Here is a 71,912-nt window from a genome sequence, read left to right on the forward strand (position 1 = left end):
AGAACATATTTACCAAGTAAACTAAAATGAAAAGTAATAATAAAAAGTAACACAATAAGAATAACAATAACGAGGCTATATACAGGGGTCACTGGTACCGAGTCAGTGTGCGGAGGTACAGGCTTGTTGAGGTAGTATGTACATGTAGGTGGGGGCGAAGTGACTATGCATAGGTAACAAACAAACAGCGAGTAGCAGCAGTGTACAAAAGGGAGAGAGAGGGGGGCGATTTTACAAATGTAAATTGTCCGGTGGCGATTTTTATGAACTGTTCAGCAGTCTAATGTCTTGGGGGTAGAAGCTGTTGAGGAGCCTTTTGATCCTAGACTTGGTGCTCCTGTACCACTTGCCGTGAGGTAGCAGGGAAACACTCTATAACTTGGGTGACTGGAGTCTTTGACAATTTCATGGGCTTTCCTCTGACACCGCCTATTTTATAGGTCCTGGATGGCAGGAAGCTTGGCCCCAGTGATGTACTGGGCAGTTCGCACTACCCGCCTTATGGTCAGATGCTGAGCAGTTGCCATACCAGGCGGTGATGCAACCAGTTAGGATGCTCTCGATGGTGCAGCTATAGAACCTTTTGAGGATCTGTGGACCCATGACAAATCTTTTCAGTCTCCTGAGGGGGAAAAGGTTTTGTCGTGCCCTCTTCACGACTGTCTTGGTATGTTTGGACCATGATAGTTCGTTGGTGATGTGGACATTAAGGAACTTGAAACTCTTGACCCGCTCCACTACAGCCCTGTCAATGATAATGGGGGCCTGTTGGCCCGCCTTTTCCTGTAGTCCACAATCCGCTCCTTTGTCTTGCTCACAATGAGGGAGAGGCTGTTGTCCTTGCACCACACTGCCAGTTCTCTGACCTCCTCCCTATAGGCTGTCTCATCGTTGTCGGTGATCAGGCCTACCACTGTTGTGTCGTCAGCAAACTTAATGATGGTGGTGGAGTCGTTTGGCCACGCAGTCGTGGGTGAACAGGGAATACAGGAGGGGACTAAGTGTTAAGGATCTCCAGTGTTAAGGATCAGCGTGGCAGATGTGTTGTTGCCTACTCTTACCACCTGGGGGCGGACCATCAGGAAGTCCAGGATCCAGTTGTAGAGGGAGGTGTTTAGTTCCATAGTCCTTAGCTTAGTGATGAGCTTCATGGGCACTATGGTGTTGAACCCTGAGCTGTAGTTGATGAACAGCATTCTCACATAGGAGTTCCTTTTGTCCAGGTGAGAAAGGACAGTGTGGAGTGTGATTGAGATTGCGTCATCTGTGGATCTGTTGAGGCGTTATGTGAATTGGAGTGGGTCTAGGGTGTCCGGGAGGATGCTGTTGATGTGAGCCATAACCAGTCTTTCAAAGCACTTCATGACAACCGACGTGAGTGCCACAGGGCGGTAAGCATTTAAGCAGGTTACCTTCTCTTCCTTGGGCACAGGGACTATGGTGGTCTGCTTGAAACATGTAGGTATTACAGCGTCAGGGAGAGGTTGAAAATGTCAGTGAAGACACTTGAGAGTTGGTCCGCGCATGCTTTGAGTACACATCCTGGTAATCCATCTGGCCCAGTGGCTTTGTGAATGTTGACCTGTTTAAAGGTTTTGTTCATACCCATAGGCAGGGTTAATGACTTTGTGGCTGTGGTAACTAGTGACGAACCAAGAGAGCTTAGTTTTTACCTTTGTCCCTGTTATTATAGTTGCCAAAAGCGAGGTTGGTGTTTGGTTCATTCTGTGGTGTTGCTGCAGAGCTAAAATGAGAGTACACTAGGTGCCGTTCTCTCTGTTTCTTTCCCTGTTTCTCTTGCCCTCTCTGTTTCTCTCTTCCTCTCACTCTTTAGCTCTCTCTCTTTCTCTCTCTCTCTCTCTCTCTCTCTCTCTCTCTCTCTCTCTGTTTCTCTCTCTCTCTGTCCCTCTTTCTCTCTCTGTCTGTGTTTCTTTCTCTTGGACTTGGAACCAGCAGGGCTTCTGAAAAGGGTGGCGACTTCCTTTTGGATAAACATGTCATTAATCTGAGAGAACACATTCTTTCCCATCGCAAGATAACCAAGAGGGAAATGGTTCATGATCGTAACATAGGCGGGTCCTTCAGATTTGACCCTCTGGATTAAACCTTTTAACCGCACAAGAACATAGGCTACGTCCTAAATGGCACCCTATTCCCTATATAGTGCACTACATTGGACCCTATGTGCCCTGGTCAAAGGTAGTGCACTATATAGGGAATGGGATGCTATTTGGGGCACAGACTTTACAGTACCTCAACCTCAGGAAGAACCACATGAACCATGTACAAAGACTACAGGAATAGTTTCTTGCAAATGAGGAGCTCTTTTATTCATGGTCAGGACTTTATATTTTCCTGTGTTTTTTAAAATTGCTTGTAGGGTATTGTTTGTGTAGGCTGACCATATACTCCACAGTTATTGATATAGCTGTACTTCGTGCAGGCCTGCCTCCATATCATGACCAGATATGTGCTCTGAAATTTAAGCCATCCATAGTCAACATGATGCCCCATGTTAAATTTCATAAGGTGGTGTGAACAAATCAGTCTTGGCCGAACGACTGTATAGGAGCAAAACCTTTTATCTCCCATTTGCTGTTCGTGCAAATGTGCGTCCGGCGCCAGTGTGAGGCTGCTTGTGTTTGTGAGTGAGCAAATCCAGCTCAGCTCTTTCACTCTCTCTCGCTCTCTGTCTGTGTGTATGTCTGTCTCTCTCTCTCGCCCCCTCTATAAACCCTCTCTCTCCCCCCTTTCCCTCTCTCTCTCTCTCTCTCTCTCTCTCTCTCTCTCTCTCTCTCTCTCTTTCTCTCTCTGTCAGAACCACAGTGCTGTTACAGCTAGCCTGCTAGTGCTATTGAACTTGGCATGTGTTACTGTGAACTAGGATCTGGCCCCCTGATTGCTAGCATCTAGGCGGTGCCCCATTTGGTTCTTCTCCTTCTGGATAGTTACTTATGGGGCTGGGTTATGTTTAGAGTTGTAAAGGTCTGGGGTTGTCTGTCAGGATCAGAGCAGTCACCTCTGGCTTGGTCCCGGGGGTTCTGGTCCAGATGTTCTGGCAGTTCCGGGAATCCAGTCTTACTTAACATCTGCAGAAATTATATATATATATATTATAAGCATGTATGAGCCATAATAATGCATCTAAGGGGCTTTGGCTGTCAGGATAAGAGCAGACAACACTGACTTGATCCCTGCGGGTCAGAGTTAGGATTAGTCCAGTCCGAAATCCAGCCTTGGTCTTCCGGACAATGGAAAAAATACTAGGGTAACACCTAACTTGCAGTAAGGATGCTTTATAACTTGTTATGAGAATTTATTAGCCTTAATAATAATCTAATGGCTTTCACACATTTTTTACCAGGAGTTATGGAACCAATCACGGAGTTAGGCAGGAGTTAAAATGCCTGAGCGCATTATGAAAACGTAATGAATGTAAAGATTCCATCCCTATATCCACACAAATTAGACATAATTTGATGCTGAATATTTCTGTTAAACCTAAGTCTTGGTGGATGTTTTGTGGTTTCAGAACATGGTTTCATAGGGTATTTAGAGGAGATGATACGTAAGACCACTCTACCGACTATAAGACAGGAGAAGGATTCTTCACTGTGTTTGGAGTGTTCTTCCCAGCTGTTACAGGTGAATTACAACTACTGCAGTTGTATGATCTTAATTTGAGCCAGTTTGATACAACAGGAAATGTGAATTATTTAGTGGATTATAGTTAATGGACATATTTGGGTTGATACATTTTTCATAAGGGAAAATCAAGTCAGAAATTTCTAAGTGGAAATGACAAACTTCAGAAGCCTTTTGAAACCTCAAATAAAATAATCCTGCAATATGGTGAGCAATTTATGATCTTACATTAGTATAGCCGTATTTACATCTGCTTACATTAGTATAGCCGTATTTACAGCTGCTTACATTAGTATAGCCGTATTTACATCTGCTTACATTAGTATAGCCGTATTTACATTTACATTAGTATAGCCGTATTTACAGCTGCTTACATTAGTATAGCCGTATTTACAGCTGCTTACATTAGTATAGCCGTATTTACAGCTGCTTACATTAGTATAGCCGTATTTACAGCTGCTTACATTAGTATAGCCGTATTTACAGCTGCTTACATTAGTATAGCCGTATTTACAGCTGCTTACATTAGTATAGCCGTATTTACAGCTGCTTACATTAGTATAGCCGTATTTACAGCTGCTTACATTAGTATAGCCGTATTTACAGCTGCTTACATTAGTATAGCCGTATTTACAGCTGCTTACATTAGTATAGCCGTATTTACAGCTGCTTACATTAGTATAGCCGTATTTACAGCTGCTTACATTAGTTACATTACAGCTGCTTACATTAGTATAGCCGTATTTACAGCTGCTTACATTAGTATAGCCGTATTTACAGCTGCTTACATTAGTATAGCCGTATTTACAGCTGCTTACATTAGTATAGCCGTATTTACAGCTGCTTACATTAGTATAGCCGTATTTACAGCATTAGTATAGCCGTATTTACAGCTGCTTACATTAGTATAGCCGTATTTACAGCTGCTTACATTAGTATAGCCGTATTTACAGCTGCTTACATTAGTATAGCCGTATTTACATCATTTAGCTGCTTACATTAGTAAATTTACAGCTGCTTACATTAGTATAGCCGTATTTACAGCTGCTTACATTAGTATAGCCGTATTTACAGCTGCTTTTAGTATAGCCGTATTTACAGCTGCTTACATTTAATAGCCGATTTACAGCTGCTTACATTAGTATAATTTACAGCTGCTTACATTAGTATAGCCGTATTTACAGCTGCTTACATTAGTATAGCCGTATTTACAGCTGCTTACATTAGTATAGCCGTATTTACAGCTGCTTACATTTAGCCATTTTAGTATTAGTATAGCCGTATTTACAGCTGCTTACATTAGTAAGCCGTATTTACATTTACAGCTGCTTACATTAGTATAGCCGTATTTACAGCTGCTTACATTAGTATAATTTACAGCTGCTTACATTAGTATAGCCGTATTTACAGCTGCTTACATTAGTATAGCCGTATTTACAGCTGCTTACATTAGTAAGACTTATTGACCATTAGTATAGCCGTATTTTGAGCCGTATTTTTTGCTTACATTAGTAAAGTATTTAAGCTGCTTACATTAGTTAGGCAACATTAGTATAGGTATTTAATTACAGCTGCTTACATTAGAACAGCTGTTTACATTAGTTCTTTACAGCCTTACATTTCATTTACAGCTGCTTACATTTTAGCCATTTTGCTTACATTAGTTATTTTTTACATTAGTATAGTATTTACATATTAGTATAGCCGTATTTACAGCTGCTTACATTAGTATAGCCGTATTTACAGCTGCTTACATTAGTATAGCCGTATTTACAGCTGCTTACATTAGTATAGCCGTATTTACAGCTGCTTACATTAGTATAGCCGTATTTACAGCTGCTTACATTAGTTTATTTACAGCTGCTTACATTAGTATAGCCGTATTTTAGCCGTATTTACAGCTGCTTACATTAGTATAGCCGTATTTACAGCTGCTTACATTAGTATGCTTACATTAATCAAGATACATTAGTAAAAAGCTGCTTACATTAGTATGCACTAAAATAAAATTTACAGCTGTTAAATGGAGTAAACTTACATTTAACTTCATTAGTATAGCCGTATTTACAGCTGCTTACATTAGTATAGCCGTCATTTTGACATTTTGCTTACATTAATTTACAGCTGCTTACATTAGTATAGCCGTATTTACAGCTGCTTACATTAGTATCCGTATTTACAGTGAATTAGTATAGCCGTATTTACAGCTGCTTACATTAGTATAGCCGTATTTACAGCTGTAACATTAGTATAGTTGTTATTTACAGCTGACGTATTTACAACATTAGTATAGCCGTATTTACAGCTGCTTACATTAGTTAGCCGTATTTACAGCTGCTTACATTAGTATAGCCGTATTTACAGCTGCTTACATTAGTATAGCCGTATACAGCTGCTTTCATTAGGTATTTACAGCTGCTTACATTAGTATAGCCGTATTTACAGCTGCTTACATTAGTATAGCCGTATTTACAGCTGCTTACATTAGTATAGCCGTATTTACAGCTGCTTACATTAGTATAGCCGTATTTACAGCTGCTTACATTAGTATAGCCGTATTTACAGCTGCTTACATTAGTATAGCCGTATTTACAGCTGCTTTCATTAGTATAGCCGTATTTACAGCTGCTTACATTAGTATAGCCGTATTTACAGCTGCTTACATTTTTACTAAGGCTGTCAAACGATCATAAAATGGAATTGTGTTAATCGCAGGATGTTGTGTGATTAATCGCGATTAATAGCAAATTCAGAAATCACTCAATTTAAGCTGTAATTTACAATTTTTCATACAAAAACATTACAAGACTATTGACCTTTTGATTTTGTCTAAAGTAACAGTTGGCAAAATTAGGTAAATTAAGAACACAATTTCTTTAACCTTCATTTCAACATGTTTTTACATTGCATTGTTGTTTTCTAGATATATAGATTGTGTATTTTTTTGTTTTCAGTGTTTTTGTACACTTTCAGACAATGCAATTAATCAAGATAAAAAAAGTATGCACTAAAATAAAAAGTTAAATGGAGTAAACTGATTAACTCTGACAGCCGTCATTTTGACATTTTGTAATTTAGCAGACACTCTTAGCCAGTCCGTCAGTGAATTCATTGACACTTGTAACATTATAGTTGTTGAAAGGACCAACTATAAGCCGTAAGCCATACTGTAAAGGCACAATCTCTAAGGTGTCCTGCTGTTCATTTAAATGGGTTATTTCAATGAACACATTGCCTTCATGGTAGGTGTGAGCTTCCACAGTGTTTGAATACCTGTGATTAATGTCATTATAACAGTACTCCTGTCCCTGGTGTGTAGGTGTGATGGCAGGCTTCAACAGGAGCTCTGATTTGCAGAGACCTGAACACAACATCTCTGGCTGCCGTCTCTGCCTCGTACGTGTCTATTGTTGTTACTTCCTTGTGTTTATATATATATATTCCCCTAACCCTTCCACTCCTCCCCTAATTGGAGTAAACTAATGGACAACAACACTTAGGCTTCTACCTCCAGCTTATACATACTATATACATTTTATGGACACAGTATATTTTACATGCGTTATCTTTTTTAATGTGTTTTTATCCCACCCTTCAGCTACCCTCAGCCCCTCCCATCTATCTCTGAAAAGCATCCAGTCCCACCCTACAGCTACCCTCAGCCCCTCCCATCTATCTCTGAAAAGCATCCAGTCCCACACTTCAGCTACCCTCAGCCCCTCCCATCTATCTCTGAAAAGCATCCAGTCCCACCCTTCAGCTACCCTCAGCCCCTCCCATCTATCTCTGAAAAGCATCCAGTCCCACCCTTCAGCTACCCTCAGCCCCTCCCATCTATCTCTGAAAAGCATCCAGTATTGATATTTTTTTAAATTCTAAATTCTGAATCTTTCTATTCTCAGTTTCTACAGATTGTAAAATAAAGATGAACATTTTTACTAAGAGTATTGTTATATTATTTATCGATTGACTATGGCTTTTCAAGTCACCCAGCAGTGCTATTTGCAGAGTTGGCTCCAGGTAAATGTTGCAATTCTTCAGCCATTCCTGATCTGCTACCAAAAACAAGCTACATATGGGCAGTAACAAAACAAGTGATCTAATGATTCTGTCTCTTCGCAGCAAAATCTGCAGAGCTGGAATGGTTGTGTCCCCATATACATAACATTATATTTGTTCATAAACCATATGCCATGAAATAGGCACATCGAAAATCTCTTCCCACCTATTTTACAACCTGCATGGCGCAGCTTTCCATTTTTTTGTTGTCCTTAAATGAAACTGTTGTACTTTTTTTATTTATCACATTTTCTTTTTGGTCTTTAATATAGAGCCAACAGTCAAGTTCCTTACCTTCTCCCCCTTCCACTTTTTGCGGTAATTTTTGTATAATTCCATTTAATAATTCCATTTTTTTGCGGTAATGTTGGATAGAGCAGACGTTTCCATACATATTTTTTAGCTACATTGTGTGACATAACTCCACCAGTCCTATTTATGATATCATTAACAATGATTATGCTGTTCTTTAGCATTTCTTCCAAAAATATACATATATTTTTCATCAATTAGTGTATTTTTGTTTAACCACAATATTTGTTGTAATATTTGTTCTGTCTTTTCTGGTGGATTAAACTGAAATTGCAACCAGTTTTCGATGGCTTGTTTAAAACAAATGTTTTGATTCAAATAACCAAATGTGAGAAGTTGAAATCTGAATAAATGGGAAAAGGCCATTTATTTTTAAACAAGGTGAGACAGTTTTACTAATCTGATGGAAACCAGTTCAGATTTAAGTACAACTTTGACTGAAGCCTTTAGTGACAGGTTCAGTGCTTTAATATTTAAAAATTTCAGCCATCTGAATTCATATCCATTATATAAATATGTTACATAATCCTCTATTTATAGTGTGATGTGTGTGATCTTCCATCTAACTGATAATAAACCGCTATTGGTATTGTTGGACACTACAGGTGGTTCCTGTATCTGATCTTTGTGTTCCTTCTGGGAGCCATCTGCACCAGAGAGGCACTGCGCTATGACTTCTTAATAGCGGAAAAGGTAAACTCTCTCCGTCTATCCTCCCTTCCTCCATACAAAAGGGCTACCCCCTTTTTACAAGGGGCTTTCCTCATGTTAAACATAGTGACTATTTCCTTTAGAAGAGGTTACTCTCTTTCCTATGGTTGAAAAAAGTTCAGAAGTATTCATATCCAATGTAGGTCATACTTCCTACACATTCTTCAAATATAGAAAATATACACAGACATAGGCTACACAAGAATTGTCTGTGTATGCTTCCTTATATCCTAACTGTGTGATGGGCATAATGGGAATTCATCTGTAACTAGAAAAGTACATTTTCTGAAGAAAATCTGGTGTGCTTGCTAGCTTGTTTGAAAGTATTTATGGTTGTGAAATAGGATATTTTTCTTATTAATACATTTTTATTTTAGTTTGGTCTCTTTTCTCTCCTGATCTCAAAAAAATCGGCCATCAAACTAGCTAATTTAAAAAATAATAAAAAATCTTGGAAAATTCTCTCTCCCCTGCGCGAACTGCACTCATCCTCCTACTGTTAAACTACCGCTGAAGCAAAAGCAGACACTACCAGCGCTTAGCGTAGTATGAGTAGTGGCACACTGGATATCTTTAATTTGTGTCATCTCTCACGGTCAGAGACAGGGAAGGGTTCAATTCAACTGTTTTTAAATGGGCATGCAATGCAGATCGTGCAGCAGAACAAACTCCAATCACAGTTAAAGAGTTTAAATTGTTACAACAGCATAGCTTGCAGTTATTTAGCATATTTACAGTTAGCTTATTTACATAGTCTACATTCACTATGATCAGCTGATAGCCCTCATCTATTTGTCATCCCTGTGAGCAATAAACAAGCTAGGTAGCTTTGACGCAACAAATGGGAGTCTGTTGGGACATTGGGCTGACATTGGGACTCCTGCGTCCCACTAGGTAGCTTGCTTACAGTGGAATGAGTGTTTTTGCAGGAAATAAATGCTAAACAAATATGTTGGATTTTTACAAATGTACTGAGCACCTGCCCCTGCAAAGGTCTGTGCACAGCCCTGCTGTACAGCTAAGGGTCAATACCCTCACACCCACAGCTTCACACTATCCTCAGTCACAGCTGTCCATACACCAGATACAACAGGGGATAGTAGGGGGTGTGGGCACTCTGGGGTTGATCCACTAAACAGGGAGTGACAGTTTAGCTGTTTGTGGTAAGGTTGGGGGTTGGATTAGTGGGTGGTAGTGTAGTGGGGGGTGGATTAGTGGGTGGTAGTGTAGTGGGGGGGGTTGGATTAGTGGGGGTTGGTGGTAGTGTAGTGTAGGGGGTTGGATTAATGGGTGGTAGTGTAGTGGGGGGTTGCATTAGTTGGTGGTAGTGTAGTGGGGGTTGGATTAGTGGGTGGTAGTGTAGTTGGGGGTTGCATTTGGAGGGTGGTAGTGTAGTGGGGGTTGGATTAGTGGGTGGGTGGTAGTGTAGTGGGGGTTGGATTAGTGGGTGGTAGTGTAGTGGGGGTTGGATTAGTGGGTGGTAGTGTAGTGGGGGTTGGATTAGTGGGTGGTAGTGTAGTGGGGGTTGGATTAGTGGGTGGTAGTGTAGTGGGGGTTGGATTAGTGGGTGGTAGTGTAGTGGGGGTTGGGGGTTAGCGGGGGGATTAGTGGGTGGTAGTGTAGTGGGGGTTGGATTAGTGGGTGGTAGTGTAGTGGGGGTTGGATTAGTGGGTGGTAGTGTAGTGGGGGGTTGGATTAGTGGGTGGTAGTGTAGTGGGGGGTTGGATTAGTGGGTGGTAGTGTAGTGGGGGGTTGGATTAGTGGGTGGTAGTGTTATCTACAGCAGAAATAATACGGAGCTCAGCACAAATATACATCACACATTCTGTACACCAAGGTGTTTGCAAGCATATTTCTTTTTGTGTTAAAAAAACGATAAAATTCATGGTGACACTTTATTTAATGCCTGCAAGTAATGTGTTACCAAATTAATATATGAAGTTGTTCTAATTTTCAAAATGCCTACATTGTTCTGCTTTTATAAGGGGTTGGTTGAGCAGAACTGAGCTGGGAAAAGTTTACTAATCTCTTTCCCGGTTTTGTTCCAACTTCCCAGGTCTCCTTGGTGGATTTCCTGTTTTTGCTGGGCCTCTACATCTCCTCGCTGGCCTCCTGCATGGGTGGTCTACAGGGCACCCAGGATCCTCCAGGTCATCACCAAGGAGAGGGTCATCCCAGCCCTGACCTTCCTTGGACAAGGGTTGGATAAGCCTGGCAGGCTGGATGGATGATCCATGAATCACAAAATATTAAGATAAATGGATCAGGTGCTTTACGTTTCAAGCGTCTCAGAGTAGGAGTGCTGATCTAGGATCAGTTTAGCCTTTTAGATCATAATGAATAAAGTGAAATAGATAGAGGGACCTGATCCTATATCAGCACTCCTACTCTGAGGCAGTTGATACATAAAGCTCCTGATAGTAATTCTTATATGAACAGAAATAACAGCCCACTTAAACCACATGTCAGCAGCCTACTCACAGTACTCTCCAGCACTTAAATAAATAACTAACATAAGTGCAAAAACACATTTTGCTGCAAACAGTTTTAGGTCACATAACTTAAACTGAAGTTTTTCTCTTTGGCTATAAATCAGAACCATCAAACACAATATAGTCTGTCTCGAGTGGGAGGGTGTGGTACCAGTACGATGGGTGGGTTCCACGGGAAACGGTGAGAGAATGGCCTAATTTTAGAGTGGTCAGTAGAGTAAACTAACCTCACAGAGAGAGAGAGAGTGAAGTGAGGGAACTGAGGGGGCAATCCAAATGGCACCCAATTTCTTATATAGTGCACTACTTTTGGCCAGAGCCCTACGGAGATGCTATAGGCTCTGGTCAAAAGTAGTGCACTACGAAGGAATAGGGTGCCATTTGGGATGTAGGTTGAGTGCAGCGTAACGGTCTAAAGGTTGGTCGTGTCTTATGAAACGCAGCACACTGACCCCCCTGACTCCCCACTTCCTCTCCTCGGCCCCCACGCCCCTCAGTAGTGTGTGTGTGTGTGTGTGTGTGTGTGTGTGTGTGTGTTTTCGCGCTGGAACCAGACCCTAGACATCTCGCCCTGAATCAAAGCCTTAGAACAAATGCAGGAAGGGAGATGAAGGGAGACGGATGGGGCTGGCCCAGGTTGCCCTGGAACACCGCCAGAGAGCACCAGTGGTGGTTAAGGCAGGATGGTTGAAGTGTACAGAGCATTCGGAAAGTATTCATACCCCTTAACTTTTTCCACATTTTGTTACGTTACAGCCTTATTCTAAAATGGATTAAATAAAATAATTTCCTCAGCAATCTACACACAATACCCCATAATGACAAAGCAAAAACAGGTTTTTAGAAATGTTTGCAAATTTACAAACAAATAAAACAGAAATACCTTTCTTACATAAATATTCAGATCCTTTGCTATGAGACTCGAAATTGAGCTCAGGTGTTTCCTGTTTCAATTGATTATCCTTGAGATGTTTCCACAACTTGACTGGAGTCCACCTGTGGTAAATTCAATTGATTGGGCATTATTTGGAAAGGCACACACCTGTCTATATGAGTTCTCACAGTTGACAGTGTAAGTCAGAGCAAGAACCAAGCCATGATGTCAAAGGACTTGTCCGTAGAGCTGAGACAGGATTGTGTCGATGCACAGATCTGGGAAATGGTACCAAACCATTCTGCATTATCAAAAGTCCCCAAGAACACAATGGCCTACGTCATTCTTAAATCAAAGAAGTTTGGAACCACCAAGAATCGGGGGAGAAGGGTCTTGGTCAGGGAGGTGATCAAGAGGAGTCCCTCCATGGAGATGGGAGAACCTTCCAGAAGGACAACCATCTCTGCAGCACTCCACCAATTAGGCCTTTATGGTAGAGTGTCCAGACGGAAGCCACTCCTCGGTAAAAGGCACATGACCTCTCGCTTGAAGTTGGCCAAAAGGTACCTAAAGACTCTCAGATCATGAGAAACAAGATTCTCTGGTCTGATGAAACCAAGATTGAACTCTTTGGCCTGAATGCCAAGTGTCACGTCTGGAGGAAACCTGGCACCATCCCTACGGTGAAGCATGGTGGCAGCAGCATCATGCTGTGGGGATGTTTTCAGCGGCAGGGACTGGGAGACTAGGCAGGATCGAGGGAAAGATGAATGGAGCAAATTACAGAAAGATCCTTGATGAAAACCTGCTCCAGAGCGCACAGGACCTCAGACTGGGGCAAAGGTTCACCTTCCAACATGACAATGACCCTAACCACACACAGCCAAGACAATGCAGGAGTGGCTTTGGGACAAGTCTATGAATGTCCTTGAGTGGCCCAGCCAGAGCCTGGACTTGAACCCGATCGAGCATCTCTGGAGAGATCTGAAAATAGCTGTGCAGCAATGCTCCCCATCCACCCTGACAAAACTTGAGAGGATCTGCACAGAAGAATGGGAGAAACTCCCCAACTACAGGTGTGACAAGCTGGTAGCGTCATACCCAAGAAGACTCGAGACTGTAATCGCTGCCAAAGGTGCTTCAACAAAGTACTGACTAAAGGGTCTAATACTTGACATATCAGTTTTATATTTTAAAACCTGTTTTTGCTTTGTCTTCATGGGGTAGATTGATGAGGGAAAAAAATTATTTACTCAATTTTAGAATAAGGATGTAACTTAACAAAAGGTGGAAAGCGTCATGGGGTCTGAATACCAACCGATGTCTGATTCCTTCTATGCCAAATTCTGCAACCACTAGATTGCACTGATTGGTGTAAACCAGTTGAACATGTAGTGTCACACCTCTGCCCTATTGGATCTAAATGTATTTTCTTGATTTAGTCATGTTTTCCCCCTGTCCAGGCATTATGTTCCATCCTGATCATGTTTGTCATTCAGTGGGTCTATGCACGCCAAAGGCCAACCTTCGGCGTGGCTTAGCGTTTGGCCGTAGCAAGGATTCTGGGTCGCCAGGCAAACAATGCCCTGCTTACTTCCCTATCTCAAGACTGTGACAGAGGCATACTGCAGATCACACATGGGCACCGCTTGTACCACAGGTATCATGGGTAGTGAGATGGTTTTCATATTTTACAGGTCACACAAAGATCTCCTACTATATATCAGAGGAGTCCATTTTTATTCTGGAGTGGCAAAGAGTGACACATCTTAACTCAAGTTTAGTGTTGAAATGTATGGTTTATAATATATTAAATATAGTAATATATTAAATGACAGTATGTTTTGTGAATCTACCTACAGGAGCTGCAGCTGGTTTAAGCTTATTCAGATGGGTTTGGACCACCCTGAGTAGCTTGGGAAGGTATAAAGCTTCACTCCAAATCTTGTAATCTCATGTATTCAGCTTTCTAACTGTATGATATTCATTCATGACGTCTTGAAGACCAAGTATGTAGATCATTGCTATATGCAATCATGTATGAATCATGTATGAAATAGAGCAGACTGAAGCAGTGAAATCAACGTCTTTGTAACCAAGTTCAGGAAATGTTCAGGAACTCAGGAAATGCTCGTACAATATCAGCGAAAACAACCAAGAGCCCTGAAACAACAGTATCTTTCCCTGCACAAGGTCAGGTCAGCTGCTTGCTTGTGATACAGTACTCACTGCAGTAGCCTCTGGAGCTGTTTACCACTGGTTCTGGGTTCAGAGTAGGGAGTTACTGACATTGGTTGCATCTCAAATGACACTTTATTCCCTATATAGAGCACTACTTTTGACCAGGACCCGTAGGGCTATGGTCAAAAGTACTGTACTGTATAGGGAATAGGGTGCCATTTAGGATACATCCATATTGTAGTGCAGTATGTTTGTAGAAGCGCCATAGGCCTGCTATTTATGTTGAGCTGGTCATGAGTAGAAAGAACCAATACATTATAAAGTAGTAATAAAGCATCACACCTGCAAGCTTTAAGTAAACTGTTTGTGTCATGAGTACCTAGCACAATTGCCTACATTACAAACACTCATAATCTATGCTTAGAACAAATAATAAAGCATCATAGCCTACTAGAAAACTTACATTATCGTGTTATACTGATGTATTTAACCGGATTAATCAGATGGCTTTCTAACTATTCTATTCTAATGTCCTTTCCTTCAGGGGTGAGCTTCCTCAGGACCAGATTTTCGTGACACTCTCTATGTCAGGAGTCGGCATGGAAACTAGGCAGCTGACGGGAATAAACCTGGACTTTGGCTCTCGGGACCGCTACCAAAATACAAGCTATGTACAAGCAGATGAAGAAAGACATTCTAATGAGGTCAAACAGATTGGAAGTAAACATTCCATGGATTGCCTCACTCAGTCACAGAGACCTGTAAAAATCCATATCAATCATATTTATTTAGAAAACCCTTTTTTAGTCTTCTTTTGCAGATTAGAAGCACGGTGGAACCAGACAAGTTTATAATCTGGCACACCTACAACTCAACTGATCATCAAACCTCTGGATGGCTGGTCCCATCACAGACCATAGTAGCCTGGTCCAAGAGCTGTTGGGCTGTCTTAACAACTCGTGACAATGACCATAGGAGTTGGCAAAACAGCACTTGACAGATCTGGGACGAGGCTAAGGTAATGTCTCATTCTAGGCCTTATAGACAGATTATAAACAGTCAGACTGAAAGATGAAAAAATTCTACTCTACTGTCATCTAGGGAGTTTTTCCTAGCCACCGTGCTTCTACATCTGCATTGCTTGCTGTTTGGGGTTTTAGGCTGGGTTTCTGTGTAGAACTTTGTAAAAAGGGTTTTCTAAATAAATATGATTGATATGGATTTTTACAGGTCTCTGTGACTGAGTGAGGCAATCCATGGAATGTTTACTTCCAATCTGTTTGACCTCATTAGAATGTCTTTCTTCATCTGCTTGTACATAGCTTGTATTTTGGGGATGTCCCCATTGCAAGCAACTGTAACCATTTGGAACTTTGTTCACTAGCAACAATGTAACATTTACAGAAATATCAAGTCGACATTTCATCTGAGAGGTTTGCACTCCAAACTTGTGGGCATGCATGTAAAGTCTACTATAGTATCTTACACTAAAGAAATCACAGCAAAATACCAGATTCAGAGATTCTTGATATTCTGAAGTCTAGTTGAGTGTAACAATAGCCCACATCCCGCGGAACCTCAGCCTACTAGGGCGGAATTGGGTGGAAACCACTATCGCTGATGTGTGTGGGAGGAGCTTGGCGCCTATGATGTGATAACAGGCTTCTGTTTCCAGCACCACTGCACCACTTCACGGTCTGCAAACGTATTAAAATTCATCGGATCAACTGATGTTTAGGGTCTCCGAAGGTATTTAAAATTATACATTTTTGAAAAATATAGTTTCTGATGGTGGCTGTGGGCACTTCGCTGCTACTTGTTTGGAATATACGCCTACCCGCCGCCGTTTTCGGGTCGTTATGATTATGGAAACCTGCTATTTGAGTCACGTAGTCCTAACCCGTCTTTCTCTGTTGGTCCTCTTGGTCGTTCTGAGACCCCTCAATGCGTGGATTTACACCTCCAGCAGCAACGATATGGATAGGGCACTGGTAACGGGAGTATACTTCTCTCCCCGGGTTACTAACTCTGAAGAAATAACTGCCATAACTGCCTTACCAAAATACTTGTTTACTACTCCGGAAACTTCTACGGACTTTAGGGAGGTATCATCACCATCATCTGGAACAGAACTCCACCACAGAGTCAGGCATTCCGATGAGAGTGAGACACGGGCGTTGAGTGAAGACAAATTAGGTAAGGTGCAGTATGGTACAGACATATGGAAGAGTGCACCCTTGGGCTTCGAAAACGGGACAAGAGTTCTACACACTGTCCCATCCCGTTATGTGGCAAGGGTCGCGCAGAGTGACAATATTTAAACCTCAGTCATGATTTGATCATTGTATGTAGAAGCTATAACGGATGGTTTATTACATGTTTACATGATTCTTGATCAACATTCCTTGGGTCCACTTGAACTAATTTAAAATGACGGCATTTAGGCTGATAACCCCAGAACAAAATAATAAAAAACATGGATACATTTAAAATATGGATACAATGATTGCGTAATTTGCTGACAGTCAGAAACCAACATTTAACTTACTGAATGACTAGGTTATATAAGGCCATATCTGTGGGCTATCAGAATTGTACTTGGAATTCCCCACCTGAACCTGGTGGTTTTTCCACACTGACACAAGCTTCTAACCATGTTTCCCCCTCCTGTTTGATGGTTTTGGTGGGTTATTTTCTTGTAATCTAGTGCAGGCATCCCCTCAAAGAAAATCAACTGGCCTTGTCCCCTGTCATTCATTTATATGCCTATGGACATTTGATGTAGCCTTATCTAAGCCATAGATATATATAATTCATCATAGTGATCATTTGAGTCATTATACTAAAATATCATAGGCAGCTGATAGCCTAAAGTAGATTAGAATTATACACCTTGTATTGAACAACTTCCAAGGTATACCTTTCAAACCAATCAATGTATTTGTTGACTCATGTTTCAGGACTTCTTATGAGGTATTGCCAGTGACTACATGTGGAGAAAGTGTTAACTCTTTCGGTGAATAATTGTTCATGAGTTATTATAGCTTCCTTGTAAGCGTACTACGGCCACTGCCAAGACGTCTGAACCTTTATGGCACAGGGGGCAGTGTGCTTGCCTATTACCTGCAGGTTTGCTGGCTCAAGTCCAGTTCTCGTTGTCCCTTCTCAATCACTACATCGGTGGCAACAGCTGGGATAACCACAATGTCTCTCAGGCCTTTACCGGAAGAATGCCTCAGTCTGCATTGGAGTTTGTGAGAGAGGTACATTTTCCGCTTTTCCAGAAGGTGAAGAGTGTCATCTCTCCATATAGAAGTGTAACAGAGTGCATTCTCTTCTGTGGCGAACAGGGCGCAAACCAGCAATCATCTGCACAAAAACATGCACTAAGCCTACAGAACTCAAAGCCAACCGTTTTAGCCAGCAGAGCAAGAGCCACTCCGTGAGTGACAGTTGGCTTTAGATCAGGGAAGGTGTGATGTCACAGATGTACTCCAGCCAACATACTATGGGCAACTATCACATCCACTTTATAAGTCACTGTCAAGAGCTCTGAATCTGGACCTTAGGGAATGGGACCAGGGAATAGGACCAGAGCCCGGTCAAAAGTTATGATGCATTTCCATACAGGATTTACCCCAGTGTTTTACCCAGAAGGCTCAGAATTTTCTGTTTCCATCTACGGGGGCCGGCACCTCTGTTTCACTGGGCCATGGCTCCGGCAGACCTGCTTTCACCTGGGGCCAAAGCCAGGCCACTGATACTTTTCAGCCAGCATTTACATTACACTGACTGACTGTGACCTTTAACACCTTCTCACAAAGCATCTGTTTTGATTATGCAGAGGTTGTTGATTCTGCATGCATCAGTTCAGCTGGGCCTCCACAAAACTCGGCTAGCCGAACCGAAAGAGTGTGCTCACATACTCCCTTAAAAGATCTTCACTTGAAACATTTGAAAAAAGTGGCAATAATACTGTTTGTCACTTTTGAGACGTCGTAGCCAGTATACACACAAAATAGTCAGAATTAATCTAAGATAACTCAAGAAATCTGTCATGAATTTTTACCGAGAAGATTTTAATCGCGCAATGTTTTACGCAATGAAAAAAAATGTGCATGAAAATGAGTCATATCTCATTGAATGACAACAAAGACTTTATTGAAGAATCCCTGCTGTTGACCAATTAACGACGAAGGGGACGTAGACTTCGGCTCCGAACTTCGGCTTGCCTCCAGAAAAAAATGTGTCTGCACGAACAGCCGAAAAAACCCTCACTGAAGTCCAAAACGAACAAAAATGTCACAAAATGTCATCATAATATATGCAGAAACTTTTCCAAACCGTTTTCGGCTGGGAAGCATGTGGACGCCTTTACTGTCAGCCCTAGCTATGGAAACACAATTACACTAGAGTTTGTATTAACATTAAACACTGGCAACTCACTGGTGTGGCGGTAAGTCTCCATGGAAATGCGGTATAAATGCACTATAAAGAGAATAGGGTGCCATTTGGGACAGAAGCCATTTCATCATCATCATGAACTGGGAGCCACAGAAGTAAAAAAATAAAAATAACTAAACACACAAAAGCTAACTTCTTGGTCCTGCCAGCACCAATAGTGCTCCATTCCAGTCTGCTTTTGATTACAGTGTACTGAATGCAGGGCTAAGCCAGCCAGTTAGGCCAGTGGACTCCATCCAGAGAGCTTTAGTTTAGAGGAAAATGGCCTAATTCTCTAAGAGTGTGTCACAAATGAAACCATTTTCCCTATATATTGCACTACTTTTGACCAGGGCCCATACAGTGCCTTCAGAAAGTATTCACACCCCTTGACCTTTTCCACATTGTGTTGTGTTACAGCCTGAATTTGAAATGGATTAAATTGAGATTTTTGCGTTACTGGCCAAGTGTCACGACTTCCGCCGAAGTTGGTCCCTCTCCTTGTTCGGGCGGCGCTCACCGGTTTTCTCGTCACCACCGATCCATGTTTCATTTTCGATTTGTTTTGTCTTCATTATACACACCTGGTTTCCATTCCATAATCATTGTTCCCTATTTAACCCTCTGGTTTTCCCCCTTGGTTTTGTGCGTGTTTGTTATTGTCAAGTTGTGTCATTTTGTGACCTGGATTATTTTGTGTCCTTTATGGAATATTGTTTTTGAGTAAAGTATCGGTTATTACTCATCTCTGTGTCCTGCGCCTGACTCCGCCTTACCCACATCACCTAGACATTTGACACCTAGACACAATACCCCATAATGTCAAAGTGAAATTATGTTTTTAGAAATGTCTACAAATTCATTAAAAATGAAAAGCTGAAATGTCTTGAGTCAATAAGTACTCAACACCTTTGTTATGGCAATCTTAAATAATTTCAGGAGTAAAAACTTGCTTAACAAGTCACATAATAAGTTGCATGAACACACTGTGTGCAATAATAGTATTTAACATGATTTTTGAATTAATACCTCCTCTCTGTACCCCACACCTACAATTATTTGTAAGGTCCCTCAGCCGAGCAGTGAATTTCAAATGGAAATTCAACCACAAAAACCAGGTAGGTTTTCCAGATCCTCGGAAAGAAGGGAACCTATTGGTTGATGGGTAAACATTTAAAAAGCAGACATCTAATATTCCTTTGAGCATGATGATGTTATTCATTACACTTTGGATGGTGTATCAGTACACACAGTCACTACAAAAATACAGGCGTCCTTCCTAACTCAGCTGCCAGAGAGGAAGGAAACCGCTCAGGGATTTCACCATGAGGCCAATGATGACTTTAAAACAGTTACAGAGTTTAATGGCTGTGATAGGAGAAATCTGAGGATGGATCAACAACATTGTAGTTACTCCACAAAACTAAACAAATTGACAGAGTGAAAAGAAGGAAGCCTCTACAGAATAAAATATTCCAAAACATGCATCCTGTTTGCGACAAGGCACTAAAGTAATACCGGAACATAAATGTTTCAAAGCAATTCACTTTTTGTCCTGAATACAAAGTGTTATGTTTGGGGAAAGTCCAATACAACACATTACTGAGTAATGTTATGGGTATGCTTGTAATCATTAGGGACTGGGGAGTTTTTCAGGATAAAAAATAAACCGAAAGGCAAAATCGTAGATTTCCACAAGACACTAGGAGATTAATGCACCTTTCAGCGGGACAATAACTAAAACAAGAAGACAGTGAATGTTCCTGAGTGGCCGAGTTATAGTTTTGACTTAAATCTGCTTGAAAATCTATGGCAAGACTTGAAAATGTTTTTCTAGCAATGATCAACAACCAATTTGACAGAGCTTGAAGAATTTTGAAAATAATATTAATTTAATGTATTTAACCTTTATTTTATGGGCAAATATTCTACAATCCAGGTGTGCAACGGTCTTAGAGACTTACCCAGAAAGACTCACAGCTGGTATTGCTGCCCAAGGTGATTCTAACATGTTTTGACTCAGGGGTGTGAATTGTTTATTTCTAAAAACGTGTTTTAATTTGGTCATTATGGGGTATTGTGTGTAGATGTGTGATAAAATATATTTCATGACTTTTGAATTCAGGCTGTATGTAACACAACAAAATGTGGAATAAGTCCAGGGCTATGAATAGTTTCTGATGGTACTGTACGTCTCTGGTCAAAAGTAGTGCACTATATAGGGAATACGGTGCCATTTGGGACGCATCCTAGGTCTCTCTCTCTGTGGAATGACTGTACCGTTGCTGTACTCTTCTTCCCGCTATCTGCATACTGTCTGACAGCCTGACTGTTTGACTGTGTCATTGCTATGTGTTACATTCAGGATGTTATCTAGCACAGACAGCGCTCTTCCTTGGCAGTGGCAGTAGGTTATTGTTCCAAAGCTCCCCAGCAGCAGTGTTGAGTTAGTGGAGAAGTGCCAGGCTGACAGACAGGCAGACAAACAGGCAGGCTGCCACAGAGTAGAGGGGTGGAGATTTCAGGCCCCAGACCATCTATAAACCCAGCTTTAGGCCTAGGTGGAGTTTGTAGGCCCTAGTAGTAGTGGTGATACGGACAGGAACACACCACACCCCGGGTCTGTTTTGTTCTCATACCATGAAATAGCCTACATGTGTCATCTTCACGTGTAGGCCAAGAACTACTGCCCTATCTTAGTAGTAGGAGGTCTAGAACTACCATATCTTAGTAGTATGAGGCCTAGAACTGCCATATTTTAGTAATAGGAGGCCTAGAACTGCTATATCTTAGTAGTAGGAGGTCTAGAACTATCATATCTTAGTAGTATGAGGCCTAGAACTGCCATATTTTAGTAATAGGAGGCCTAGAACTGCCATATCTTAGTAGTAGGAGGCCTAGAACCTCCATACCTTAGTAGTAGGAGGCCTAGAACTGCCATATCTTAGCAGTAGGAGGCCTAGAACTGCCATATTTTAGTGATAGGAGGCCTAGAACTGCCATATTTTAGTAATAGGAGGCCTAGAACTGCCATATTTTAGTAATAGGAGGCCTAGAACTACCATATCTTAGTAGTAGTAGGCCTAGAACTGACATATCTTAGTAGTAGTAGGCCTAGAACTGACATATCTTAGTAGTAGTAGGCCTAGAACTGCCATATTTTAGTAATAGGAGGCCTAGAACTACCATATCTTAGTAGTAGGAGGCCTAGTCATGTATCTTTACAAACGGAAACTTAATTGGAAAAAAACAAAGCAATGAACATACCAATTAATTGTTAGATTTAAATGAGATTTGTATACTTTTTAGCCTTTAGTCCCCAAAACCTGTGTACTACGTCACAAATGTGTATATATGTGACCGACCGGCTTGATTCGGTCTTATGTTTTACATTGGATAAAAATAGAGACAGAGCTAGAAAATGGCATATCATACACTACAGTTGAGGAACAATGGGAAAGTAATTCTGCTTTGAAAGTTGATAAACCTGTAACCTCACTTTTGAGAAAATGGCCCTTGAATATTTTGGTAAACCTACTGGAGAGCTCTTCTTTGTCTACACCCATTTTGCATAGTTTTTACCCTCTTAAGCCTTAGCCCCGCCCATCTCTTTAAGGATTCACATGTGAGGCCATGTAATAATCAACCAAAGATTTCAAGACTAAGGGCTGGTTTATACTACAGGTGTATTAATTAATTAAATCTGGAGTGCCAGAGTGCACCCTGGGTGTTCATAACCTCAGAGCGTTGTCACAGATCATACACGTAACGTTAGCTAGCGAGCCATACAGCTGATGTTAGCTAGCTACCTAACAGTATGCTTTAACTTGAAATGAAAATTATTTTCTGACAAAATTTGAAATGTGTAATATCTGAAAATGTAGCTAGCTAGACTGTCTTACCTGTATACATGTATGGACGTTTCTCCCTCTCTGTCGCGGATGCCATGGTTTCCCTTAGTTTGATGATGTAATCGGGAGACAGGTGTTTTATACAGCTTTCTGTGTTCTCTTTTCGACTCCCACTGCATATTTGCAATCAAAGACCAGGATTTTCTCCATCTTCTTAGCTATCATACTCTAATTCCACCGGGCCTTCCACTGATTTCAAAACTCGGTCCTCCAGAAAGTGGAGAGCAACACTTTGATATCTTAAAAAAAGCCGTGTTAGAAAGGATTATCTACAAATACTGACCAGCTCATGTTATAGACAGAAACACGCTACATGGCAGACCATTCCGAACCCATCTGCCGGCATGTCCAGCCCATCCATTATCTCTGCCAATCATGGCTAGCAGGAAGGTTCCCTCTTTTTCCATGGCTAAACCAATTAGGCTTATAATTGAACCATTTTATTCGTTTACAGATGGCATACAAGTTTGTTATTAAGGCACATGAAGGTTCACATGTTCCAGAAGGCATTTCTGCCAAAAAACACATTTTGATAAATAAATAATAGTTTACGTTCAAATGGCTCTCCTGTCAATTAGTGACTCTCGACATACGCCCAGTTTCCTGAAATGAGTCACATATGTGCACCCTGTCATTGCTCTCTCTCTCTCGCTCTACTGTGTGTGCGTCTTGCTAGCTGTCACTTAAATGGCGAAGGGCTGAAGCTCATTGGCTGAAACTCAAATTGCTAGAGGGCTGTCCAAATAGGGGTACATGTAGGCAAGATGGCAGCGCACATCTTCCAAAAAACGGTCACTTTCAAACTAGGGATTTCGTGGCTAATTGAGGTAAAACCGTAATTCTGCTTATAGATTATGCATGTATGAACTACACATTGACACATCCATCACAAAGCGGGAGGTTTAAAAAATACTAGCAGAGCATGTCTTTAACTGACTGTTTTCAAAAAGCCCCAAAAAACTGTGAGCCAGAGAGCAAACTCTGCTTCAATATGAACCCAAACAACGTCTGCAGTTTGACAGTATTATAACATCTATGGCTTCTGCTATGTCAGCTTAAGGAAGGAAATGGCAAAGTCCCAAAGGCCAGAGTCACCTCCATATTTAGGGCCCAGGCTTTTGTTAGGGTAGACAGGCCTGGCTGCCAATTGTTCTCCACCCAAAATCAGAACAGCTGCAGGCAGCAACTCCTGACATCTCCCCTTTTAGAGTTTGAAGCAAGATACAACCTCTCTGGGGCCATCTGGTGGTCCAGACATTTAGGTTTTTGTTTTGGGTGTCTTTCTTCCCAACTTTTTATGTAGGCCTATGTTTCACATAGCTTTCCTTGAATACAGAAAACACATACCTGTCATCCTTTTTGAATTGTATTTATATATTTATTCTTCAGCAACTGAACAAAACATACGTCTCTCCTCGGGCTCAACCAGTTGGACATCAGAAGGAACCCTTGGTTTGTCGACGGAGCAGAGGAGCTCTACCATTGTAGTGTCTACAGAGGCTACCACACAGTGGGAAGACAAGACCAGGCTAACACCAGACCACCTACCAGAGGCCTACTCTGGGCTCCCAGCACAGCTCAGGGCTTTGACTGAAACAAAACGCTCAGTAGAACTTAAGTCTGTGTCTGTTACGGAAGCCAGACCACCTCAGGACAGCCCTGATGCTGACAGCAGTCTCAGAAGGGACCAGTCCACAAACCGAGGTACGGTGGATCTCAGAGAAGACCAATCCACAACCCAAGGCACCGTGGGTCTCAGCGAGAACCAGTCCACGAACCAAGGCATTGAGGGCCTCAGAGAGGACCAGTCCACAAACCGGGGTACTGTGGGTCTCAGAGAGGACCAGTCCACAAACGGGGGCACCTTGGGTCTCAGCGAGGACCAGTCCAATATCCGAGGCACCATGGGTCTCAGTGAGGACCAGTCCACAAACCGAGGCACTGAGGGCCTCAGAGAGGACCAGTCCAATATCCGAGGCACCATGGGTCTCAGTGAGGACCAGTCCACAAACCAAGGCACTGAGGGCCTCAGAGGGGACCAGTCCACAAACCAAGCTACTGTGGGGCTCAGAGAGGACCAGTCCAATATCCGAGGCACCATGGGTCTCAGTGAGGACCAGTCCACAAACCAAGGCACCGAGGGCCTCAGAGAGGACCAGTCCACAAACCGAGGTACTGTGGGTCTCAGAGAGGACCAGTCCACAAACCGAGGCACCGTGGGTCTCAGAGAGGACCAGTCCACAAACCAAGGCACTGAGGGCCTCAGAGAGGACCAGTCCACAAACCGAGGTACTGTGGGTCTCAGAGAGGACCAGTCCACAAACCGAGGCACCGTGGGTCTCAGCGAGGACCAGCCCACAACCCGAGGCACCGTGGGTCTCAGAGAGGACCAGTCCACAAACCGAGGCACCGTGGGTCTCAGCGAGGACCAGCCCACAACCCGAGGCACCGTGGGTCTCAGAGAGGACCAATCCACAACCCAAAGCACCATGGGTCTCAGCGAGGACCAGTCCACAAACCAAGGCACCATGGGTCTCAGAGAGGACCACTCCACAAACCAAGGCACCGTGGGTCTCGGCCAAGGACAGTCAACAGATACTCTCAGGCAGGAACAGTGGACCGACCTAGGAACCATGGCTCTCCCCATCCCTGTCCACACAGACCGCACCTACATCTCCTCCACTATGAGTCGAGCGGGAGAGAGGACCTTACTGTCTGTGAGCTCCAACAGCACCTCCATGTACCCTAAGGACTCCACCTTGGGCCTCCCGACCAGCCGCACCGGTGCCGGGGCTGGGGATGTCACCGACAGGATACCCTCCACTGGACCTGACCATGGGCATGACGCTACGTCTGGGTCTGACTCTCACCCCCACTCCAACACCAACTCTTCACAAGGTAAACAACCTTCTGAAATTCCCTCTTTGTGTATATGTATATACAGTATGTATATGTCTACCGGGGAGAATGGGATATGCAAAATACTAATTTCCATTTCTCATGTTGTAAATGGACAAAAAGTAATCTTCTTCTCCCTCTTCCTCTTCTTCTACTTATTCTAAACAGAGACGCCTGGTGGTTTGTCCTCCAGAGGGACCAACCCGCTGACTGAACCCCCCAATGTGACCCAACAGCAGGACCTAACCTCTCTGATTTCGGAGGGAACCCCCTACTCCACCCCCCCTCTCAGCGTGGCTGATAACCACAGCAGACAGGACACAGACACAACAGACTCCAGTCAGCCTTCCAGAGGCAGGACGTCCCAGACAGAAGATGGGGTCCCTGATTCTTCACAGCCCCCCTTCCTGTTTTCAGAAGGACCCAGTCATCCCAGCACCAACACCTCTCAGGGAGGAGATAGAGATACTCCCTCCATCATGGTCACCGGGTCTGGCACTTCCACAGAGTCCTCCACAGGTGCCCTCAGCACCCAGGGGGGCCAGGGTGAGACAGAAGGAGTCACATCACTCCACACAGAGGACACACCTACCATCGTAGGTCTAGCTCTAACTACTGCTCACCCGACGCTACGAGAAAGTGCCACCGCCCTGGACGACTCCCTGTCCCGGTTCATCTCAAGCCAGCCTCCCTTTGTCCCCAAGACAGAGCAGCCATCGCCGGCGGTGACCACAGAGGTCCTGATGTCCACCACATCCGTTACCGTTACGATGACGTCACAGGTCACTGAGGAGGAGACCTACAGATTTACTACGGCAACCAGCACCACACTGACACCCCCTCTGGTTACGACAAGGATGGTTCAGCTTAGCACCACCTCCGTCGAAGCCCAGACTCAACCCACCACCATCCCTACCACCATTACCACTGAGACCACTCTGGGTCTCCAGACCTCGGCTTCAACCCCCCTGCGCCCAGCTACACTTCAGACCCAGACCCAGGAGCCCTCAACAGGGGTGAGCTTCACCGACGTCACCAGCTTCACCGATGTAACCACCTTGCCCCTGGAGACCAGCACGGCCACACCGGGGAACACCACGCCTCACAGCGGCCAGGACATCACCACTACCACTACTACAGCCTCCTCTTCCTACAGCCACAGCACCACCACCAGGAGCACAGTGGAACTGCACACTACAGGGAAACACACTGACAGGGGGACCACTGAGGTAGAAGTGACCGCAGCTCCAATGGACATCAGATCTACATCTCAGACACCAGGTTTGTCAACAATATATCCTTTAAAACTTTTATTCTGCTAAAGTTAGTTTTTCCCTGAATTTAGCTGGAAACGTGGAATTAAGATGTGTGTATTCCCAAAGCCTAATGACTGTTGTTTGGAACAATGAAGAAAATCTATGAACTGCATTGATATGAGATGTAGTACATCAGTCTGAATCCATCTCTCTTCTTTAGGTAGTGCCTGTGAATCCAACCCCTGTCTGAACGGAGGTGAGTGTGGAGAGACCTATGGAGGGAGGGAATTCACCTGTTACTGTCTGTCAGCATGGACAGGACCTAGCTGCAATGAGGGTGAGTTCAACCTATCATTCCCAGCCTTCTAGGCAGAGTTCACCTGTCCAGTGTTTGTGTTCTTTTGCCCATCTTAATCTTTTATTTTTATTGGCCAGTCTGAGATATGACTTTTTCTTTGCAACTCTGCCTAGAAGGCCAGCATCCTGGAGTCGCCTCTTCCCTGTTGACGTTGAGACTGGTGTTTTGCGGGTACTATTTCACGAAGCTGCCAGTTGAGGACTTGTGAGGCGTCTGTTTCTCAAAATAGACACTCTAATGTACTTGTCCTCTTGCTCAGTTGTGCACCGGGGCCTCCCACTCCTCTTTCTATGGCAGCAGCACAACATGGTAGCAGCACAAAATATGGTACAAACATTATTGGGCACAGACAACAGCACAAAGGGCAAGAAGGTAGAGACAACAATACATCACGCAAAGCAACCACAACTGTCATTACGAGTGTCCATGATTGAGTCTAGGTGACCCTAGCAACCTGGCCGAGTAACAGAGGTGTGAACAACCTGTATACAACCCATAGGGAGATGGATGCCTAATGCAGCAGCTATAGAGCCCCAAGTCTCTTGGCCCAGGACCCCAGAGAGTTTTAGTGAGGGTTTAATGATTCAAGTTTTGTGCAGTTTTGTGTAACTGATCTCTGTCATCTGTCCTCTGTCAGCTTTCCTCTGTCCTTGTCCTCTGTCTATGTATCTGTGTTGCTTTGTTTGTCCAGATGTGAAAATGCCTTTATATTGCTGATTGTATTCACTATAGTCATCTTGTCCTCTATGTTCACACTGCCCTCTCTGTCCTCTGTCTCTGCTGTGTCCAGATGTGGATGAGTGTGAGATTGGCCCCGGCCCCTCGGGCCCATGTCCCAGTGACTCTACGTGTGTTAACACCAGGGGCTCCTTCAGCTGCGAGTGTCCCCTGGGCCTTGACATTGAGAACGGACGAGACTGCACGCGAGGTACGGCTTAACAAACAGTACATACAGCCTTTGTTTACGGTCTCATATGACGATAAAAATATAAACAATATTTAGCTCTTTATTTTTGGGGTGATGTTAAAGTAAGCCAGTTGCACTACATACAACTAAACATACATGCTTTATTTACAAGTCTCATATCACATGACAATATAAGCAATACGCAGGGCCTTGTTTAGGTTATATTAGATCAAATCAAATCAAATTTGATTGGTCACATACACATATGGTTAGAGCGTTGGACTAGTAACCGAAAGGTTGCAAGTTCAAATCCCCGAGCTGACAAGGTACAAATCTGTCGTTCTGCCCCTGAACAGGCAGTTAACCCACTGTTCCTAGGCCGTCATTGAAAATAAGAATTTGTTCTTAACTGACTTGCCTAGTTAAATAAAGGTAAAATAAAAATATTTAGCAGATGCAATTGTGGGTGTAGCGAAATGCGTGTGTTCTTAGCTCCAACAGTGCAGTAGTATATAACAATTCTTAACAATACACACACGTCTAAAAGAATGGAATTAATAAATATATGAATATTAGGTCGAGCAACGTCGGAGTGGCTAAAATACAGTAGAATAGAATACAGTATATACATACAGTATGAGATGAATAAAGCAGTATGTAAACATTATTTAAACATTATTAAAGTGACTATTGTTCCATTATTAAAGTGGCCAGTGATTCCAAGTCTATGTATATGGGGCAGCACCTCTTAAGGTGCCGGGTTGCGTAACCGGGTGGAAGCCAACTAGTGATGGCTATTGAACAGTCTGATGGCCTTGAGATAGAAGCTGTTTTTCAGTCTGTCGGTCCCAGCTTTGATCCTTCTGGATGATAGCGAGGTGAACAGGCCGTGGCTTGTGTGGTTGATCAGGTTATGTTATAGGTTATGTCAGCCATCATCAACTAGATTGTAGATTTTTTTTCATAACAAGATGATTGGGGGGTGGAACATAATTACAAATAATTTGTAGACTGCAAATTGACTGCTATTAGCCCAAACAGATATAATATTTTACTAAAACATGATTTCCAACCTTGCTTACATTTGTATACGATCACGTTTCTCTCTATTATGCGTCAGAATACTTTGGAACAAATAATTAAACCACCCGCGGGGGAAATTCGATGCAGGTGTTGCCAGTTGGGGGACCCTGGGTTATGTTATTAGGTAATGATAAGATAAGACACTACTAATCTTATTGATGTATTCATTCTCAATAAAGGGTTAGCTATATTTCATTAGTTGAAAGAAATGACTGTAAACTTTAGAGACAGTCTTGAACCTTAGTTAACCACAGTGTCTGTTTACCTCTACAGCAAAAACCTTCTTGGGGACGTTCAGTGTCAACAACTCTCACTATGACCCACTGCTCTCCAGGAGCGCCACACTGCATGAGATCCAGAGAGAGATCAACCAGCTGGTAAGGACAGGGACAGGCTGGGAGTTGCAGAAGGAGGGAATATTCCCTGTATACCTTCCTGAATATTCCCTGTATACTTCCCTGAATATTCCCTGTATACATCCCTGAATATTCCCTATATACATCCCATAATATTCCCTGTATACATCCCTGAATATTCCATGTATACATCACAGAATATTCCCTGTATACATCCCAGAATATTCCCTGTATACATCCCAGAATATTCCCTGTATACATCACCTGAATATTCCCTGTTTACCTTCCTGAATATTCCCTGTATACATCCCTGAATATTCCCTGTATACATCCCAGAATATTCCCTGAATATTCCCTGTATACATCCCAGAATATTCCCTGTATACCTTCCTGAATATTCCCTGTATACAACCCTGAATATTCCCTGTATACATCCCTGAATATTCCATGTATACATCACAGAATATTCCCTGTATACATCCCAGAATATTCCCTGTATACATCCCAGAATATTCCCTGTATACATCACCTGAATATTCCCTGTTTACCTTCCTGAATATTCCCTGTATACATCCCAGAATATTCCCTGTTTACATCCCTGAATATTCCCTGTATACATCCCAGAATATTCCCTGTATACCTTCCTGAATATTCCCTGTATACAACCCTGAATATTCCCTGTATACCTTCCTGAATATTCCCTGTATACATCCCTGAATATTCCCTGTATACCTTCCTGAATATTCCCTGTATACATCCCATAATATTCCCTGTATACATCCCAGAATATTCCCTGTATACATCCCTGAATATTCCCTGTATACATCCCTGAATATTCCCTGTATACCTTCCTGAATATTCCCTGTATACATCCCTGAATATTCCCTGTATACATCCCAGAATATTCCCTGTATACATCCCTGAATATTCCCTGTATACATCCCTGAATATTCGCTGTATACATCCCAGAATATTCCATGTATACATCCCAGAATATTCCCTGTATACATCCCTGAATATTCCCTGTATACATCCCTGAATATTCCCTGTATACATCCCTGAATATTCCCTATATGCATCCCTGAATATTCCCTGCATACATCCCTTAATATTCCCTAGATACATCCCTGAATATTCCCTGTATACATCCCTGAATATTCCCTGTATACATCCCAGAATATTCCCTGTATACATCCCAGAATATTCCATGTATACATCCCAGAATATTCCCTGTATACATCCCAGAATTTTCCCTGTATACATCCCTGAATATTCCCTGTATACATCCCTGAATATTCCCTGTATACATCCCTGAATTTCCCTGTATGCATCCCAGCATATTCCCTGTATACATCCCAGAATATTCCCTGTAACCAGTCATTTTGGAATCTCTCAAGAATGTTGGTATGTTTGCTAGATTACCGGGAGTTTTGCAACCCTAGTGTGGAGAGAGGAATGACTATCACTGACATTGTGTATTTGTTGTAATGATGCAGCAAGCCTGTTCAATCAATTTGATAGATGTATTAGGAATGTAAGGAAGACATAGTTCATGTATTATAAATGATTAAATGTGATCATGCCCAACTAATAATATTTAGACCCCCCTCTTTTTTTTTTTTTTTTTTACAGCTCAATGCCTCATTATCAATTCTGCATGGTTACCGGCGCTCTACTTTGAGTAAAAAGTGAGTTTCTTCTCCCCCCATAAGATTGTCTTTGCACAACATGCATGACAACATTGCATGTAAAGTGTAATAAAAAATCAAGCAATACCAATACACTCTTGATACATTTAAAAGGACTTTATTGTAATGGATGTTCAATAGAACAACAACTTTACAACTCTGACGCTTTTTGGGATTTAAATGGACTTTAAATCAAGTTTGCTGTCATGTGTGTGTGTGTTCCAGAGGAGTTCATATCTCTGCTGTCAACATGTTCTCCCTCTCTGCTGACGTGACCAGCTCTGAGGTCTACGACAGCATACAGATGTCTCTGAACAACTGTAACAGCACTGCTGGACACTGTAGAGTGGTGGTCACTCACCAGCTCTCCTATCAAGGTACAGCACTCTCTACATCCCTCTGTCATGTGCTCTCATTTATTTTTTTTGTCATTTAGCAGATGCTTTTATCCAGAGCGACCTACAGTTGGGGTTAAGTGCCTTGCTCATGGGCACATCAGTTTATTTTTTATCTAGTCAACTCAGGGATTTGAACCAGTGACCTTTCGGTTAATTACCCAGCACTCTTAACCACTAGGCTACCTGCCGCCCCGCTCGTCTTCCTCCATTCATCATCCTCAGTCCTTCTCCCTCGTCTTCATGACCAATCCTCTCCTCTTTACACTAACCCTAACTCTTACCCTGAATGACTATAACGGCGACAGCATACAGATGTCTCTGAACAACTGTAACAGCACTGCTGGACACAGCAGAGTGGTGGTCACTCACCAGTGCTCCTATCACGGTAACAGCACTCTCTTACCTCCATCTTCCTCTCTCAACTTCCTCCATCCACCGTCTTCCCTTCTTTCACCCTCAGCTTCATGACCCATCCTCATCTCTTTCCCCTAATCCCAGTCTTAAAGGATTAGTTCATCCTAATTTCAAAATGACATATTTGTTTTGTTACCTTCTAAGCAGCCTGTGGGGACAAAGGCAGAATTCAATCCATGCATTGGATTTGTGTACGCCGTCACTGCCACCATCTGCTAACTTTAGCATTTTCTAGCCCAAAAAACGAAACATTAGCATGTTTTACATTTCATACCTGACCCTGCTACAGCCATCCTAATCTACCCCTCTCCTATCTCTGCCCCTCAGTTGAGAGTCTGTGTCTGGCCCAGAACACCCAGTGTCACCTAGAGCGTTCCTTCTGTGTCGACTCCAATGGGACAGCCTACTGCCAGTGTCAACCAGGGTACTTCAAACTCAACCCTGAGGACCAGTCCTGCCTAGGTGAGGCCTGAAACGAGGATAAGGTGGAGGGTAGTCCTACATCTTGTCTAGGTGAGGCCTGAAACGAGGATAAGGTAGAGGGTAGTCTTCCGTCTTGTCTAGCTGAGGCCTGAAACGAGGATAAGGTGGAGGGTAGTCCTACATCTTGCCTAGGTGAGGCCTGAAACGAGGATAAGGTGGAGGGTAGTCTTCCGTCTTGCCTAGGTGAGGCCTGAAACAAGGATAAGGTGAAGGGTAAGTCCTACATCTTGCCTAGGTGAGGCCTGAAACGAGGATAAGGTGGAGGGTAGTCATCCATCTTGCCTAGGTGAGGCCTGAAACGAGGATAAGGTGGAGGGTAGTCATCCATCTTGCCTAGGTGAGGCCTGAAACGAGGATAAGGTGGAGGGTAGTCATCCATCTTGTCTAGGTGAGGCCTGAAATGAGGATAAGGTGGAGGGTAGTCATCCATCTTGCCTAGGTGAGGCCTGAAACAAGGATAAGGTGGAGGGTAGTCCTACATCTTGTCTAGGTGAGGCCTGAAACGAGGATAAGGTGGAGGGTAGTCCTACATCTTGTCTAGGTGAGGCCTGAAAAAGGATAAGGTGGAGGGTAGTCCTACATCTTGCCTAGGTGAGGCCTGAAACAAGGATAAGGTAGAGGGTAGTCCTACATCTTGTCTAGGTGAGGCCTGAAAAAAGGATAAGGTGGAGGGTAGTCCTACATCTTGCCTAGGTGAGGCCTGAAACAAGGATAAGGTGGAGGGTAGTCCTACATCTTGTCTAGGTGAGGCCTGAAACGAGGATAAGGTGGAGGGTAGTCTTCCATCTTGTCTAGGTGAGGCCTGAAACAAGGATAAGGTGGAGGGTAGTCTTCCATCTTGTCTAGGTGAGGCCAGAAACGAGGATAAGGTGGAGGGTAGTCCTACATCTTGTCTAGGTGAGGCCTGAAACGAGGATAAGGTGGAGGGTAGTCTTCCGTCTTGCCTAGGTGAGGCCTGAAACAAGGATAAGGTGAAGGGTAAGTCCTACATCTTGCCTAGGTGAGGCCTGAAACGAGGATAAGGTGGAGGGTAGTCATCCATCTTGCCTAGGTGAGGCCTGAAACGAGGATAAGGTGGAGGGTAGTCATCCATCTTGCCTAGGTGAGGCCTGAAACGAGGATAAGGTGGAGGGTAGTCATCCATCTTGTCTAGGTGAGGCCTGAAATGAGGATACGGTGGAGGGTAGTCATCCATCTTGCCTAGGTGAGGCCTGAAACAAGGATAAGGTGGAGGGTAGTCCTACATCTTGTCTAGGTGAGGCCTGAAACGAGGATAAGGTGGAGGGTAGTCCTACATCTTGTCTAGGTGAGGCCTGAAAAAAAGGATAAGGTGGAGGGTAGTCCTACATCTTGCCTAGGTGAGGCCTGAAACAAGGATAAGGTAGAGGGTAGTCCTACATCTTGTCTAGGTGAGGCCTGAAAAAAGGATAAGGTGGAGGGTAATCCTACATCTTGCCTAGGTGAGGCCTGAAACAAGGATAAGGTGGAGGGTAGTCCTACATCTTGTCTAGGTGAGGCCTGAAACGAGGATAAGGTGGAGGGTAGTCCTACATCTTGCCTAGGTGAGGCCTGAAACAAGGATAAGGTGGAGGGTAGTCCTACATCTTGTCTAGGTGAGGCCTGAAACGAGGATAAGGTGGAGGGTAGTCTTCCATCTTGTCTAGGTGAGGCCAGAAACGAGGATAAGGTGGAGGGTAGTCCTATATCTTGTCTAGGTGAGGCCTGAAACGAGGATAAGGTGGAGGGTAGTCTTCCATCTTGTCTAGGTGAGGCCTGGAAGGGTGGAGCAAGCAGACGTTAAAGCATACCATAGCAAAACTTTTTGCAATGCAAAACAAAAAACACGTAGTCCCTGCGGGGTTTCAGCGCGTTTTCTTCGTTTTGGTGCCTCGTGAATATGACCCAGCCTCGGTCAAACATATCTTATGTCAAATTTACTTTATTTATTTTCATTTCATTTTAGCATATATGTACAGTGTAGTAGTTTCTATATGTACAGAGTAGTAAAACAAAAATGTTGTTGCTTTGAAATGATTGTAAAATTACATCTTACAGAATGCGGGGATGGTTTGAAATGGGTCAATGGAACCTGTGTCAGGTAAGCAGTGACAACTCTAATGATCTAATCCACTGGACCATTCCATTAATACATGTTATTAATGATTTTTTGGTCTTATATTTGGTTGTTTATATCTTTCAGGTGCACATTTGGATTTGGAGGATTCAACTGTGGAAATTGTAAGTAGGAGACTTTTAATGACTTAAATGATAATTTAAAAAGTGTGAGAAAAAGATATAATGGAGAATCAAGACAACATTTGAATCACTTAACTCCTTAGTTGTTGTCATGGTTATTCTTTCTGCACTCACAGTCACAGCGTAGACCTCCAGTTTAATCATAACATTGTGTCTTCTAGTCTACAAGCTGATAGCTGTGGTGGTATCGCCAGTAGGGGGTGCCCTACTCCTTGTTCTCATCATCGCTCTCATTGTCACCTGCTGCAAGTAAGATTCCATGACACTATTGCTGTAGTTATAACCATTTAATAACACAGTAGTAAGAGGACAACCACTAATTCCTTATTCTCAGTCCATGTTGTGCCATATTAGAAAAATGTAATTGACCTCACAATTTGTAATAACTGTTATAAGTGTTTATAAAATAATTGAGTGAACTTATAATATTTTTTTTACAGGAAAGACAAGAATGACATCAACAAGATCATTTTCAAAAGTGGCGATTTTCAAATGTCGCCGTACGCAGAGTTCCCAAAGAGTAACCGTGTTTCTATGGAGTGGGGGAGAGAGGCCATCGAGATGCAGGAGAACGGTAGCACCAAGAACCTGCTACAAATGACAGACATCTACTACTCTGTATGTATAGACACTACTACTCTGTACATATAGAATCTACTACTCTGTACACATAGATTCTACTACTCTGTACATATAGATTCTACTACTCTGTACATATAGAAACTATACTCTGTACATATAGAAACTACTACTCTGTACATATAGATTCTACTACTCTGTACATATAGAAACTATACTCTGTACATATAGAATCTACTACTCTGTACATATACAACCTACAACTCTGTACATATAGAAACTACTACACTGTACATATAGAATCTACTACTCTGTACATATAGAAACTACTACTCTGTACATATATAAACTACTACTCTGTACATATAGAATCTACTACTCTGTACATATAGAAACTACTACATTGTACATATAGAATCTACTACTCTGTACGTATAGAAACTACTACACTGTACATATAGAAACGACTACTCTGTACATATAGAAACTACTACACTGTACATATAGAAACTAGTACTCTGTACATATACAACCTACTACTCTGTACATATAGAAAGTACTACTCTGTACATACAGTATACGTCTATGTACTCTATGTATAAACATGTATTCTCTATAAGCACAGACATCTAGCGGTACATAAAGAAACAAAACACAATGTTAACACATAAACATAGCAATTCACTAGAAGACAATAGACAAACCAATTAGACAGAAGGGCCACTATGTTTGTTATTTTTGGTCCACCATAGCAGGTAAGGATTAGCCTACACCGCTCTCTTTCTCTCTCTCTCCCCCCCCTCCCGTTGATACTGACCACCCCATATCTGTGTTGCAGCCTGCGTTACGTAACTCTGACCTAGAGCGTAACGGCCTCTACCCGTTCTCTGGCCTGCCAGGCTCCCGTCACTCCTGTATCTATCCCGCCCAATGGAACCCTTCGTTCATTAACGACGACTCACGACGTCGGGACTACTTCTGACGCCCAGCTACCCCGCCTCTGGTCCTGCCTAGCCAGCCAACCCCACCTCTGGCCCTGTCTAGCCAGCCAACTCCGCCTCTGGCCTTGCCTAGCCAGCCAACCCCATCTCTGGCCCTGTCTAGCCAGCCAACTCCGCCTCTGGCCCTGCCTAGCCAGCCAACCCCACCTCTGGCCCTGCCTAGCCAGCCAACACCGCCTCTGGTCCTGTCTAGCCAGCCAACTCCGCCTCTGGCCCTGTCTAGCCAGCCAACTCCGCCTCTGGCCTTGCCTAGCCATCCAACTCCGCCTCTGGCCCTGCCTAGCCAGCCAACACCGCCTCTGGTCCTGCCTAGCCAGCCAACCCCACCTCTGGCCCTGCCTAGCCATCCAACTCCGCCTCTGGCCCTGCCTAGCCAGCCAACACCGCCTCTGGTCCTGCCTAGTCAGCCAACTCCGCCTCTGGCCCTGCCTAGCCAGCCAACTCCGCCTCTGGCCCTGCTTAGCCAGCCAACTCCACCTCTGGTCCTGCCAAGCCAGCCAACTCCGCCTCTGGCCCTGCCTAGCCAGCCAACTCCGCCTCTGGCCCTGCCTAGCCAGCCAACTCCGCCTCTGGCACTGCCTAGCCAGCCAACTCCGCCTCTGGCCCTGCCTCACCAGCCAACTCCGCCTCTGGCCCTGCCTCGCCAGCCAACTTTGCATCTGGCCCTGCCTCGCCAGCCAACTCCGCCTCTGGCCCTGCCTCGCCAACCAACTCCACCTCTGGCCCTGCCTCACCAGCCAACTTTGCATCTGGCCCTGCCTCACCAGCCAACTCCGCCTCTGGCCCTGCCTAGCCAGCCAACTCCGCCTCTTGCCCTGCCTACCCAGCCAACTCCACCTCTGGCCCTGCCTCACCAGCCAACTCTGCCTCTTGCCCTGCCTCACCAGCCATCTCCGCCTCTTGCCCTGCCTAGCCAGCCAACTCCACCTCTGGCCCTGCCCCACCAGCCAACTCCACCACTGCCATAAGCCTAATTTACACACCTTCTGCTTCACTTCAACGTCCACACAAGGTCTGCATCTGCGCACCTCCTTGGCAAAGTGTCCGAACGGACAGGAGTGGACATTCGATTTTGCGTAATTTTGTTTGAGTGGACCAAGCGGACAGCTCAGAAGTGGAAGGTGTAAATTAGGCTTTAGCCTGGTCCCAGATTTGTTTGTGCTCTTGCATACTCCATTGCTGTCCTTGTCAAGCCAAACATGGCAATGAGTGATAAGGAGTTGGCATGGTAGCATAAACACACTGGCACGCAGGCTACCACTGCCTGGTCTCCAGTCAACCACATCCATGATTAAGTGCACCAAAAACACTTCACACTGATTTGATCAGTGCAAATTTGATCATATGATTTGATCGTATGTCAAAAGCAATAATAAAAGCAATCCATAAATGATAAAAGTTACGGTGTATACCATGTATTCATAATATGTGGGTGCATGTCTGTCTGTTCTGCAAAGTGTGTGTGTGTCTGTGTGTCTGTGTGTATGTGTGTGTGTGTGTGTGTGTGTGTGTGTGTGTGTGTGTGTGTGTGTGTGTACTGAAAAAGCAGGTTGAAAAGAGAATGCTGCAAAAAACTTGTTTTGTGTGTGTCAAGTATTGTTACATTGTGTAAAGATATTTAACGGCATGTCCGATGGAAAATCAATGTACTGTATTTGTCAGATGAAGAATAGATGCACCAAAGTGGTTTCCTATGACACATTGAATGATGGTCAAGCTGCTGTCTGTCGATCGGAACAGTACAACAGTTTTTGTAATTTATTGAATGTATTTCAACAGTTAAAAATGTATGAAGACATTTTCAACATGTTGCATTATCAGAGGGACTCATACCCCACCCTGTTCTGTAGGGACAAACATCTGAAGTTTGGAACACAAAAGGCTGTGTGTGTGTGTGTGTGTGTGAGTGGACGCGTGTGTGGATGTGTTTAACTATACTTGTGGGAACCCACATTTGACTAACTGGGGATATTTTGTTGGTCCCAACAAGGTCAAATGCTATTTCAAAGGGGTTTAGGGTTAAGGTTAGAATTAGTGTTAGGGTTAGAATTAGGTTTAGGGTTAGGATTAGGAGCTAAGGGTTAGGTTTAAGGTTTGATTTTCAGGTTAGGGTACGGGTTAGGGTTAGGGAGAATAGGATTTTGAATGGGACTGAATTGTGTGTCCTCACATGGTTCGTTGTACAAGACTGTGTGTATGTGTGAATCTTGGATTAATTCAGTTCAATAAACATGCTAAGTGTCAGCTCTCATTTATGGTTTGCATAGAGATGTACTATATTTGTAGATAGAGTACCCTTTTATATCTTTGTTGTTTTCCTTCTAATATGAATGGTCTATTACCTCTGGCGTTTTAGTCAGACATGCATATTTAATAAATAAAATAACATTCTGTACAATTGCCTGTCTGTTGACTCTTTACATGTGATCATTGGGGGAAGTTATGTTTCCATGTTCACATTCAAGCTCAGGGCCCATATTTGTAAAGCATCTGAGAGTAGGAGGGCTGATCTAGGATCAGTTCTGCCTTTTAGATTATAATGAATAAATATATATATATACAGTGCCTTGCAAAAGTATTCGGCCCCCTTGAACTTTGCGACCTTTTGCCACATTTCAGGCTTCAAACATAAAGATATAAAACTGCATTTTTTTGTGAAGAATCAACAACAAGTGGGACACAATCATGAAGTGGAACGACATTTATTGGATATTTCAAACTTTTTTAACAAATCAAAAACGGAAAAATTGGGCGTGCAAAAGTATTCAGCCCCCTTAAGTTAATACTTTGTAGCGCCACCTTTTGCTGCGATTACAGCTGTAAGTCGCTTGGGGTATGTCTCTATCAGTTTTGCACATCGAGAGACTGAAATATTTTCCCATTCCTCCTTGCAAAACAGCTCGAGCTCAGTGAGGTTGGATGGAGAGCATTTGTGAACAGCAGTTTTCAGTTCTTTCCACAGATTCTCGCTTAGATTCAGGTCTGGACTTTGACTTGGCCATTCTAACACCTGGATATGTTTATTTTTGAACCATTCCATTGTAGATTTTGTTTTGGATCATTGTCTTGTTGGAAGACAAATCTCCGTCCCAGTCTCAGGTCTTTTGCAGACTCCAACAGGTTTTCTTCAAGAATGGTCCTGTATTTGGCTCCATCCATCTTCCCATCAATTTTAACCATCTTCCCTGTCCCTGCTGAAGAAAATCAGGCCCAAACCATGATGATGCCACCACCATGTTTGACAGTGGGGATGGTGTGTTCAGGGTGATGAGCTGTGTTGCTTTTACACCAAACATAACGTTTTGCATTGTTGCCAAAAAGTTCAATTTTGGTTTCATCTGACCAGAGCACCTTCCACATGTTTGGTGTGTCTCCCAGGTGGCTTGTGGCAAACTTTAAACAACACTTTTTATGGATATCTTTAAGAAATGGCTTTCTTCTTGCCACTCTTCCATAAAGGCCAGATTTGTGCAATATACGACTGATTGTTGTCCTATGGACAGAGTCTCCCACTTCAGCTGTAGATCTCTGCAGTTCATCCAGAGTGATCATGGGCCTCTTGGCTGCATCTCTGATCAGTCTTCTCCTTGTATGAGCTGAAAGTTTAGAGGGACGGCCAGGTCTTGGTAGATTTGCAGTGGTCTGATACTCCTTCCATTTCAATATTATCGCTTGCACAGTGCTCCTTGGGATGTTTAAAGCTTGGGAAATCTTTTTGTATCCAAATCCGGCTTTAAACTTCTTCACAACAGTATCTCGGACCTGCCTGGTGTGTTCCTTGTTCTTCATGATGCTCTCTGCGCTTTTAACGGACCTCTGAGACTATCACAGTGCAGGTGCATTTATACGGAGACTTGATTACACACAGGTGGATTGTATTTATCATCATTAGTCATTTAGGTCAACATTGGATCATTCAGAGATCCTCACTGAACTTCTGGAGAGTTTGCTACACTGAAAGTAAAGGGGCTGAATAATTTTGCACGCCCAATTTTTCAGTTTTTCATTTGTTAAAAAAGTTTGAAATATCCAATAAATGTCGTTCCACTTCATGATTGTGTCCCACTTGTTGTTGATTCTTCACAAAAAAATACAGTTTTATATCTTTATGTTTGAAGCCTGAAATGTGGCAAAAGGTCGCAAAGTTCAAGGGGGCCGAATAATTTCGCAAGGCACTGTATAAGCAATCCTATTCTGAGTCGGTTTATGAATACAGACTTCATGTGTTCATCTCATAGTGATGTGGGCTATGTCTTGATTTGATTTGATTCGGTATAAGAAATATGGTGTAAAAACTCCCACCAGCCCATGCCTCTGCCAATCCACTACACAGTCAGATGAGGGTCATCACAGGGAATCCCGCAGGGATTTCTCGACTTCCTTTGTGCTCTGTGGAACTTCATTGATTTCTTGAGCTACCAATTATCCTCTGTAGCCTTGGCTATTATTATAGCCTGTCCATAATTATTGGCACTCTTGATAAAAATGAGCAAAAAAGACTGTATAAAATATGTAATGCAAATACTGAGCTATATTGTTTGCTCAACAAAATTGGGAAATGATAGTATTTTATGCCAATACAATTGTTCAGAGAAAGAGATTTTATTTATGAAGTAATAAAAGAAATCTAAAAAAGATAAGAGGTCAAAACTCCCCTTGCAAGGATAAGGACACAGCCTTTTCTCAAATGTTGTATGAGATTGGGAGGGATCTTAGACCATTCCTCCATGCAGAATCTTTCCAGATCCTTGATATCCTTCATCTGTGTTTATGGATGGCCCTCTTCAATTCACACCACAATGGGGTTCAAGTCAGGAGACTGAGATGACCATTGCAAAATGTTGATTCTGTGGTCAATTAACAATTTCTTTGTGGATTTTGATTAGTGCTAGGTATTATTGTCTTGCTGGAAGACACTCTTTGGACCAAGTGTCAGCCTCCTGACAGAGGAAACCAGGTTTTTGACTAAAATGTCCTGGCACTTGGTTAAGTTCATGATGCTGTTGTCCTTAACAAGGGCCCCAGGACCAGTGCAAGTAAAATAGCCCCATAACATCAAAGATCCACGACCATATTTTCCCGTAGGCATGAAGTACTTTTCTGCATACGCTTCCGTTTTTCAACACCAAACCGATCACTGGTGTGCATGGCCAAAGAGCTGTATTTTCATGTAATCTGAGCATAGCACTGGGTTCAATCCAAGTGCCAATGCCTGATATGGCAGGTCACATGAAAATAGAGCTATTTCATACAGTACCTACGGAAAGTAGTTTTTCTCAACAATGGCTCTAGAAATAACAATTAACTGAAACAACCAGAAATAACAGCACTAACAGCACTTACACCCATAGCCACGGGATGTAGGGGTGTTGAGGGTGCTGTTGAGGGTGCTACAACACCCCCAGATAAATCACAATAAAATAAATATGAATCATTATTATTTATTTGTATTGAAAAAAATACAATTTCCACAACATTATTGAACTTTATTACACTTGTATTGTATGAGCCCCCCAGTGGACATCACCCCCAACCCAAAACGTCTTCCCGCGGCCATGCTTACACCTCAACGAATGGCACTGCTTCTGGCTCAAATGGACTGTATTACAGTGGTTTCTGCGGCATGATGGGGTCGAGCTGGGCCACAGACACATGAAGAGCATGAAAGAGAGCGGCAGCCCCTTCTCCCCTCTCCGTCTGCACGGTCAGATGATGGTCACCATCACTTTTCAGCTTCCTTTGTGCGATGTGGCTCTTCACTGTCTTCTTCAGCCAGAAATGTTCACCTGATAAAGACCTTGACAATAATGCCAGTATTATCTACACACTCATCTCTCTCTACTGTAAACCTTGGTATTGGTCTGTTTGTTTTCAGATAGAGGGCAGCTGATATTTGGCTCAAAGCCCCCAGCAGGCTGTAAGGACATTGACGTTGTCTGGATGAAGGACGAAACAATCACAGTTGTATATGACATTAACCCTTGTACATTGTTACAATTAGACGTAATGCGTGTTAAAGTGGCAATCATTAGTTGAAATAATATCAAAGCGTACTCCCCATCCCCCCCGCCCCTGTTTCGATAAAAAGCAATAGGAGCGGGAGAATTTTTAATTCATAGACAGAGCTATGGATGCAAGGACCATCCACGATATCAAAATTATAGTGTAGCCATGTTTTGAGGCTATACACTGTTAGTTTACATTTGCTTTGTTTACAAATATTGGAGTAAAACAAGCTTATATTTGGGGTTCGGATGGGGTACGACAGTTGAACTAAGCTCACGAGGCATATAAGTTCTATTCTTCAAGACTCAATGTGTACATTTAATGAATTTACAAGTCCAATACTGGATGTAGCAACTGCAGATTGCCCCTCTACACCCCAAAAACTATATTTTAGTATTTTATCCATTAGTCCACTGTTAATACATCCCAAAAATGTGTTCATGTCAGCAGTCAAGTTTTCAATACAAAGCACTGTCAGTAGAACCAAATGGTTCTATTACGCATCATATGATGCAAAACACACAATTGAAAGTTATTTGTATTTATTATGGATCCCCATTAGCCGCTGCCAAGGCAGCAGCTACTCTTCCTGGGGTTTATTATGGATCCCCATTAGCCGCTGCCAAGGCAGCAGCTACTCTTCCTGGGGTTTATTATGGATCCCCATTAGCCGCTGCCAAGGCAGCGGCTACTCTTCCTGGGGTCCAGCAGAATGAAAGCAGCTATGCAATTTAAAAAACACTACAATAAATTCACAACAAATTTAACAACACATTAAGTGTGTGCCCTCAGGCCCCTACTCTACTACCACATATCTACAACACAAAATCCATGTGTACGTGTGTATGTTATCGTGTGTTTGTATGCATGTGTCTGTGCTGCTTCACAGTCCCCATCATTGAAGTTGTGTGGATGTTGTGTGGATAAAACAATAAATCACAGTTGTATATTGACCCTTATACGCTGTTCCATGAAGATGTCATGTCATGCTCTGTTCAGATAAATAGGGAGTTAAAGAGACGTACACATACTGTAAGTCCATCTATCCCAGGACTCAAATCAAATCAAATGTTATTAGTAGTCACGTGCCAAATACACCTTACAGTGAAATGCTTACTTACAAGCCCCTAAACGACAGTTCATTTTCAAAAAATATGGAGAACAATAAGAGAGAAAAGTAACAAGTAATTAAAGAGGAGCAGTAAAATATAACAATATATACAGGGGGGTGCCGGTACAGAGTCAATGTGAGAGGGGCACCGGTTAGTTGAGGTAGTATGTACATGTAGATAGAGTTAATTAAAGTGACTATGCATAGATGACAACAGAGAGTGGCAGTGGTGTGGAGAGGGGAGGGGGGCAATGTGAATAGTCTGGGTAGCCATTTGACTAGATGTTCAGGAGTCTTATGGCTTGGGGGTAGAAGCTGTTTAGAATCCTCTTGGACCTAGACTTGGCGATCGGGTACCGCTTGCCGTGCGGTAGTGGAGAGAACAGTCATTGACCATTTTTAGGGCCTTCCTCTGACACTGCATGGTATAGAGGTCCTGGATGGTAGGAAGCTTGGCCCCAGTGATGTACTGGGCCGTTCACATTGCCCTCTGTAGTGCCTTGCGGTCGGAGGCTGAGCAGTTGCATTACCAGAAAGTGATGCAACACGTCAGGATGCTCTCGATGGTGCAGGTGTAGAACCTTTAGAGGATCATAGAACCCATGCCAAATCTTTTCAGTCTCCTGAGGGGGAATAGGTTTTGTCGTGCCCTCTTCAGGACTGTCTTGGTGTGCTTGTACCATGTTAGTTTGTTAGGGGATGTGGACACCAAGGAACTTGAAGCTCTCAACCTGCTCCACTGCAGCCTCGTCGATGAGAATGGGGGCGTGCTTGGTCCTCTTTTTCCTCTATTCCACCATTATCTCATTTGTCTTGATCACGTTGAGGGAGAGGTTGTCGTCCTGGCACCACACGGCCAGGTCTCTGACCTTCTCCCTATAGGCTGTCTTGTCGTTGATCAGGCCTACCACTGTTGTGTCATAGGCAAACTTAATGATGGTGTTGGAGTCGTGCCTGGCCGTGACTGAGCACGCACCCCTGAGGGGCCCCTGTGTTGAGGATCAGCGTGGCGGATGTGTTGTTACCTACCCTTACCACCTGGGGGCGGCCCGTCAGGAAGTCCAGGATCCAGTTGCAGAGGGACGTGTTTCGTCCCAGGGTCCTTATCTTATTGATGAGCTTTGAGGGCGCCATGGTGTTGAACGCTGAGCTGTAGTCTATGAATAGCATTCACACATAGGTGTTCCTTTTGTCCAGGAGGGAAAGGGCAGTGTGGAGTGCAATAGATATTGCATCATCGGTGGATCTGTTTGGGTGGTATGCAAATTTCTATGAAGTCAAGTTATCATCATATTATTCATTGGATTGAATTAATACTATGATGATAATTTGACCTCATAGAACATTGTCCTGTACCTGGACTATGGTTAATAATCTTAATCTGAGAATATTAAATTACAGTCTGGGTCTGTGAAACTGGTCCATTAAGTGGACATTAATGTGAAAATGATTCTTTGAGTCATCATAGAACTATATAAATATTTATTTTAGCAAATATATAATTGGACTGTTTTTCGTTCATGTTTCTGAATTCTGATGTTCATCTACATGTATAGCCTATCTGAGATGCAAACAGGTTACAGTGCATTCGGAAAGTATTCAGACGGCACTCAGTTTTTCCACATTTTGTTACGTTACAGCCTTATTCTGAAAATGATTTAAAAAAAAGAATTCCTCATCAATATACACACAATACCGCATGAAAAAGCGAAAACATTGTTTTTTTTGCAAATGTATAAAAATTAAATTAATAAATTACTTATTTACATAAGTATTCAGACCCTTTTCTATGAGACTCGAAATTGAGCTCAGGTGCATCCTGTTCCCATTCGTCATCCTTCTACAACTTGATTGGAGTCCACCTGTGGTAAATTCAATTGATTGGACATGATTTGGAAAGGCACACACCTGTCGAGATATTGTCCCACAGTTCAGTGCATGTCAGAGCAAAAACCAAGCCATTAGGTTGAAGGAATTATCTGTAGAACTCCGAGACAGGATTGTGTCGAGACACAGTTCTGGGGAAGGGTACCAAAAAATGTCTGCAGCATTGAAGGTCCCCAAGAACACAGTGGCCTCCATAGTTCTTAAATGAAAGAAGTTTGGAACCACCAAGACTCTTCCTTGAGCTGGCCTCTCGGCCAAACTGAGCAATCAGGGGAGAAGGGCCTTGGTCAGGGAGGTGACCAAGAACCTGATGGTCACTCTGACAGAGCTCCAGAGTTCCTCTGTAGAGATGGGAGAACCTTCCAGAAGGACAACCATCTCTGCAACATTCCACCAATCAAAGCTTTATGGTAGAGTGGCCAGACGTAAAATACTCATCAGTAAAAGCACAACAGCCCGCTTGGAGTTTGCCAAAAGGCACCTAAAGGACTCATCCCATGAGAAACAAGATTCTCTGGTCTGATGGAACCATGATTTAACTTTTTGGTCTGAATGTCAATCATCACGTCTGGAGGAAACCTGGCACCATCCCTACGGTGAAGCATGGGGGTGGCAGCATCATGCTGTGGGTATGTTTTTCAGGGACTGCGAGACTAGTCAGGATCGAGGTAAATATGAACGGAGCAAAGTACAGAGGGATCCTTGATGAACACCTGCTCCAGAGCACTCAGGACCTCAGACTGGGGCGAAGGTTCACTTTCCAACAGGACAACGACCCTAAGCACACAGCCAAGACAACGCAGGAGTGGCGTTGGGACAAGACTCCGAATGCCCTTGAGTGGCCCAGCCAGAGCCCAGACTTGAACCCAATTCAACATCTCTGGAGAAACCTGAAAATAGCTGTGCAGCAACGCTCTCCATCCAACCTGACAGAGCTTGAGAGGATCTGCAGAGAATAATGGTATGAACTCCCCAAATACATGAGTGCCAAGCTTGTAGTGTCATACCCAAGAAAACTTGAGGCTGTAATTGCAGCCAAAGGTGCTTCAACAAAGTACTGAGCAAAGGGTCTGAATACTTATGTAAATGTGAGATTTTTTTTTTAAGTACCGGTGTTTGCTTTGTCATTATGGGGTGTTGTGTGTAGATTGATGGGGGGGCGACGACGATTTAATCATTTTTGGAATAAGGCTGTAATATGGAAAAAGTCAAGGGGTCTGAATACTTTGAGTGCACTGTATCTACCTTGAACATGTTTTCATACCTCAGACCTGTGATATTCCTTTTGGTTTTCTCATCTTTCTCGTTTTTCTGTGGTATCAGTTTAAGGTAAGACCCAGATGCAGACGGTGTCGAAGTAACAATGTTTATTACAGCAGAGGCATAGGTACAGGACGGCAGGCAGGCTCAGGGTTAGGCAGAGTGGTTAGGTGAGCGGGTTCAGGGTCAGGACAGGACAGGACAGGCAAGGGTCAAAAACCAGGAGGGCGAGAAAAAGAGAGGCTGGGAAAAGACATGAGCTGACAGGACAAACACTGGTTCGCTTGACAAACAAGACGAACTGGCAACAGACAAACAGAAAACACAGGTATAAGTACACAGGGGATAATGGGAAAGACGGGCGACACCTGGAGGGGGCGGAGACAAGCACAAAGACAGGTGAAACAGATTAGGGTGTGTGACATGTGGACTATGATATGAGCATAGATTTTACTTAAACAAATATAATCTGTTTAGCAATTATGAAGATAACCATGCATTTTCTTGCTGTAAATTGACCTATATATTCATATATTATACACGATTGTGTGTTTGATTACAAATGTTAACTTGTTAAGAAATACTTGTATTTGTGTGACTTTTATTGTGGGAATTGTGCTTTTGGTTCATTTGTAACAAATATATAATGTAAAAAAAAAACTTGTTTGAAATGTGTGACTTTTATTGTGTGAAATTGTTATTTTGGTTCATTTGTAACAAATGTATTAAAAAACTTTGTGAAAAGAAGTGTGACTTGTGCTCAATAAATAAATAATATAGAAGAGAGCTATGTTGCCAGGGGTGTAATCATTAGTCATTCAAAACGGAACATTTTGCAACTAAAACGAGAGTAATCTATTGGACGAATTCAGGTAGGTCACTAGGTCCCTCCCTGTTTCATTCCATTTGCTTCCGTTTAAGAAACGTTTCGCAACAGAATCAGTGTAATGAATACACACCCCTGTATTTTCATTTTGGGCTGATGGAGACTTCAGGCAAACAATTGATCTTAGTGACATGGAGAACTATACATTAGGTCTATTTGCTTCTATGTTAAACAGCACATAAAGGCGTTTCCACCGCCATTTCTCTACAAAAAAAGATCCCACCATATCAAACAAACAAATTATCTGTCTGCATTTCCTATTTCGTCATGATTTTTTTTACATGGTATGATTTTAAAACTGTGGATGATTAGAGCAGGTTTTTTTTTATGAATCGGAAAGGGGCCTAGGTGGTGGGCTTGACACAGGGCTTGGCAATGGGCTGACTTTTCTATGCATGCACAATTCTGTCATGGCCCTGGGCAAGAAAATTTGAGGCCCTCTAGAAAATGTTGCAGTTTTAATGCCAATTTCCAGCAATTTGCACATTTGCAATGGAGCTGAGAGAGAATTTTGGCAGTTTTCACTTTAATTTCCCCCAATTCTACAGATTTTGACATGGCTAATGCGATGTTCTTATGCTCAAGCATAACACAATCATTGGGGGCTTGATTGTCTAGCTTTTATTTTGGTGATTTTAATTTCTCTTATTTTTATAAGCTATTATTTAAACAATATATAGGACCATTATATTTTCTACACTCAAAAGAATTCACCCCGTGACCCACCTGGATCCCTGCAACGACTCACAAGTGTATCCCGACCCACAGTTTGGAAACCACTGGGCTAGACTATGAAATAATCGAGGATTTGAGGAGAAATTGTGATTATTGATTCTAGTTTTCTAGAAAGTAAAAACTGTTTTAAACGTTCTCATATGACTGAATATTATTGGTCCTGAATGGAAATACGTTTGCATAGACTTGCCCCCACGTAGGAATCCACGCCCCCCAACACTCACTCAAAGCTCCTCAACGCGAACAGTCATTGCGTCAAACGCAGAGCAGCAGCAGCAGTCGTCGCCGTTCCATGGCAGTTGGAAATAAATAGGACCACGGAGAAGGGACTGTCAACCCGAAAGATCTTCTGATAAACTGTCTTTCCAGACTTTTGCGGTTAACATGTCAAATTAGGGAAAGGCTTAGCTTTTCACGACATAAATCAAGGCTTCAAGAATATTATTTTCGTGGACCCTGTCAATTTTCATTCAAGGTGAATAGCAAAAAGATGGTCGATACGTTATTTTCAACTTGACGTTCCGTGCCCGTTTTTGTGTTCCAGGAAGCTTTCAAGCTGATTAAGGTGTTTGATTTATTCTTGCAAACGGTCTTGTTAGTAAGTCGAGTACGTTTGATGTCTGACTGCAGTTCGACAATTATAAATATCAGCACAGTTCCCACCTCGTCAGTTCATTGACTTGTTTGAGCCATCCATGATGATCGCTAGCTAACGTTAATGGTTTCTTTCTGACTTCATCTTTATCACTATAGCTAAGCTAATGTACCTAGCTGCCTAGCTACTGTCTGGATGTTTTCCTACCCAGAATTTGCAGTTTTTAGTATTTCCAGTTTATTTTCAGCTTGGTGGATGAAGTGCTGACAGGGTTTTATTTTTTGGTCAAGGGAAAAGGGAACGTCTGAGGCAGATCTGGCATCCTCTGGTGTGACAGAGAACAGCAGTGACATCATTGGTTGGAGGGAATGGCCCCAGCCCTGACCAAGCTCTCCAAAGACGTCCACGGAATGCACCTGGCGTCCAGCAACATGGATGCAGATGGGGCAATGCTCAACATCGAGTGTGATCCTCAGTTGAAACTGATGGAGGACAGCTATGCTCAGAGGGTGTGGCTCAACCTCGCCTCTCTGCCCTTTCTGGACACTTGTTGCTCAAGCAAGAGTCCCCTTGACTTTGCCGATTCGCTCCTGTCCCCTCTGCTACAGGCCTCGGCTGCCCAGTACAAAACAGTGCTTCTCTCCAGCCCTGGTTCCCTGCTCAGCTTCCTGTCTCTCAACAAAAACCTGAAGCAATCACTGGCTGCCTGTCCAGGTGCACAAGACATGTATTTGGTTCCTGTCCCTGAACACAATAGCCAAGTTGTGGCTCAGCAGCAACAGCAGTGTCAACACAGTGGCCATGGACCAGATGGCTATGATATCCCCCAGTCCCCTTCAAAATACTGCCAGGGTGACCTCATGTCCCAGTATAACCCTGCTGTCCCCACACCCCTCATTGAGAGGCAGGAGGAGGGGGGCTCCAGCAGCACAGACACATCTCCAACACAGCTGTGGGTCAGGGGAGCTAGGAGCCAGGGCCTGGAGCAGCCTGTGACTGCATTGGTAGAGGAGGCATTGAGAGAGCAGACCCACTGGCATCTCTCCCAACAAATGTCTCAGTTAGGACGGGCTGGGCGGCTCCAGAGGAGACTTCAAGCTCTACTAGGGGACCACGCCTCTCGCCACTGCAGCCTCCAGCTGGAGGGTCTGAAGGGGAGTCAGGGCAGGGAGACCCCAGGTCCCCCCTCACCCCCTGCAAATACCAAGCCCTTTGATCCAGCCACGGGGCAGAGACAGACAGGTACACTGAGCCGCAGGACCCAGGGCCGTGCCCTACTGCAGACCTCCTTACCGCCATCCCCCTCCACAGACATCCAGGAGTTTACGCGCTATGCCCAGGCCGTGCTGCGCGGGGTTCAGGAGGCTGTAGACTCTGATGCCACAGAGAGCAGCTCAGATGAAGAGTTGGAGCCTGAGCAGAAATGGGGGACCACGTCTCAACCAGTGTGAGTACAGACATTCTGGTAATGTGCTGTAATTATGTTGTAGACCCTTTTAATTACTTATGAGAAACAGGAAGTCTGTTCAGTTGAATAAGAATGGTAGAGAAATGTATTTCATGCTTAACTGGGATGCAAAAACATTGTAGTCCTAACTGTGCAACAGGAACACAGCATTTTCAGAGTTAACTATGTTTCTGGATGGGTTTTGTTAAAAGCTGTGAGCTGAACCTGTAGCTTTGTTTGAGCTTGGGTCTGTTTCTCATATTTCAGGCATATTTTAAAGAGCTGTGGTGTTTTCCTGGATTCCACAGTGGGTTATCACAGCTTAATAAACAGGGTTAAGGGCAGAGGTAGGCTATGAGAAACACATGCCATATGTGTGGCAGTGAGTGAATTATACATGGAAAAACACAGACCTTACACTTGAAATTACATTTCACTTGACCGCATTCAATGCACAAAACCGGTTAACATCATATAACCTCTTTAGTTTGTGGCAGAGGCAGCAGATTCACCTGACCCTCTACTACAGTACGAACAGAACAGACCCTCTCCTCTTCTAACCCACATCCAGGCCAGGTACATAAACACAGACTTTGTAAGGCCATATATCCACCCCCACACACTGCCTCGGTGGAAGAGCCCTTTGAGTCCTCCTCTGAAGTCTGTGTGACCCAGATCATGAGATGAGGAAAGTGTTTAGGGCTAAATTAAGAGGATGTAATAATGGTTCTGCTATGATGTGTCTCTCTGCCTAGGTAGGAGTAACAGCTCTCTGAGACTCAAACACTGTGATCACGCCAGGTTTCTTAGCATTTGAATCATCCAGCATTTAGGAAGGTTTCATGTTTCTCATTATAGTTTATTGGGAGGTTTGAACTTTTAAGTAAGTGGCAAAGATGAGCCGGTTTGTCTTTAAGTTCCAGGCTGGGAGCACATCGCCAGGTAACCTGCTCTCCCTGTCTGGAATGTAGTGACTGAGGAAGGAGACAGGGTTTGCGTGGGGCAGAAGGGACCAAAGGGGAATGTGGAGGGGATGCCTTTGTGATTCCCTGTCTAATAAACAGGAGGGGGGGTGAGAAAGAGTTACAGGTTTATGAGCTCAGGGAACAGGGGAGAAGAGGTGGAAGGGGGGGGGGATGATTTGTTTGACAGGGCGGAGTGGTGTTTTGGGTCTGGCATCATCCTGGCAGCAGCAGTCTTGTCTTTGTTGGAGCCCCTGTCTCCTGCTGGGTAGAACAAAGAACGGTTGCTATTCTATTCATTCTATTTCTATGGGGTAGGATGGTCTGTCTCTGTGGCCTTTCATTAGCTCCTTCATGGGGAGAGGTTATGGCATGCACCTCCCCTGGGAATATCTCCTCTTCTGAGACTGGACGGGCCATTTTTGGCCCCTCTTCCTGCAAAATGTGATAACAATGGTTACAAGGATAAAATTGGGAAGTCAAACTCTTGATTTCTGTCCTCTTTCAGTTCCACTCATATATGTTCATAATTTGATGTGGCAGTTACTGTGTGTTACGGATACAGTTATCCTGTGTGTGTGTGTATCCTGTGTGTGTGTCTTTTCTCTCCTTCTCCCCTCACAGGTGAAAACCATCACTCCCCAATCAGTCAACAATCAATCATCAATCAGAAGACACACCTCCTCCTATTTCCTACCCTATCACAGTTCCTTCCCCATGGTTTAAAAACCCCATCATTTGTTTGCTCTGGAGCAATCTCTAGCTCAATCTCTAGATCAATCTCTCTGTAAATACCATGTCTGTAGGTCTCTGTGTTTCACTCTCGCTTTTTGTCTTAACCTCTCTTTTGTTTAAGCACCTCCATAGCACTTTGTCATCACCTGTGACTCCTATTTTTGTGTATTTGAGCGTATAGCCGTAGCATTGAAATGGCCTGGAGAGGTATGGTGCCTATTACTTCAGTGTAAATTAACTGGTAAAGCACAAGAGGTTTTTTCAGCGTTACCTCTGGAGGACAGTTTGAATTATGAAGTGGTCAAAGCTACTGTTCTTCGTGCCTATGAGCTTGTGCCTGAGGCATACCGACAGAGATTTAGGTCTCATAGAAAGTCTTCTAGTAAGACTTATGTGGAATTTGCTAGAGACAAGGGAAATCTGGTTGATAAATGGCATGCTGCTAGTAAGGTAACTGATTTCAACACTCTCCGGGAGTTAATCTTGTTGGAAGAGTTTAAAAATTGCTTACCCGAACGCATTGTAGTTTACCTAAACGAACAGAAAGTATCCTGTCTGGCAGAAGCGTCTGTGTTGGCAGACGAGTTTGTGTTGACGCACAAGAGTGTGTTTTCGGCTCAAACTGAGAGTAGAGCCACTGAGTTTCCTACCTTTAGTCCTAGTCGGCCAGCAGTAGTATATCAAGCACGCCAGAAGAATGAGCGTCCCTGTTTCTATTGTCATAAAGTAGGACATATGATTAATGATTGCTTCCTGCTTAAACGCAAACAAGGGATGCCTCTTCGTGCCAAGCCACCAACAGGTGTTGCTCTAATTCGTACGGTTGTGAGGTCTGCAACAAAACAGGTGCCTCAGGGTAACTGTAGTTTGAAAGTCTCAGTCCCCGACCGCAGTTATGAACCATTCATTTTCGAGGGGTTTGTGTCCCTAACGAATGACGAAGCGTCTCAGCGACCGGTTAAAATCCTTAGAGATACTGGTGCGGCGCAGTCGTTTATATTGTCTGATGTGTTGCCCTTATCTGACGATACATACTGTGGTTCCAGTGTGTTAGTGCAGGGTATTGAAATGGGTTTTGTCCCAGTGCCATTGCACTTTGTGAAAGTACACTCTGAGTTAATCAGTGGAATATTCAGAGTGGGGGTACGCCCTATGTTGCCAGTGAAAGGTGTGACCTTTATAATGGGTAACGATATTGCCGGAGGAAAGGTAGTACCCGTATTGGATAAAAGTGACCACTCTCTCTAATGAGCTGGCACAGAGTTATCCACATGTGTTCCCCGCTTGTGCTGTCACTCGTGCTCAGGCACGACAAGAGGGTGACGTGATAGATTTGTCGAACACTGTTCTGTTCAAAGAGGTTGATCAAGAAGATGGATTGTGTGATACCTCTGAGAAGCTGATCACCTCTGACAAACAGCCCAGGAAAGAAGCAAAGAACGTTGAACTTATTGCTGATGCTGTTACGGATACAGTTATCCTGTGTGTGTGTCTTTTCTCTCCTTCTCCCCTCACAGGTGAAAACCATCACTCCCCAATCAGTCAACAATCAATCATCAATCAGAAGACACACCTCCTCCTATTTCCTACCCTATCACAGTTCCTTCCCCATGGTTTAAAAACCCCATCATTTGTTTGCTCTGGAGCAATCTCAATCTCTAGCTCAATCTCTAGCTCAATCTCTCTGTAAATGCCATGTCTGTAGGTCTCTGTGTTTCACTCTCGCTTTTTGTCTTAACCTCTCTTTTGTTTAAGCACCTCCATAGCACTTTGTCATCACCTGTGAGTATTGTTTTTGGTTATGGTGTTTGTGTTTGTTTGCTGGTGGGAAAAGGTGGAAACCAAGACAAGTCGCCCATGGGCATACACTACCCGTAGGTGAACTTTGTTAAATACACTAGTTAGAACTGGGCGGACCACCCACTGTATTTTTGGTTAGTTAGTTAGCTGTTGTTAAAGTAGGCTAGTCTAGCTTAGGGGTGTTTTTGAATACTTATTGTTTCTTTCCTTGGGTCCAGCTCAGCCCCTTTTCCTGCTCCCCCCATTACTGTGTGTTTATAAATAAACCTGGAGTTTGACGGTAGATTTCTGTTGTCGTGGTTATTTCGTTCACACTTTTACTTTGTCACAATAATAATTTGCATGAGTTATGTTACGGGTCTCATTACCATCCCCCCTAGACTGTCGGGCCAAAAGGGATTCGTAACATAAGATCTTTTTATGCTCCTCTGTGAGGAAGACAGAGCTTCCTTTGCGAGAGCACAAGCTTGGTGTAGGCGCTCACGAAAGCGACTAACGTAGTCCAACACATTCTCATCTCTGGTACACAACTCTTGGGACAAGAACTGTTCTTTAAGGACTTTCATTGGTCCTCTCACTGTGTGACCAAACACCAGTTCAGCCGGGCTGAAACCTAGGGACTCCTGCACAGTTTCACGAGCAGCAAACAAAACTAGAGGAACTCCCTCATCCCAATCTTTCTCAGATTCCAAACAATATTTACGTAGCATAGACTTCAGTGTCTGATGCCATCTTTCAAGTGCACCCTGAGACTCTGGGTGATAGGCGCTTGACACACGGTGCGCAATTGACAAGGATTTTAACACCTGCCTGAAGAGCTTGGATAGGAAATTGGTTCCTTCATCGCTTTGTACCACCCTAGGTAACCCGAATGTCGTGAAGAATTTTATTAAGGCTTTACTCACTACCGGGGCTGTAATCCTTCTCAGAGGAATGGCCTCGGGGTATCTTGTAGCCATACACATTATCGTTAACAAAAACTGGTTACCCGATTTTGTCTTGGTAACGGTCCGACACAATCAACCACCACATGCTCGAATGGTTCACCTATGACAGGTATGGGACAAAGAGGAGCGGGAGGAATAACCTGATTTGGTTTTCCTGTTATCTGACATGTGTGGCATGTCCGACAGAACTGAGCCACATCTTGTTTTAAACCCGGCCAAAAGAAATGTCGAAGGATCCGATCATAAGTTTTTGTGATTCCTAAATGACCAGACCACTGGTGATCATGAGCAAGGGATAACACATTTTGTCGAAAGGCTGTAGGAATCACTATTTGGTAAACAGCATTCCAATCTCCATCCGCGTCAACATGGGATTTCCATTTACGCATGAGGAGATTACCATCAATGAAGTAAGTCACGTTCTTCTTCTTCACATCTTCCAATGAGACAACACTAGAAAAACATTTAGCAAGCTTGTTGTCAACCTTTTGGTTAGCAATCAGCTGCTCACGAGTGACTGGTAACTGTATTAACTGTAAGGTGTAATTATTATTGTGACAAAGTAAAAGTGTGAACGAAATAACCACGACAACAGAAATCTACCGTCAAACTCCAGGTTTATTTATAAACACACTGTAATGGGGGGAGCAGGAAAAGGGTCTGAGCTGGACCCAAGGAAAGAAACAATAAGTATTCAAAAACACCCCTAAGCTAGACTAGCCTACTTTAACAACAGCTAACTAACTAACCAAAAATACAGTGGGTGGTCCGCCCAGTTCTAACTAGTGTATTTAACAAAGTTCACCTACGGGTAGTGTATGCCCATGGGCGACTTGTCTTGGTTTCCACCTTTCCCACCAGCAAACAAACACAAACACCATAACCAAAAACAATACTCACAGGTGATGACAAAGTGCTATGGAGGTGCTTAAACAAAAGAGAGGTTAAGACAAAAAGCGAGAGTGAAACACAGAGACCTACAGACATGGCATTTACAGAGAGATTGAGCTAGAGATTGCTCCAGAGCAAACAAATGATGGGGTTTTTAAACCATGGGGAAGGAACTGTGATAGGGTAGGAAATAGGAGGAGGTGTGTCTTCTGATTGATGATTGATTGTTGACTGATTGGGGAGTGATGGTTTTCACCTGTGAGGGGAGAAGGAGAGAAAAGACACACACACAGGATACACACACACACAGGATAACTGTATCCGTAACACTGTGGCAGACTAGGATAAATATTTGTAAGTGAAATGAGGGGTACACCTTGTAACCAGGTATGGGCAACTTTGATGGGAGTGGGGGCCACAAAAATCTGAACTCCTCATGGCCGCAGTGGCTTTGTGGGTCTGTGTACCCACACGCAAACATGCAGTCAGAGCTGGCCCTAGCCTTTTTGGGTCCCTAAGCAACATTTTCTGCAATTCTAAAAAATAAATCTATAGGGTGGCGAGAAATGCTGACTAACAAAATCAATGGTGGCCAACCCGGTCAATAATTGGAACATGATTACTGTAAGTTTAGGTAGCTGCCCTCTAGAGCAGAAAAAACAAAATGTTATTAATGACAATTTACAGGTATTATTTAATGAAGCTGCCAGTTGAGGACTTGTGAGGCGTCTGTTTCTCCCACTCCTCTTTCTATTCTGGTTAGTGCCAGTTTGTGCTGTTCTGTGAAGTCGAGTAGTACACAGCGTTGTATGAGCTTTTCAGTTTCTTGGCAATTTCTCTCATGGAATAGCCTTCATTTCTCAGAACAAGAATAGACTGACGAGTTTCAGAAGAAAGGGCTTTGTTCCTGGCCATTTTGAGCCTGTAATCGAACCCACAAATGCTGATGCTCCAGATACTCAACTAGTCTAAAGGACAGTTTTATTGCTTCTTAAACAGAACAACAGTTTTCAGCTGGGTTATTAACATCATTGAAAAAGTGTTTTCTAATGATTAATTAGTCTTTTAAAGTGATAAACTTGGATTAGTTAACACAACATGCCATTGGAACACAGGTATGATGGTTGCTGATAATGGGCCTCTGTACGCCTATGTAGCTATTCCATTCAAAACCAGGGGTTTCCAGCTACAATAGTCATTTACAACATGAACAATATCTACACTGTATTTCTGATCAATTTGCTGTTATTTTAATGGACATTTCTAAGTGACCCCAAACTTTTTAAATGGAAGGGTATATTATTTAAAATAGTAATTTTGGGGGGTTTGATCCATGGGCCATCCCAGCTGTAAGCTTTACTTTATGCCCAGACATACAACTAGAGAAATACGTGTTTAAGAAAGCAGAGCTTAGTTAATACAGACAGGCTGGCTTTTTCCTCAGTTGGGATCAGGGCTGAAAACAACCTGTGTGTAACTGCAAGAGTAAAGAAATGCACCAGCAGTATAGAACCGCTCCAGTGCCGCTGTGTATTTATCTTTGTTGAGCTGGCCTGGCAGAGAGTGGCTGGGGGTGGTGTTCCATTGCCAGTGCCGCTGTCTATTTATCTTTGTTGAGCTGGCCTGGCAGAGAGTGGCTGGGGGTGGTGTTCCATTGCCAGTGCCGCTGTGTATTTATCTTTGTTGAGCTGGCCTGGCAGAGAGTGGCTGGGGTGGTGTTCCATTGCCAGTGCCGCTGTGTATTTATCTTTGTTGAGCTGGCCTGGCAGAGAGTGGCTGGGGGTGGTGTTCCATTGCCAGTGCCGCTGTGTATTTATCTTTGTTGAGCTGGCCTGGCAGAGAGTGGCTGGGGGTGGTGTTCCATTGCCAGTGCCGCTGTGTATTTATCTTTGTTGAGCTGGCCTGGCAGAGAGTGGCTGGGGGTGGTGTTCCATTGCCAGTGCCGCTGTGTATTTATCTTTGTTGAGCTGGCCTGGCAGAGAGTGGCTGGGGGTGGTGTTCCATTGCCAGTGCCGCTGTGTATTTATCTTTGTTGAGCTGGCCTGGCAGAGAGTGGCTGGGGGTGGTGTTCCATTGCCAGTGCCACTGTGTATTTATCTTTGTTGCGCTGGCCTGGCAGAGAGTGGCTGGGGGTGGTGTTCCTTTGCAGTGCCGCTGTGTATTTATCTTTGTTGAGCTGGCCTGGCAGAGAGTGGCTGGGGGTGGTGTTCCATTGCCAGTGCCGCTGTGTATTTATCTTTGTTGAGCTGGCCTGGCAGAGAGTGGCTGGGGTGGTGTTCCATTGCCAGTGCCGCTGTGTATTTATCTTTGTTGAGCTGGCCTGGCAGAGAGTGGCTGGGGGTGGTGTTCCATTGCCAGTGCCGCTGTGTATTTATCTTTGTTGAGCTGGCCTGGCAGAGAGTGGCTGGGGGTGGTGTTCCATTGCCAGTGCCGCTGTGTATTTATCTTTGTTAAGCTGGCCTGGCAGAGAGTGGCTGGGGGTGGTGTTCCATTGCCAGTGCCGCTGTGTATTTATCTTTGTTGAGCTGGCCTGGCAGAGAGTGGCTGGGGGTGGTGTTCCATTGCCAGTGCCGCTGTGTATTTATCTTTGTTGAGCTGGCCTGGCAGAGAGTGGCTGGGGGTGGTGTTCCATTGCCAGTGCCGCTGTGTATTTATCTTTGTTGAGCTGGCCTGGCAGAGAGTGGCTGGGGGTGGTGTTCCATTGCCAGTGCCGCTGTGTATTTATCTTTGTTGAGCTGGCCTGGCAGAGAGTGGCTGGGGGTGGTGTTCCATTGCCAGTGCCGCTGTGTATTTATCTTTGTTGAGCTGGCCTGGCAGAGAGTGGCTGGGGGTGGTGTTCCATTGCCAGTGCCGCTGTGTATTTATCTTTGTTGAGCTGGCCTGGCAGAGAGTGGCTGGGGGTGGTGTTCCATTGCCAGTGCCGCTGTGTATTTATCTTTGTTGAGCTGGCCTGGCAGAGAGTGGCTGGGGGTGGTGTTCCATTGCCAGTGCCGCTGTGTATTTATCTTTGTTGAGCTGGCCTGGCAGAGAGTGGCTGGGGGTGGTGTTCCATTGCCAGTGCCGCTGTGTATTTATCTTTGTTGAGCTGGCCTGGCAGAGAGTGGCTGGGGGTGGTGTTCCATTGCCAGTGCCGCTGTGTATTTATCTTTGTTGAGCTGGCCTGGCAGAGAGTGGCTGGGGGTGGTGTTCCATTGGGCGGCAGCAGTGTCTCTGGAGAATGGAGATAATGCCCAGGTCCTGTGGGCTGTTTGTTTATGTTGCAACCCGAGAGGGAGGGAGGAAGTGCCTCTCCTCTCCTCGGAGACGACTTGACTGGGAATGGGGGTGGCAGCTTTTTACACTTTTACAGTGTGGATACGTTCCACCACCTAGCCTACAGCTCAGGATGTCAAAAGTCATTTTGTCACTTTCCTTACTGTAAAATGAAACGAAACTTGAAGTGTTCTTAGTTTGAGAGGCTACAGTGTTACAACATTGGGCCTGTGTTTGCTCGCGTGGGGGTCTATTTATGTCTATTTATGTCTACCAGTCACCAGCCGACCCAGCCTGTCTGATGAAAAATGTTCCCTTTAGTTGTCCACTCTAAGTGGCTTGCTCCTGCATTCCCAGCGTCGCTACATAGAGCCATGGTAACTAACCTAACTGCCTGCCAGAAACCAACCTCTAACCCTGCACTACAGTAATAGTGAAACGCAGTCAGAAGCTCCATGGAAACCTACAGTTTTCTAATGATTTATTTGTGGCCTAGATATACTTTATACTCAGCAGAATAAGAATAAAGCCCCCTCATCCGCCATATCATAAGAAAAAGCTGATATGCAAAAGTAGCATTTTCATTTAGTGCTTTATAATGTAGGTCATAGTGTTTGCTATTTGTTGACGGTACTGTGTAAATATGAACCATATGTCCTCAGCCTCTGTACTCTTGTTGTGCTGGGCTATTTATGTTATAAAGGTCAGTAAACCTACGAACACTCCAACCGTTCAACCTGTTTCAAGGAAAAGGTTGTCTTTTTAATAGATGGGGGGGAAAATAAGAAAAAAAGGATACAAAACCTACAGATATTATGAATCTAGAAAAATATGGAATTGATTGTCTGATCATATGCTCTTTCTACCTCTCTCTTTGTGTCTGTCTGTCTCCAGTAGGTGTGAGTGGAGGTGGCAAAGGGAGAGGGCTGAGGTGGGCAGCGGGTGGACCTGGCTACAGCTGCATGTGGCAGAGCTTGAGGGACGCATCCAACAACTGGGGGACCTGCACAAACAGATCACCTCCACCAAGGTAAGGCCCAGTTCCATAGGCCCCTAGTGAACCCTGGCCCACACACACACACAGAGAAGACTCGATCCCCTAGGCTCTAGACCAGGCAGGGGGGGTGAGGTTGTCATATGCCTGTCTGTCACTTGACTCTGTTTTCTATCTTCTGTACAAAGCCTTCTGAGGTTTGACTAGTTAATTAAAGGCTGTGTTTTAGATAAGGAGGTGCAGCATTCCTCCTCTAGTCAGCCTCTGCCCTTTTATAATTAGATGCGCCTGTGTGTGTGTGACATCACAGTGTGGACCTGTTCTTGTAAAGTGCCTGTGGTGTTTTTAATCTCTCATTAGTTTTCCCAGATCTAATTCACTCATTGTCAATCAGCTCTCATCAGCAGTCATGACAGCCCCCTCCTCCTGCTGTCTCCAGACAGCTGTAATCACCACGACCTCCCTCACGACCTGTCCTATGATCATGTGTGAATTAGTGGGGGCCGGTGGCACTTCATCGGCTTATAGTAATGGCTGGAATGCTTTCAAGCACATGGTTTGCATAAGCCATAAGAGCCGTCCTCGCCTCACCAGCTTCATTTGGTGTGTGAATATGCCCTTGTGGCGTTGATAGTAGTGTGTTTGTGGTCTCAGGGGGGTGTGGTCTTGGCGGATTCCCAGCCGATGACAGACGGGCAGATTCAGCAGACGTTACTAACGGAGACGGCAGGGCTGCCGTTCACATCGAGGGGCAGAGACCCTCCCTCCGACACGGAGAACGAACCCAGCAGCCCCACACGCCTCCTCAGGAACATACAGAGACAGGTACATTTTTACTTTTTATTTAACCTTTACTTCGACAGTAACATTGAGACCTAAACTCAGCAAAAAAAGAAACGTCCTCTCACTGTCAACTGCATTTATTTTCAGCAAACTTAACATGTGTAAATATTTGTATGAACATAACAAGATTCAACAACTGAGACATAAACTGAACAAGTTCCACAGACATGTGACTGACAGAAATGGGATAATGTGGTCCTGAACAAAGGGGGATCAAAATCAAAAGGATCTGGTGTGGCGACCAGCTGCATTAAGTACCGCAGTGCATCTCCTCATGGACTGCACAAGAGTTGCCAGTTCTTGCTGTGAGAAGTTACCCCACTCTTCCACCAAAGCACCTGCAAGTTCCCGGACATTTCTGGGGGGAATGGCCCTAGCCCTCACCCTCTGATCCAACAGACGTGCTCAATGGGATTGAGATCCAGGCTCTTCGCTGGCCATGGCAGAACACTGACATTCCTGTTTTGCAGGAAATCACGCACAGAAAGAGCAGTATAGCTGGTGGCATTGTCATGCTGGAGGGTCATGTCATGATGAGCCTGCAGGAACGGTTACCACATGAGGGAGGAGGATGTCTTCCCTGTAACGCACAGCGTTGAAATTGCCTGCAATGACAACCAGCTCATTCCGAAGATGCTGTGACACACCACCCCAGACCACGACGGACCCTCCAAATCAATCCCGCTCCAGAGTACAGGCCTCTGTGTAACGCTCATTCCTTCTACGATTAACGCAAATCCGACCATCACCCCTGGTGAGAGAGAACAGCGACTTGTCAGTGAAGAGCACGTTTTGTCAGTCCTGTCTGGTCCAGCTACGGTGGGCTTGTGCCCATAGGTGATGTTGTTGCCGGTGATGTCTGGTGAGGACCTGCCTTACAACAGGACGACAAGCCCCCAGTTCAGCCTCTCTCAGCCTATTGCGGACAGTCTGAGCACTGATGGAGGGATTGTGCGTTCCTGGTGTAACTCGGGCAGTTGTTGCCATCCTGTACCTGTCCCACAGGTGTGAAGTTAGGATGTACCGATCCTGTGCAGGTGTTGTTACACGTGGTCTGCCACTACGCGGATGATCAGCTGTCCATCCTGTCTTCCTGTAGCGCTTTCTTAGGCGTCTCACAGTACAGACATTGCAATTTATTGCCCTGTCCACATCTGCAGTCCTCATGCCTCCTTGCAGCATGCCTAAGGCACGTTCATGCAGATGAGCAGGGATCCTGGGCATCTTTCTTTTTGTGTTTTTCAGAGTCAGTAGAAAGGCCTCTCTAGTGTCCTATGTTTTCATAACTGTGACCTTAGTTTCCTACCGTCTGTAAGCTCTTAGTGTCTTAACGACCGTTCCACAGGTGCTGCATGTTCATTCATTGTTTATGGTTCATTGGACAAGCATGGGAAATTTATTTTAAACCCTTTACAATGAACATCTGTGAAGTTATTTGGATTTTTCCGAATTATCTTGAAAGACAAGGTCCTGAAAAAGGGACGTTTATTTTTTTGCTGCGTTTAAGTCTCTTTTTCAAATGAGTCCTGTAAGGGTCCAATGATATATGTAATGATTTAGCATTAGTTATGTCACAGAGATTGGAGGGCTTTTTAACCCAGCAAATCATCAAATCAAAAATGTTGATTAGTCAAAAGGACCAAAGCAGCCGTTACTGCTGTTTCCTGGTTTAGTGGTTAATCACGCACTGCAATCTGTGAGAGTCTAGCCCTGCTGCTGTTGATAGGACAGCTCCACTCCAAGTACATCTCTGGTTTTTATGTAGGGGGAAGTCTGGTTGTAGTGCTGCTGGCCTTTGTCTTCTTGACTCTAAGGGGTTGTGACAGGACATTCTCCAACCAGAAAGCCTCACTTCACATTAGATTACAGGTCTGGGGAGTCGGGACATATCTACCATACTGCTTAGCAGGTGGGGGGCTATTTAGATCTATAGGCCTATATGTTTCAGTTCAGTAGATACTGTATTTAGAGGATGATCTGTTGTTGTCCTTGTCCCCACAGAGTGCCCAGCTGAGCCAAATCGTGAACAGCCTGATGCCTCCTCTGAATCTCTCTCCTTCCTCCTCTCCCATCTCCTGCAGGTGGAAAGGACAGAACAAGAGAGTCTTCAGCAGGTAGACCCAATGAGCCCTACCAGCCCACATTGTCATTTCCTGCGCAGTTTAGTTTATTAGGATCCCCATTAGTTGTTGCTCATGCAGCAGCTACTCTTCCTGGGTTCCAGCACCTATGGTAGTTGCGTGGCCAGCGCAGCCAGTACAGTACAGCTCGGTTTGGCCCGGTAGTGTGAAAAGGGTAACCTTGACCCAGGATCATGTCAAAAAAACGATATTCCAACAGTTTTCTGTAATTAGTCCGCTACACTTTGCTAACGACAGTGCAATACTGTGCAGCTGTATTCATCGACCTGGCCAAGGCTTTCGACTCTGTCAATCACCACATTCTTATCGGTAGACTCAACAACCTTGGTTTCTCAAATGACTGCCTCGCCTTGTTCACCAACTACTTCTCTGATAGAGTTCAGTGTGTCAAATCGGAGGGCCTGTTGTCCAGACCTCTGGCAGTCTCTATGGTGGTGCCACAGGGTTCAATCCTCGGGCCGACTCTTTTCTCTGTATACATCAATGATGTCGCTCTAGCTGCTGGTGATGCTCTGAACCACCTCTACGCAGACGACACCATTCTGTATACTTCTGGCCCTTCTTTGGATACTGTGTTAACTAACCTCCAGATGAGCTTCAATGCCATACAACTCTCCTTCCGTGGCCTCCAACTGCTCTCAAATGCAAGTAAAACTAAATGCATGCTCTTCAACTAATCGCTGCCTGCCCATCCAGCATCACTACTCTGGACGGTTCTGACTTAGAATATGTGGACAACTACAAATACTTAGGTGTCTGGTTAGACTGTAAACTCTCCTTCCAGACTCACATTAAGCATCTCAAAAATGAAATCTAGAATCGGCATTCTATTTCACAACAAAGCATCCTTCACTCATTCTGCCAAACATACCCTCGTAAAACTGACTATCCTACCGATCCTAGACTTTGGCGATGTAATTGACTAAATAGCCTCCAACACTCTACTCAGACTGCATCCAATTTGCTATCACAGTGCCATCCGTTTCATCACCAAAGCCCCATATACTACCCACCACTGTGACCTGTATGCTCTCGTCGGCTGGCCCTCGCTTCATATTCGTCTCCACACCCACTGGCTCCAGGTCATCTATAAGTCTTTGCTAGGTAAAACCCTGCCTTACTGGTCACCATAGCAGCACCCACCTGTAGCACGCGCTCCAGCAGGTATATTTCACTGGTCATCCCCAAAGCCAATTCCTCCTTTTCCCGCCTTTCCTTCCAGTTCTCTGCTGCCAATGACTGGAACGAACTGCAAAAATCACTGAAGCTGGAGACTCGTATCTCCCTCACTAACTTAACGCATCAGCTGTCAGAGCAGCTCACAGATCACTGTACCTGTAAATAGCCCATCCAACTACCTCATCCCCCCTCATACTGTTATTTATTTTTGCTTCTTTGCCACCACAGTATCTCTACTTGCACACTCATCTTCTGCACATCCATCACTCCTGTGTTTAATTGCTATATTGTAATTATTTCACCACTATGGCCTATTTATTGCCTTACCTCTCTTGTCCTACCTCATTTGCACACTTTGTATATAGTCAATAATACAATAGAAAAGGTTTATGCCATGTGTAACTCTGTGTTGTTGTTTGTGTCGCACTGCTTTGCTTTATCTTGGCCGGGTCGCAGTTGTAAATGAGAACTTGTTCTCAACTAGCCTACCTGGTTAAATAAAGGTTAAATGAAATAAAAATAAGTCTTTCTCCTGTAATAATTATAACTACTGCTCCCAGTTCCACTAATGCTTACCACGTCAAAGGGTCAAAGAAAATAGAAATCAGGCATAAGCTGTCAATCAAAAGCCAGATCAAATGGTTTTCTATAAAGAATAGAAGGACTTTGTGGAATTTCAATCACTGTTCTGTGGATTACTGAGATGCCAGATCCTAGATCCTAGATCCTGTAGGCAGGGCTGTTTTTATTTTAATTTAAATGAGAGTGACATTATGGTTCCTGGACAGCCCTGTTTTAGGCACAACCACTCCCTCTAACAGGCTAGGGTTGTGGAGTTCTTTGGGTGGTACCAACTACCCTCAAGGGTGCTGTACCGTAGGACTTCACAGAGCTGCTGTTTTTATTTCTGTCACAGGCAGCACAGCATAGTATGTTTATCTAGTTTTTATCTAAGAAATGTAAAGCCTGATTCAGAGGACAGGGAGGTGGGGTCTAGGAGGGCCAAGGAGGTTACTGTGATCTGGCAGGATAATGAACAAAATCATTTCACTTCCTGTAACCAAGGGAAGCCTGTCCCACCAGAGCTGGAAATAACAGGCCCCCAGTGAGTGTTGGACTAGCAATGTTCTAAAGCCAGTATCTGCTAGTCTAGGTACCAAAAATGGAACCCTATTCCCTACTTTTGACCAGGGCCAATAAGGTAGGAAATATATAGGGTGCCATTTGTGCTGAAGCCCTACTCTACAGCCCAGAGAGGACCTCAGATCTCCTATCCATCACTAATGATATTAAACATGCTCTAGCTATCCTTAAAATAACCCTTGGAAAAGTTTTACAATGTCCAGCTGTGATTTGGATCAGTCATTAAGCTCAGGTTCCCACTTCCTCTTGCCCTCTTTTTACTCTCAATAAAAAGTCTTCACCTCCCCTGTTCTGATCTGACTCCCACGCTGCCATGGATGTCATGGAATACGGATCATATCTGACTGGTACACTGGGTTGGATTGTTTGTGTTTTTAGTTGTTTAAGGGCATCTAGGCAGCTCTCTATCAATAGAACTGTTGCATTTGTGTGTTGAGTGAATAAAGTGCTGTGTGTTTAGTGACTTCGGTTGAGTTTCAAATGGCACACTATTCCTTATAGTGCACTACTTTTGACCAGAGCCTCTGGGTGCCATGCCATTTAGCCCATATATTAAGTGTCCCCTCTGTTGTTCCCTGCAGTGGCCTGGTCCTGGGAGGATATGACGCCTTCTCCCAGAAGGCACCCAAGAGGAGGAGAGTGAACCGCAGAAGACAACACCTCCTCCAAGTGGACGCCACCTGTGTCTCAGCCCGCACCCGACCCCTGGTGATCTATCACAAACCACCACTCTTCATCAACACTACCCACACCAGCCACAGACAGCAGGTAGAATCCCTCAACACCATGCGCGCACGCACACACACACACCACACACACACACACCTGCTGCCAATAATGAAATGTCAGATGATTGACGTATACTAAATTTAAAGAAGGATAAGAGAGTAAATCAAGCTGTCCTTATTTGTTTATGCAGAGGGACTCATCTTGACATTGGAGAATGAGTTATAGAAACTCTTGCATATTAGTGTTTTTGTCATGTATGTATAAATAAAAACAGGGATGATAACTCTTTGTTCTCAAAGGTTTACTAACCTGTGAACTGCTGGCTTTTTTAAAGTGGAGTATTAATTGTAGCTGTAGTCTTTGGAAAGGGACCCTGTGCTGTGTGTCTGAGATGTTAGTCTCATCATGATGCCGTGAAGAGCTCTCTCCAGCAGTTTAACAAAACACAGATTGTAGCAGTTCATTTTAATGTGACACCCTCCATGACTGCTATTCCAAACCCTTGATTTAGTCTGTTCTGACTTCTAAATATCAACCTGCTCCAGAGTAGAGCTTCAACCTGCAACACACAGCCTATAAGGCTCTGTTCAAATGTAGTGCACTATATAGGGAGTAGGGTGCCAATTTGGAACACAGTCAGTCAGTGTATCCATCTCTCCAGTCCTGCTACTAATTCTCCAGTTTCTCCCCACCAAGCCACAAAGCGAGCCAGCCAGGGACACCTCACTCTAGCTGATGTTATTACAGAGGAAGGCAATGTGCCAAGCCTACTGAGATTTTAATGGAGGAAATAGAAGAAAGCTGTTCACGACTTTAACTAGTTTCATTAGTGTGATTTAGCCGAGCGGCTGGCTGCTCATCCAGGTCACAGTGACTCACAGCAACCGCATAGTAAGGCTGAATGTTAGCAGAGCTGAGGAACCAGCTGGGGGGGGGGCTAAGTCACGTCTGTATGTTTAAACATATACACACATTCCCCTGGGTCATTTCTTTGCTAATGAGTTTATGGTGGTCGTTGGTAACTCTCTGATAGCAATAGGCTACTATCTTCAAGAGCCACAGGTGGCTTGAGTTCATAACAATGTCCTGCATTAAATCAGTGGTATCCACACCTGGTCTTGGGGTGTAAGTTATTCTAGAACTTTTCTCTCTCCTGTAGGACCCAGCCTCCCTCTGTCTCACCTGTGCCTCCTGTGATCCCCTGGCACTGTGTTCTGACCCAGCCTGCTCCTCCAGCAGCTCTCTGACCTCCAGGACCAGTCACACTATACTACACCCTGCTCTCTGTCTCACCCCAGGTAGGCACATCTCTCACTGTGCTGGACAGACATTATGATACTGTATGTGTTATTGTGTTAAGCTAACTTTACTGTACCACACCCTGTTCTCTCTCCCCTCCGGTAGGCACATCTCTCCTAAAACAGCATAGCTATGAAAATGTCTGCTTGGGTTAACTGATGCAAGTGATTACTGTTGTGTTATAATTACTGTTGAGCTGTATGCTTCAACTCTTTTGTCTGGAAATGGCTATACTATTCTGATGGTAGGTAGATGAGGGTGAAAGGTACCATACAATACTTTACTTCATTGTTCATTTACATTGACCAAGATAGGTGTGAAAATAGAATACAGAACAGTGTATTCTGAGAAATGATTTAACAGTAATTCTCTTTGGCATCTTACTGGGGTACTTTCACAGCAGCATGCTCTGAGTCAGCCAGTCTAATCATTAATCTACTGTTGCTCCTCACTGCTTGCTCGGTTGGCTATTCCCTGCAGGGAGGTTAATGATCCTAAACAATCCCAATGATCCTCGCTGGGCAGAAGGGAGGGGTTCTGAGGCAGTGAGCCGTGGCTCGAGCTATGGGCTGGCTAGAGGGGCTGTGGGCACTGGGCTGTGACTGATGAGGAGAGCACTGTCTTAGAGACGTAACTCACACAGCTCCAGTCGATTTCCTGTCAACCTGAATATCACCCCACGGACTTTGATTGAGCTAAAAACAAACAACACAAACACCATAAGGAATATTCTACTGACAATAATTATGTGGAAGATCGCCATTTCTCTTTTTGCCACTCTCTGTGGGTTTGGGTTTCTTTAGCAGTAGGTGGGAAGGGAGGAGATGTTGTGAGAGAGGGAGATGGTAAGGGAGAGATGTGTGTGTGTGTGTGTGGGGGGGGTGGTGATGTGGTGTGTGTGTGGCGGAAATGTATGGGGGCGATGTGTGGTGTGTGTGGGGGGATGGGTGTGGGGGCGATGTGGTGTTGGGGCAGTGTGGTGGGTGTGGGGTGGTGGTGGGTGTGTGTTGGTGGGTTGGGGCGGTGTGGGGTTGTGTGTGTTGGGGCAGGGCAGTGTGGTTGGTGTGTGGGGCGGTGTGGTGCGTGTGTGTGTTGGGGCGGTGTGGTGTGTGTTGGGGCGGTGTGGTGCGTGTGTGTGTTGGGGCGGTGTGGTGTGTGTTGGGGCGGTGTGGTGTGTGTGAGGGGGCGGTGGGGTGTGTGTGTTGGGGCGGTGGGGTGTGTGTTGTGTGTGGTGGGGGGGGGGGGTGTGTGTGTGAGGGGACGGTGGGGTGTGGGCGGTGGGGTGGTGTGTGTGTGAGGGGACGGTGGGGTGTGTGTGTGTGGTGTGTGAGGGGCGGTGGGGTGTGTGTGTGTGAGGGGGCGGTGGGGTGTGTGTGTGTGTGAGGGGCGGTGGGGTGTGTGTGTGAGGGGCGGTGGGGGTGTGTGTGTTGGGGCGGTGTGGTGCGTGTGTGTGTTGGGGCGGTGGGTGTGTGTGAGGGGGCGGTGGGTGTGTGTGAGGGGGCGGTGGGTGTGTGTGAGGGGACGGTGGGGTGTGTGTGTGTGAGGGGGCGGTGGGGTGTGTGTGTGTGAGGGGACGGTGGGGGGGTGTGTGTGTGTGTGAGGGGACGGTGGGGGGGGTGTGTGTGTGTGTGTGTGAGGGGACGGTGGGGGGTGGTGTGTGTGTGTGTGAGGGGACGGTGGGGTGTGTGTGTGTGGGGACGGTGGGGTGTGTGTGTGTGTGTGTGTGTGTGAGAGAGGGGCGACGGGGTGTGTGTGAGAGGGGCTACGGGGTGTGTGTGAGAGAGGGGGCGACTGTGTGTGAGTGAGATAGATGAGCGCTTCAGGTTTTGTCCTGCTAATCTTGCCCTGACAGGCAGGAAGCACAGTGGTGGAAGTTTGAGGTTTGCCTTAGGATTCAGCACCACTTGTCCTGTTCAGCCTTAAAGCTCACACTGTGTATTACGATAGCATCTATGTAATTATCAGCCCCCCAGCATGTTTGTTCTCCTAACAATGAAACAGGGCCATGACATAGATGTTGATTGTCTGTAGAGCTGGTGAGAGAGCATTGAGAAGGAATACTTTGAACCTAATGGGACTGATAGTTAAACATTATGCTGGCTTGTTGTTATAGGCAACTCTCTAACCAAGCCTTTTAATCCCTCGCTGTTGAGTTAAAGTGGAACTGACAGCATTTGAACTAGTTTGCAGATCGGAAACCGACAATCATAGTATCAGTCAAAAAGATACAATCCCCAGTTTATGCTACAAAACCAACTTTATAAGAGGTTTTAAAAATAGGTTATATTTGACTCAACATTCCATGACGTACACGAAGGCGTTGCTGCAAGATAGATTGGTATAATTGAATGCTATCAGGTTGTAAATCATAATTGTCCTGGTACATTGTTTGCGGCCCCCATCCAGGATGCACTTGTTCAGTTTCAATGACTCAATATTTTGGGCAAAAAAAGACGAATGTGTCTAAGGCTGGGAGAATGTCAATACAATCAAACTAGCAAGGGCAATGATTACAAGTCAGTCGTGGCTAATAGACTAGCATATCTATTTATGTAGCAAGCTAAAAAAAAAAAACGGATCCAAACGTTAGCTAAATCGCTAGCTGCTAGGAGGATGTCATATCATTGGAGGAGTGAGTGAGTGGCTTTTTCCCCTCGTTTTCGTGGCTTTTTCCCCTCGTGGCTATACACAGCTCCAGCTAACTGGTATCATTTGGTTAGCTAGCAAGAATAACTAACTGGATAACAGTTATTCACAGAGTGAATTTGCGAACAAAGAGATATGCTATCTGATCCGGTTTTAGAGCACTCTCGTCTGAGTGCCAGAGCGCAGAATAACTGATGAATTTATAAACGCACAACACCTGCTGAATATGACCTGTCAGTAAACGTTGGCAAAAAGAGTTCTAGTTAGTCACGAACGCTCTAGATATCATGTAAACAGCCTAGCTAACCAGCTCTGCCAATAAAATGGTCAGAGTGAGGTGTTCTCTCATTTGTGTCTGGAAGTAGCTAGCCAACTTTAGCCAGTTAGCTTGGGTTCTTGGTTTGAGAGAGAAATTGATTTTGTCTGCGTAGACTCTTGTCTTTGGATGAGACAGATGTTTTTATTAGGTTTTATTTGCTGCAGTGTCTGTTAATTGTCCAAACGCACACCCGCTTTCCCACTCTATATTGCTATAGAATTTTCACAAATGCCTCAGGATATTTGGGAATTACGTATACTATGAATTTATGAAAATGTGAAAATGACCATATCTGCTCTGTCATAAAATGTAAAAATAAATAATAATAATACAAAAAAAAGTAATTCTTCCTTCGGTTGTATTTGAACAGATTTGAATGAGATTTCATGTTGCTAGAATGCTGTCAGTTCCACTTTAACATGGGTGCTGTGTGCTTCCAGGTTGCCGCCACAAGCAGCATGGGAGGCACCTGTGGGGAGGGGCCAGGGGTGTGTCAAATATCAGGTGGGCGGGCTCTGCTCAGACCCCACACAGGGGAGCCTATCGCGGGGGGAGGAAGAGGAGACATACCCACAGGACCATGGAAGGTATGCATGATCCCTGGGATGGGATTTTTACTCAGTAATCAGGAATACCTGCTGTTTTGAGATCTATCCAACATTAATTTCGATTAGAAAAAGACCTAACCTCTAGCCAAATCCTGATTTCCTATGTTGTCCTACACATATCCAACTAGTTATTACATACATGTAGCCTGCGAGTGTGGTCATTACATGTATGCTATGTAGCTTGTTACAGAGCGACCCATGGCGTTAACAGTTAGATGTTGTTGGTCTCTAGATGAGGAGGACTTCCTGTCTCAGCTGTCAGACCCTGAGGACAGTCCAGAGGATAGCCTGGAGGATGCCGTTACACCCCAGACCCCACACACACGCAAACGGGTACCATACACACGTTATGATCTTCTATCCTCGCGGGGACCTAAAATGGATTTCCATTCAAAATCTTATTTTCCCTATAACCCTTACCAGTAACTTTAACCCGTAACCATAACTCCTCAACCTTACCCTAATTATATCCCCAATTTTCACCCTATACCTAACCCTTCAATTTAAAATAGGCTTTGTCCTCATGGGGATGTTGGAAATAGAAGGATAGATAAACCAACTAATATCTTGACAATTGCCTTGTAAATGAATACTGACATCTAGTGGAGAAGTTTAGAACAAACGGTGTGCATTATAGGCATATAGCCCGCTTGTTGATTAGTGAGCTATGCTACAGTATTTTTTTTAATGCTATTCTGTTCTCAGGGCCCAATCCGCAGACGTCAGGGAGAGAGTGTTTACAACATTGACAACATCATCATCCCTATGTCCCTGGCTGCCACTACCAAGGTGGAGAGACTTCAGTATAGAGATATTATAACGCCCAGGTATGGCTTCTGGTGCTTGTTCTTTGGCTTGAGTTACTTCTCAACAAAAGCTAAAGCCACCAGTTTTTGCTTAACTGTATTTTGAGTTTGATCAAACCTCCCAAGAAATGAGTGTTCTTTGATGTCCTATGATCTGTCTGAGGACACCCCATCAAATGAGTGGATTCAACCATTTCAGCCACACCCGTTGCTGACAGATGTATTCAATTGAGCACACAGCCATGCAATCTCCATAGTCAAACATTGGCAGTAGAATGGCCAGTACTGAGGAGTTCAGTGACTTTCAACGTGGCACCGTCATAGGATGCCACCTTTCCACCAAGTTGGTCAGATTTCTGCTCTGCTAGAGCTGCCCCGGTCAACTG

General features: G+C 44.2%; 2 protein-coding genes and 1 long non-coding RNA gene across 8 annotated transcripts in view; all 3 read left to right on the plus strand.

Annotated features, from left to right (window-relative positions):
• Positions 1-954: 954 nt before the first annotated feature.
• LOC115131240 (uncharacterized) lies at positions 955-14,926 on the plus strand. Of its 3 annotated transcripts, XR_010464449.1 has the most exons (6): positions 955-1,391; positions 6,965-7,041; positions 8,622-8,709; positions 10,784-13,753; positions 13,956-14,016; positions 14,819-14,926. It is a non-coding gene; the product is annotated as an uncharacterized LOC115131240 (long non-coding RNA). The 3 variants fall into 3 exon arrangements; XR_003863928.2 differs by having other exon boundaries at positions 10,784-14,016; XR_010464450.1 differs by having other exon boundaries at positions 955-1,223; positions 10,784-14,016.
• Positions 14,927-15,867: 941 nt separating this feature from the next.
• On the plus strand, positions 15,868-38,703 carry LOC115129632 (protein HEG-like). Of its 2 annotated transcripts, none has more exons than XM_029660219.2 (14): positions 15,868-16,470; positions 24,018-25,526; positions 25,695-26,807; positions 27,003-27,119; positions 27,931-28,068; positions 29,404-29,507; positions 31,119-31,174; positions 31,400-31,551; positions 32,314-32,448; positions 34,525-34,567; positions 34,670-34,707; positions 34,887-34,974; positions 35,166-35,343; positions 36,143-38,703. In XM_029660219.2, the coding sequence occupies exons 1-14, from the start codon at positions 16,134-16,136 to the stop codon at positions 36,284-36,286; spliced, it is 4,152 nt and encodes a 1,383-aa protein (XP_029516079.1). In that variant the 5' UTR covers positions 15,868-16,133; the 3' UTR covers positions 36,287-38,703. The 2 variants fall into 2 exon arrangements, with proteins under 2 accessions (XP_029516079.1, XP_029516089.1); XM_029660229.2 differs by having other exon boundaries at positions 15,871-16,023.
• Positions 38,704-48,431: 9,728 nt separating this feature from the next.
• kansl1l (KAT8 regulatory NSL complex subunit 1-like) overlaps positions 48,432-71,912 on the plus strand; it is a 32,571-nt gene continuing 9,090 nt past the window's right edge. The window contains exons 1-10 of one of the 3 annotated variants that reach the window (XM_029660255.2): positions 48,432-48,665; positions 49,076-50,232; positions 59,714-59,849; positions 60,468-60,638; positions 62,658-62,770; positions 65,701-65,887; positions 67,008-67,146; positions 70,553-70,699; positions 70,953-71,053; positions 71,426-71,547. In XM_029660255.2, coding sequence (XP_029516115.1) covers positions 49,154-50,232; positions 59,714-59,849; positions 60,468-60,638; positions 62,658-62,770; positions 65,701-65,887; positions 67,008-67,146; positions 70,553-70,699; positions 70,953-71,053; positions 71,426-71,547 — 2,195 coding nt within the window. In that variant the 5' untranslated portion in view covers positions 48,432-48,665; positions 49,076-49,153. Of the gene's footprint in view, positions 50,233-59,713; positions 59,850-60,467; positions 60,639-62,657; positions 62,771-65,700; positions 65,888-67,007; positions 67,147-70,552; positions 70,700-70,952; positions 71,054-71,425; positions 71,548-71,912 lie in introns of all 3 variants that reach the window. The other 2 variants (XM_029660247.2, XM_029660264.2) reach the window with 2 other exon arrangements.

This window comes from Oncorhynchus nerka, linkage group LG1 (assembly GCF_034236695.1).
Source record: "Oncorhynchus nerka isolate Pitt River linkage group LG1, Oner_Uvic_2.0, whole genome shotgun sequence".
Lineage (NCBI taxonomy): Eukaryota > Metazoa > Chordata > Actinopteri > Salmoniformes > Salmonidae > Oncorhynchus > Oncorhynchus nerka.

What these genes read in the sequence shown, in the direction of transcription:
- LOC115129632 (XM_029660219.2), top strand. Translation starts at nt 16,134, where the DNA reads ATGATTATGGAAACCTGCTATTTGAGTCACGTAGTCCTAACCCGTCTT. An exon ending in GTTGAGTGAAGACAAATTAG is followed by an intron (nt 16,471 to 24,017) that starts GTAAGGTGCAGT and finishes TTTATTCTTCAG; the next exon opens with CAACTGAACAAAACATACGT. An exon ending in CAACACCAACTCTTCACAAG is followed by an intron (nt 25,527 to 25,694) that starts GTAAACAACCTT and finishes TATTCTAAACAG; the next exon opens with AGACGCCTGGTGGTTTGTCC.